A 72,089-nucleotide genomic window follows, 5' to 3' on the forward strand; every position below is an offset into this window, starting at 1 on the left:
TAAAATTATATAAAAATTAAGTTTCTTCTTTAGAATATCGATGTTTGTATAATATACATATAATATATAGGGTGTTTCTGATCGCCTCAATATTTTCAAAGGCCGGGACTAAATTTTACCTTCCAATTATTTCGTACGAATTAAAAATGTTTTTATATATAATAGGAAGTAAAATGAAGTGTAAGCTACTACAAACATTAGAATGACCAGAAACACTCTGAATATACAACACTCATATTCTAAACCAGAACGTGTATTTAACGTGTATTTTCATTTTGTTTCAACTTATTTTCGTACTTATATCCAATTAATGTTCAAGCACGCTGTCCTGGGCACAGTGACACACCTCAGCTATCTGGGTTGTCTGTCCAGAACAGTGGGTTCATGGGGTTAGTTGTTAGTTGTTAGTGGTTAGTGATATATAAGATGATGTAGTGTGGCCTTACACTTACCCATTGAGTAGGGTGGGAGCCGGTACCGGGCTGCGAACTCAGTACCTATCAGCCTTATGTCCGATGGCTTAACCACGACACCACCAAGACCGGTTTTAACGTGTACTTTTAATTGTTAAACGAGTTATGTTAGTCAAAAATACCTTACACTAACAACAAACTCACGACAGTCTCTTCAACGACAGCCAACCGGCCTCGGTGTCGCAGAGGTTAAGCCATCGGACTACAGGCTGGTAGGTACAGGCTTCGAAGCCCGGTACCGGCTCCAACCCAGAGCGAGTTCTTAAGGACTCAATGGGTAGCTGTAAGGCCACTACACCATCTTCTCTCTCACTAACCACTAACCAGCTAACAACTAACCCACTGTCTTGGACAGACAGCCCAGATAGCTGAGGTGTGTGTGTGTGTGTGTGTGTGTGTGTGTGTGTGTGTGTGTGTGTGCCCAGGACAGCGTGCATGAACCTTAATTGGATATAAGCACGAAAATAAGTTGAAATGAAATCAACGACAGCCAACACATAGTTACATCAATAAAAGATAATGTTTGGTGACACGTAATTGCCATGGATTACTGTTAAATTGGGAGCACCAATTAAAATCCATGGTGTCCTTGATTTCTGTTAGTTTCACACTAATTGGTCTGATTGCTAGCCTCGGTTATTGTATAAATGGCAGATGACAGGATAACAATTAATTGAATCGTACATGAACAGCTACATATAAAAAAAAAAATTGATTCTGAATAGAGTAAATGTTGCACTGTGACAATTAATAGAGATTATGTTTGTGTCTAGGACCTTTTACACATCCGGATAAATTCTTGGAGGTAGATTTTAAAAACTTGATATGCATAACTAATTAATAAGTTATTTCATTGACTGATTAATTCATTTAATCATATGTTCACGGTAAGTACATAGCAACGCGATACGTGTCGGCTTGCATTACAAATACATTGACTGGCCTTTCCTACTTTCGTTTTAATATCAAGTTCTGACATGTAGGTAGGGAAATTCCCAACTATTTCAAAATCCTTGTATATTACTCCCTAAATATAATTAATATTTGTAATTACACATTAAAATGAACTACATTTTTAAAATAAGATTATTTTGTGTACTATAAATCATAAAATAGATATCTTTTATACATCACGTGACCTGATGTTGTGAGGGTTATATAGCCAATATGTGTATGTTCTGTCGGTCCTTGGGTTTGGACGTGTGGTGTGCGTGGTGAGGTGAGGATCACATCATGGTGGGTTCGACTCCGCAATCGGTCACTGTGATGGATCTCGGTTACTGCGTGGGCTTCACTTCAGGCTCTTGGGCTGCACGGAAATTCACAAACCTTTTTTGTTTTGTTTTTCTTTTTGTGTTTTTATTATATATGTTTTTAAATGTATATACGATGCAATTGCAACAAACGGCCCCATTGTGTATAAAACAATTTTAGTTAATTAATTAAATTAAAATTAATTAGTTAATAAAACTTTTGCTTCTTTTGTTTAACGACACCACTAGACCACATTGATTTATAAATCATCGGCTATTGGATGTCAAACATTTGGTCATTTCGATATATAGTCTAAGAGGGAACCCGCTATATTTTTCCATTATGCACCATCCCACAGACAGGATAGCACATGCCACGGTCTTTGTTATACCAGTCGTGATGTACTGGCTGGAACGAGAAATAACCAATGGGCCCACCGACGGGGATCGATCCCAAACCGACCACGCATCAATCGAGCGATTTACCACTGGGCTACGTCCCGCCCCTAATTAGTTAATGGTTGATTAGTTTTGGAGATAATTATTTATTTGTACGCAGCTCAAACGTGGATAAAAACTTTTTTTTTTTTAAAACAAAAAACACGTTCGCACGGTTTATGCAAGTGTGTCTGTCTATGTTTGTATGTATTTATGTACTGATCAGTGGCGGATCCAGAAAATCCATTTAGGGGGGGTTTGGATGGGGATCGTGACATGAGGTGGAATGCCAAGGGAACTTTGGGGGAGGTCTGGAGGAGGATCGTAAAATACATGTTTTTGTAAAAATTTCATTAAAAATGAAATGAAAAATAGTTTATGTTCATCAGCTAAACACTGGGGTTTTCGGGGCACTCGAGGGACGTTTCTGCGATTAAATTAATACTATAAACTGAATTGAATTAGGTCTAATTTCGCGAATATTTCTTGTACATTTTTATTAATATGCATTAGCGTAGGGAGGCGGGTGTAGGCATGGAGGCAATGGTCCTCCTCAAACTCCTCCTTCCCTTCCAATGTGGGGAGGCCCCTCAGTATACAATTCTGGCTACACCATTGCCTGTACACCCAACTCTGCCTTGGATCGGTCCTAATAAACAAACAATCAAAGAAACAATCTTATCACATACCTATTCAATCGTATTATAGTGATAAAGACATTTTAAAACCGTGTGATAAATTTATTTAGTATTGCACATATGCGGTCTCGTGGCAAAATGAACTCGTGCAATAAATAGAAAGCGAAAACAACGTATGTGAAGTTCTGTATATATGTATATTGAATACTTACCTCTAACATCGCAATAGAACATCAGGGTAGTTAGGGGCCGTCCATAATTTTCAATTTTCAACAGTTTCACGAGTGTACAAACCAAACCGTACGCTTTTGACCACCCCCCCCCCCCCCCCCCCCCCCCCCCCAAAAGTGTACATCCCCAAATGAAAAATGTTGATCGACATTTTTCATTTTCAAAAAAAGTGTACGCTGGCCCCTTAACCCCCTCCCCTCCCCCCCCCCCCCCGCGCGTACGGTTTGTACGCTCGTGGAAATGTTGAAAATTAGGGACGGCCCCTTAGGTGTCGTCATTAGATCCAGTAGTATAAAATTCATGTATAGATATTTTACATTTAAACACATTTAAAATAAATATGACAATAAATGTCAAAAAGCGATTCTGTTCGAACATTTGTTAAGTTAAAATATATCGAGAAGTATGTACGTAGTATCGCTTTGACATCAATATGCATATTAAAACGTAGAAGCATTGTTGACGTCACGACAAAGCAATGTTGACGTCACGTCAAAGGAATGTTGTTTAACGGCCCCATTAGAGCACACTGATTTATTAATCATTGACTACTGGATGTCAAACATTTCATAATTCTCATATTTGAGAGGAAACCCACTATATGTTTCCATTAGTAGCAAGGGATCTTTTATATGCACCATCCCACAGACATGATAACACATACCACGGCCTTTGATATACCTTTCGTGGTATATTGGCTGGAACGAGAAATCCCAATGATGGAGCAAAACCTCAAATTCGGGTAAAAATGATAAAGATATTCGGGAAAATGTGCTAGCCTGAGGCCCTTTTACCATGTATTTCCATCATTCTATCTGCAAAATTAGTTGGAATCCATCTAAAAATGCGTAGTGATTCGATTGCAACACTATATAGCTGTTTCCCAGTAATGCTAATATGAAACAAATGTGCAATCCAGATTCGGGCATTTTCGTTTAATTCGGTTAAAAACCAGCCTGCTCCACCCACCTCCACCCTCCCTCCAACAATGGGAGCCCGTACGCCTTTGCTAAAACGTATTAAGACGCTAACTGGGAACACAGATTTAAAGGTAGTACTAAATAAAATAACTTACTGCTGAGTCAAAGTTCGATGTGCGCCGAACTTTTGATAGAGAAGTTAACACTACAAGTCCTGTGATTGGTGATACATGTGAGTGTGTTGGTTGTAAAAACATTCATCTGGGAAAAATATGTATGCAATTTTATTTCATCTAGTACCACCGTGTGCAAGTGTGCTTCAAACAATGCAATAAACTAGGGGTATGTAAAAAAAAAGTCTTGAAAGGTACCATTTTCTTCAGTTAAACTTTGAGGTAGGAGTTGTAGTACTGATATTTATGCAAAAATATTGGTTGATATATTGGACAAAAACTTGTTGTCCCTATGCTCTTGTATTCTTGGTACTAACAACCCACTAAACTGGCCGCGAGTGCACACATTTTACACAAAATAGCACTACTTTTGCATGGGCCGGAATTAACACAAACAAGTCTTCAATGTCAACAAGTTACACAAACAAGTTTCACAAAAGTTACATGCTCTCCCCCCCTGTCAACTTCAGTCAAATAGTTGCCACATCAAAGCTGTCTGTCATGAAATAATCAGTCAAACAGCAGACTACTTGCGCGGACAAATGTCCGGACAATCAAATGGGAAGATAACTGTCATCTGAGGCCAAGTGGTGTGCTATGTATGCTCCAATGCGAACCATGTACATAAAGCAGATGCGTACTTCGCAGCAGAGGGTCCGCAGGTAAATCTGAATACGCCTTCGTACAAAGGAGAGGGGTAGGGCTAACTGTGGAAGCAGACAAACGTTTACTTTGTTAAATATTCAGATGTCCAGGTCCCCGTTCTACGAAGCGATCTTAGTCCTAAGATCACCGTATCTGCACAGCTAACATAATATTATGCACTTAAGGTGATCCTAGCGCTAAGATCGCTTTATGGAACGGAGCCCTGGCTACTAGGGGTGACTGTCGCAGTCAGTTTTACTATTGCAATAGTAGTGCGATAGTTAAAACACTATTGTGATAGTATCGCAATAGTGATAGTACTATTGCAATAGTATTGCAATAGTATCGTGAATTCTTAAATCACTTCATAACAGTAGCATGAATAGATATTTCGCAAAATTATTTATCTCAGTCTTTCAATATGTATACACACACATTGTATGTATGTCGTGGATGACTGTTACATACGTAGATATTAACGCACTGCTGCAGTGGATAATTAAATCCTTTCTGGTCTCACAAATTGTCCCGTGCCGTTGCTGGGACTAGAACCTATGGCACCGAATCACTCGCAAATTGAAGACTTGCCGCGTTACCTTCTGAGTTATTGAGGCGTGCATAAAAAGGATGCTCTTTATCTCAGCCATGTGCATGAGGCCTGCAGATTACGCGGTCTATCCCGCTTACGTGCATGAAACAGTGAGCAGACCTGGCATGTATGTATGTATGTATGTATGTATGTATGGGGGGCGGGACGTAGCCCAGTGGTAAAGCCTTCGCTTGATGCGCGGTCGGTTTGGGATCGATCCCCTTGGTGAGTCCATCAGGATATTTCTCGTTCCAGCCAGTGCACCACGACTGGTATATCAAAGTCCGTGGGATGCTGCGGTGAGAAAATGTGGCGGGTTTCCTCTGATGACTGTGTTGGAGTTGCCGATGATTAATTAATCAATATGCTCCAGTGGTTTCGTTAAAAACAAAGAAAAAAAAGAGTACTAGTATGTATTATGTAGGTAGGTAGGTATGTAGGTAGGTAGGTGTTTCTCTGTGTGAGTATGTGTGCGTATCTACGTTTGTTTGTGTTTGTATATGTCTGTGTTTGTACTTAGTTATTCGTAATAATGTCACCAGGTAGTGAAATTATGAGTTGGTCGTAGACCATTTTTCACTATGCATACTATCGAAACTATCGATAGTTGAGCAAACAATTGCAATAGTTATCGATAGTTGAATTAAATATCGATGCATTGCTATCGAGGCACTGACTATCGCAACATATCGATAGTTCGATGTATTGTTACACCACTAGTCGATACAAACATTTTATCGAAACAGTGTATGGAGATGAATGCACTAGCGTAGCCAGGATTGTATATGGGGGGAAACCATATTGAGGGGGGTAACCATATTGTCTATGAGTCATGTTATGGGGCGACAGAAAATATATAAGGTGGTGTGAGAAAGATGTGTGATTGGAGGAACATGCTGCGTTAATGTCTGAATTAATATTTCAAATGATTGTATTTGAAGTTTTGTTTTTATTTTATCATCAAAAAGGGGGATGGTTGTATACAATACACAAACGAACGCTTAAATGGACCTTTCTAAGTTTGCTGCAATTGTAAAACGTTTCCGATGGATATATAACGTTTTTAATCACTAAAACTATATAAAAATTAAGTTTCTTTTTTAGAATATCGGTGTTTGTATAATATACATATAATATATAGGGTGTTTCTGATCGCCTCAATATTTTCAAAGGCCGGGACTAAATTTTACCTTCCAATTATTTCGTACGAATTAAAAATGTTTTTATATATAATAGGAAGTAAAATGAAGTGTAAGCTACTACAAACATTAGAATGACCAGAAACACTCTGAATATACAACACTCATATTCTAAACCAGAAAGTGTATTTAACGTGTATTTTCATTTTGTTTCAACTTATTTTCGTGCTTATATCCAATTAATGTTCAAGCACGCTGTCCTGGGCACAGTGACACACCTCAGCTATCTGGGTTGTCTGTCCAGAACAGTGGGTTCATGGGGTTAGTTAGTGGTTAGTGATATATAAGATGATGTAGTGTGGCCTTACACTTACCCATTGAGTAGGGTGGGAGCCGGTACCGGGCTGCGAACTCAGTACCTATCAGCCTTATGTCCGATGGCTTAACCACGACACCACCAAGACCGGTTTTAACGTGTACTTTTAATTGTTAAACGAGTTATGTTAGTCAAAAATACTTTACACTAACAACAAACTCACGACAGTCTCTTCAACGACAGCCAACCGGCCTCGGTGGCGCAGAGGTTAAGCCATCGGACTACAGGCTGGTAGGTACAGGCTTCGCAGCCCGGTACCGGCTCCAACCCAGAGCGAGTTCTTAAGGACTCAATGGGTACGTGTAAGGCCACTACACCATCTTCTCTCTCACTAACCAGCTAACAACTAACACACTGTCCTGGACAGACAGCCCAGATAGCTGAGGTGTGTGTGTGTGTGTGTGTGTGTGTGTGTGTGTGTGTGTGTGTGTGTGTGTGTGCCCAGGACAGCGTGCATGAACCTTAATTGGATATAAGCACGAAAATAAGTTGAAATGAAATCAACGACAGCCAACACATAGTTACATCAATAAAAGATAATATTTGGTCACACGTAATTGCCATGGGTTACTGTTAAATTGGGAGCACCAATTAAAATCCGTGGTGTCCTTGATTGCTGTTAGTTTCACACTAATTGGTCTGATTGCTAGCCTCGGTTATTGTATAAATGGCAGATGACAGGATAACAATTAACTGAATCGCACATGAACAGCTACATATAAAAATTATATTTGATTCTGAATAGAGTAAATGTTGCACTGTGACAAATAATAGAGATTATGTTTGTGTCTAGGACCTTTTACACATCCGGATAAATTCTTGGAGGTAGATTTTAAAAACTTCATATGCATAACTAATTAATAAGTTATTTCATTGATTGATTAATTCATTTAATCATATGTTCACGGTAAGTACATAGAAACGCGATACGTGTCGGCTTGCATTACAAATACAATGACTGGCCTTTCCTACTTTCGTTTTAATATCAAGTTCTGACATGTAGGTAGGGAAATTCCCAACTATTTCAAAATCCTTCTATATTACTCCCTAAATATAATTAATATTTGTAATTACACATTAAAATGAACTACATTTTTAAAATAAGATTATTTTGTGTACTATAAATCATAAAATAGATATCTTTTATACATCACGTGACCTGATGTTGTGAGGGTTATATAGCCAATATGTGTATGTTCTGTCGGTCCTTGGGTTTGGACGTGTGGTGTGCGTGGTGAGGTGAGGATCACATCATGGTGGGTTCGACTCCGCAATCGGTCACTGTGATGGATCTCGGTTACTGCGTGGGCTTCACTTCAGGCTCTTGGGCTGCACGGAAATTCACAAACCTTTTTTGTTTTGTTTTTATTATATATGTTTTTAAATGTATATACGATGCAATTGCAACAAACGGCCCCATTGTGTATAAAACAATTTTAGTTAATTAATTAAATTAAAATTAATTAGTTAATAAAACTTTTGCTTCTTTTGTTTAACGACACCACTAGACCACATTGATTTATAAATCATCGGCTATTGGATGTCAAACATTTGGTAATTTCGACATATAGTCTAAGAGGGAACCCACTACATTTTTCCATTATGCACCATCCCACAGACAGGATAGTACATGCCACGGCCTTTGTTATACCAGTCGTGATGTACTGGCTGGAACGAGAAATAACCGATGGGGATCGATCCCAAACCGACCACGCATCAATCGAGCGATTTACCACTGGGCTACGTCCCGCCCCTAATTAGTTAATGGTTGATTAGTTTTGGAGATGAATATTTATTTGTACGCAGCTCAAACGTGCATAAAACCTTTTGGTTTTTTTACAAAAACACGTTCGCACGTAAACATGCAAGTGTGTCTGTCTCTCTGTTTGTTTGTTTGTATGTATGTATTTATGTACTGATCAGTGGCGGATCCAGACAATCCATTTAGGGGGGCCCAGTGGACATGAGGTTTGGATGGGGATCGTGAAAACAAGGGAACTTTGGGGAACGGGCCCTGGGAGGTCTGGAGGGGGATCGTAAAATGTTTTTTGTAAAAATTTCATTAAAAATGAAATGAAAAATAGTTTATGTTCATCAGCTAAACACTGGGTTTTTTCGGGGCACTCGAGGAGACGTTTCTGCGATTAAACCCTAATACTATAAATTGAATTGAATTTGAATTAGGTCTAATTTCGCGAATATTTCTTGTACATTTTTATTAATATGCATTAGCGTAGGGAGGCGGGTGTAGGCATGGAGGCAATGGTCCTCCTCAAACTCCTCCTTCCCTTCCAATGTGGGGAGGCCCCTCAGTATACAATTCTGGCTACACCATTGCCTGTACACCCAACTCTGCCTTGGATCGGTCCTAATAAACAAACAATCAAAGAAACAATTTTATCACATACCTATTCAATCGTATTATAGTGATAAAGACATTTTAAAACCGTGTGATAAATTTATTTAGTATTGCACATATGCGGTCTCGTGGCAAAATGAACTCATGCAATAATAGAAAGCGAAAACAACGTATGTGAAGTTCTGTATATATGTATATTGAATACTTACCTCTAACATCGCAATAGAACATCAGGGTAGTTAAGGGCCGTCCATAATTTTCAATTTTCAACAGTTTCACGAGTGTACAAAACAAACCGTACGCTTTTGACCACCCCCCCCCCCCCCCCCCCCCCCCCCCCCCCCCCGCCCCCCAAAAAAGTGTACATCCCCAAATAAAAAATGTTGATCGACATTTTTCATTTTCAAAAAAAGTGTACGCTGGCCACTTAATCTCCCCCCGCGCGTACGGTTTGTACACTCGTGGAAATGTTGAAAATTATGGACGGCCCCTTAGGTGTCGTCATTAGATCCAGTAGTATAAAATTCATGTATAGATATTTTACATTTAAACACATTTAAAATAAATATGACAATAAATGTCAAAAAGCGATTCTGTTCGAACATTTGTTAAGTTAAAATATATCGAGAAGAATGTACGTAGTATCGCTTTGACATCAATATGCATATTAAAACGTAGAAGCATTGTTGACGTCACGACAAAGCAATGTTGACGTCACGTCAAAGGTATGTTGTTTAACGGCCCCATTAGAGCACACTGATTTATTAATCATTGACTACTGGATGTCAAACATTTCATAATTCTCATATTTGAGAGGAAACCCACTATATGTTTCCATTAGTAGCAAGGGATCTTTTATATGCACCATCCCACAGACATGATAACACATACCACGGCCTTTGATATACCTTTCGTGGTATATTGGCTGGAACGAGAAATCCCAATGATGGAGCAAAACCTCAAATTCGGGTAAAAATGATAAAAATATTCGGGCAAAATGTGCTAGCCTGAGGCCCTTTTACCATGTATTTCCATCATTCTATCTGCAAAATTAGTTGGAATCCATCTAAAAATGCGTAGTGATTCGATTGCAACACTATATAGCTGTTTCCCAGTAATGCTAATATGAAACAAATGTGCAATCCAGATTCGGGCATTTTCGTTTAATTCGGTTAAAAACCAGCCTGCTCCACCCACCTCCACCCTCCCTCCAACAACGGGAGCCCGTACGCTTTTGCTAAAACGTATTAAGACGCTAACTGGCAACACAGATTTAAAGGTAGTACTAAACAAAATAACTTACGGCTGAGTCAAAGTTCGATGTGCACCGAACTTTTGATAGAGAAGTTAACACCACAAGTCCTGTGATTGGTGATAAATGTGAGTGTGTTGTTGTAAAAAAAAAAAAGTTTCATCTGGGAAAAATATGTATGCAATTTTATTTTATCTAGTACCACCGTGTGCTTCAAACATGTACTTGTAAAAAACAAAAGCAATGAAATTTTTTGCGAAACTAGGGGTATTGTAAAACATCTGGTTATACGAAAAATGAGCCTTGAAAGGTACCATTTTCTTCAGTTAATACTTTGAGGTAGGAGTTGTAGTACTGATATTTATGCTTCATAGTTTGGTTGATATATTGTATATAGTCTTTTTAAACACAAACATTAACATGGTCGCCTATGGGATTTTATTTGGTATAGTACAACCTAAAGCGGTTTACGACAAACAGCCTCAAATGCGTGTACTGGTTTCAAGTGGCCACAGACCAACATTAATTACGCTATATGTTTCTATATAGCGTCAGTGGCTATAACATTTTTATTAATATCAGCAGGCCCATGGATGTTTGTATGTACCTTTGCCTGCCTGGGGGAAACATACCCTGAAAAGGACAACCCCTGTTGTCCAGCTCTTTCTTCTTCTGATATTGGCTTGGACGCGAGGTTAATCTTGATGAACTATCCGCGGCACCACCTGCATAACTATGAAAACGATGACGCTGTAAACAGGGGCGTACCCAGCCATTTTCGATGTGGATTCCAAATTTACAGTCGAGCACCGAAGGTGCGAGTGTTGTAGGGTGGCCTGGGGGCATCCCTCCCCCCCCCCCCCCCTCCAGAATTTGAGAACTAATTTTATACTTATAAATAAACTTGGAAATCGCAAGTTTTAATGCGGCAATTTGTAAAAATTAATGTCTGAACTATAGATAGCATCAGTGCATCGTCTGAGTTGCATCTCACTTTAAAATATCTTTAGCGGAGTCCGGGTATGAAAAGGAGTATATCTACATGTAGATCTACCTGTGCCTTTACTTGTGCCTTTACTTGCAAATAACTGGTAAGTACTGGGGGTTGCCAGGAACACTTAGGTTAACTGACTACCATACTGACGTTGATGGCCCGTCGCAAAATACGAATAAAGCGTTTCTGAGCATCCGACATTTTAACTAGCGTACCACCTAATGTGTATTGGGTCATTCCATGTCAAATCAACAAATATTTGAGGTCGCCCACGCACTTCGGTCTCAGATTCACTTGAAATTTGTACCAAACATACCTCAGTTATCCACATAAACAAATCTCAGGTTTGAGCTCTGTATTTCAAATAGTAATGGACATTTTCCTCACTATGGTAAGAGTTAAATTTAGCTGGAAAATGGCTGCCATAATTTTCCTGCTATATTTCAAGACCTATTATCTCAGGACATGATGGACTTAGGAGCCCTGAAGTTTTGCATTTGCACTAAGGAGGTTATAAAGGACTGATTTATAAATTATAGCATATTGGGTTTTTTGTCATTGAAAATATTCCCAATCTGACATTTGTCTTATTTCGGAAGGGTGTTATTCCATAACTAAACAGCACATAGATGTAAAACTTTACAGTTATGCAGTGATTGGGGTGGACTTCATCGACAAAAAAGATTATGCACGTGTGCAGTGAATGTAAGACATTGTTTTAGAGTCTGGAAAATGGGTGCTCGTGAAATAAACTTGCATTTTCGACATTTTTCATTTGTATCCAGTCATTCAAATCAGTCCTTTATAACCTCCTTAGTGCCCATGCAAACTTTCGGGGCTCTAATTCCATCATGTCCTGAGATAATATAAGTTGTAGAAGCATCACGAGGGGTATATGCCTTCGGCTCGGGGTAAAAGAACACGCAGAGGGTACATAAAAAGCCATATACCCCGAGAGATGCTTCTACAACGAATTTATCTTGCCGACATATTAAAACATATAGCCAAATAATCAAAATAACGCCAGACAATAATTGTTAATTTATTAACGGAGCCGTACCATATCAGAAATGTATGTAGTAAAAAAATAAAAATATTTAAAAACAACAAAAACCCCACAACTGTTGCTAATCGCGCATTAATACAATAACACCACGACCGTAATTAGGTGGCCGAGTTCAACATTGCAGCTTTTAAAAGTATTGAAATAGTGTATTTTATAGTAAAAATAAAATTAATTATGTATACTTGATTGATTATCAATGTTATTTATAATCTAATTATTGCTTTAGCATTAACTGGGGTGGCTGGAAACTGTTGGAAATTACAGACAGGGTTTAAGAGAATTTGACTCCGCCCACAGGGGTATAAGGGATTTGTCCAACGGCAAACAACCATTGAGATTAAAGAATTATACATGAAGGCGAGATAATAGGTCTTGAAATATAGCAGGTAAATTACAGCGGCCATTTTTCAGCTAATACTCATACCATAGTTAGGAAAATTTCAGTTACTTCAAAGCTATTTGAAATATAGAACTCAAACTTGAGATTTGTTCATGTGGATAACTGAGGCATGTTTTGTATAAATTTCAAGTGAATCTGAGACCGAAGTGCGTGGGCCATTTGTTGATTTGACATGGAATGACCCTACTGCAAGCGGCGAACGTCACTAAAATATGTGTCGTCATGTTGTATTCGATGACGTTAGAGTGAGACAGTCTAGTCTATGTGCATGTGTGTGAATTTGACAATGTGCCATTATTCTACAATTTGGTTATCCGTCTCCTTTTCTCTGGCGCGCACGGTTTTCCGTTGGGTTTTTTAAGATTTTTGTTTTGTTTTGAAAAATGATGTGAACGCCAATGCGTACTTGCGTACAGGCAGGTACGCGCCTTAATTGCCCTACCCCCCCCCCCCCCCCCCCCCCCCCCCCCCCACCCACCCCCACCCACCCAAAAAAAATATCCACCATGCTACGGGCCTACGTAGAGTGGACTGTATAACTTTTTATACATTTTCTAAAGATGTTTTATTTTAATAACATTTTAGGCTTATTGAGGCTGGTATTTAGGCCTACGCCGTGTTTATCTGTATTGTTAAAACATTTTAAGCGTCTATCGAAACCATAAAGGAATTATGACAAATATAATTATATTTCATGTTGTCATTTTTCGAAACAATCAGATTTCAAAAGATGATGCCATGAGTGTGGAACGCGGGAGGGGGCGGGAACCATGCCCTCTCGCCCGCATTTCCTCCCGTTATTGTTCTCTTGCTGAATCACAAAAAGGTCACACGATGATGGGAGGAGGTCGTCTGAAAAGGGGCCTTTTACCTGCTAGTGAATAGTTGGGAGGTTCTTATTACCTGGATAGGTCTCGAGTGGTGAATTTAAAACATTTAAAAAAATATTGTGTCATGAATGAAATACTTCACCGGTCAGCATGAACAGAAGTCCTGCCACACACACACACACACACACACACACACACAGGATAGCACATATCACGGCCTGTCATATATCAGTCGTGGTGGACTGGCTGGAACGAGAAATAGCCCAATGGGCCCACCGACAGTGATCGATCCGACCGCGCATCAAGCAAACGCTTTATCACTGGGCTACGTCCTGACCCTTTTTAGGCGAAGACGTTTTAACATCATCATGCCAACTACGGTAGTCCGAGCTCTCCAGTGTCTTGTAGGACCCATCTTAAGATTTTTAACAACGATAAATCACTCACAAAATTAATGATCCTAATAGAAGTCGAGTTCTATTTTTTAATTGTCCTGCATGTATCAGTATCCAAGATGTGTCTTGGATATGGTCCGGACAAGAAAAGGTAAAGTATGGACAAGCAGATGCATAGACACCCCTGCGCGTGCTGTAACCTCACCGTGGTGCAGCGGTGTAACATTCTCTTTGAGAATGGCCAATACAGCACAAAATTGAAATTTTGAGTAAAAGTCAGTATCTATCTGTGATGTTTGTGTTTTTGCACAGTTCTTTACACTGTGTTCTTATTTAAATCTTGAATTTTCGTATTGATGTTGATCATCACTTTATTTGTTTGCCTTACCATAGTTTGAAACCCAATAGCCGATGTGTTTTTCGTGCTGGGGTGTCGTTAACCATTCATTCATTTATTTTTATGCACAGACAATGCCATACCACAGTAGTCTATTAATAGACCTATCAAAGAGGGGCATATACAGTATAGGTATGTTACACCCAAATTAAGATTGAATCGTATCCTACCCCAGAATGAATATAGGCCTATGTTATGTCAATAATTAAAAAAAAGAAATCCCTTTAACAACAATTTTAGACCTGTGTACACAGAATGTAACACAATTTAACTTGTCGTTTTAGCATTTTGTTTACAGAGTAGGTCCAACAGACAGACAGTATTATGCCACCTCCAAGATCAATCAAGAAACCTCCCACAAAAAGAAAATATTTGGATATTTATGAGGTGGTTTATTATTCTTATTTTGTCTGCTTGGATCCTTTGGATACTGGCTCTAGCCCTGCCTTGTTTGTATGTTCTGACACTCGAGCTAGGTATATGTGTTTTTGTGTGCAGGCTTCTTAGACTTCCCAGAGAGCAGGATCTAGCTCAGTTGGTACAGTGTACATCTAAGCTTCTTGGGAGTTTGGTCGAAGGATCAAATCCCCTTGGTGGACCTATTCTTTGATTATTATTTTTGTTTGTTTTTTGTTTACTGGGGGCTACAGACACACTGCTAGATCATATTTACTCCTTTGCCCGTGTGCTATACAAAATAAATTATTAGGTACCTAGATTAGGGGTTGTTTAGGTATTACATGAGGCTGTTTTTGTAAAAATTACTAGATCACATTGAATTATTAACCATCGGCTATTGGATGTCAAACATTTGGTAATTTTGACATATAGTCATCAGAGGAAACCAGTTACATTTTTTTCTAATGCAGCAAGGGATCTTTTATAAATTTTGGCATTGTGGGGAAAAAAGTCTGATAAACTATATGTGAGACAGATGGACAGACAGACAAAAAGAGAGACAGAGAAAATCTAAAGTCCCCTCCTGTTGGGACTGATAGGGTACTAAAAGGTACATAGATCCACTTCACAAAAGTGCCTTGAAAATTAGCTTGTGTACAGTTAACGTAAATCTACTGATGCTAAAGGAAATATCAGAAAATAACATGTTTCATGAGCCACTTTTGCATTTTATTTCGCTTAAGTACAATTTATTTTTAAACAAAATTCTTCATATCACTATATATATATATATATATATATATATATATATCTATATCTATATATCTATATATGTATGTATGTATGTATGTATGTATGTATGTGTATGTATGTATGTATGTATGTATATATATATATATATATATATATATATATATATATATATATATATATATATATGTGTGTGTGTGTGTATATATATATATATATATATATATATATATATATATATATATATATATATATGAGCAAGTATATATGTATTCTGTAAGACAGTGGCCACGGCTCCCATCCTGTTCACTGCCTATGTTCTGGAGGCAATAAATCTTTAAAAATATATATATTAATCTGCATATGAAATATATGTATATATAATTACTTCTTTAATAAACAGTCCAATGTTGTTGTTTTTCTGTGGAGTTCATACTTCAAATTGTTCCAATCTTCATGCTGTACATCCAGATTATTTCAGCTTTTCGAAAGCTCTCGCCACTTGCAGCATAGTCAAAATGGCGGCCCACAATCATCATACCAACTGGCAGACTTTCTGAAAAGCCTGCATTGTTTGTGCAAAGGTGGCCACTGATGTCAAATGAAGCCGTGTTGTGGCGCATTGTAAATGCATTTTCAAACAAATCTGAAAAGAAGAATTCAGCAGAATTAGATGTCTCGTCTATCATATTTTATTCGGTGTCGCTCATAGTGGCATCCATAGGTGTTCATCTCAATGCACGTTAAATGAATATATACGTATATAAAGTCTGTTTTGTTTAACGACACCACTTGATCACATCGATTTATTATTCATCGGCTATTGGATGCCAAACATTTGGTAATTTGAAAACCAGTCTAATTAAAATTAGCTCCACTATTACATGTGGATTTAACACCAGCCAGTTGGAGCTCATGTCCACCAATCAAAACCTTACTCGCAGAATCCTGCCAGTGATTTAAAAATAATTTGAAAACATTCCGAATTATCCTGAGGGTATACGACATGTTTCGTGTGAATTACGAATGCCTTAAAACATGTTTTATTTTATAAAATAAATAATTTGTAATGTAAAACTGAAGACAGATTAGGTTTTAATGTAAAATTGAAGACTCATAACCCACCCCGTACGTATTGGTATGGTTCGCTGTACTGCGGCCACTAAAATAGATTCGCCCGATATTTTTAGAATTTGTATGCTCCCAAATAACGTTATAAAAGGCGAAGTGTGATTGGTCAATATTTAAATTATTATTTACAGACGAAATGTTACCTGGACATTGGGGACTACGCAGTGTTGTTAGTTTTAAATCACTGGCAGGATTCTACTAGTAAGGTTTTGATTGGTGAACATGAGCTCCAACTGGTTGGTGTTAGATCCATATGTAATAGTGGAGCTAATTTTAATTAGATTGTTTGAAAACCTGCTACATTTTTTCCATTAGCAACAAGGGATCTGTTATATGCACTTTCCCACACACAGGACAGCACATACCATAGCACAGATATGACATCAACATGTGTTTAACTGTCAAAAGCTTTTACAGGCAAATCAGGAAATTTCTGGAGTAGACAGGGTTTGGCAAAAACAGAATTAAGTAGCTAGTACCAAGAAGGAACCTTATTGTGTGACATTAGAGGAAACCCGATACATTTGTTTTATTAGCAGCAAGGGTTTTCTTATATACACTTTCCCACAGACAGAAAAGCACATACCACTGTTTTTGACCAGATATGGTGCACTGATTAGTACGAGAAAAAACCTGATCAGTTGAATGGATCCACCGAGGTGGTTCGATCCTGCGATGCAATCAATTTCAGGCGAGCACTCAACCGACTGAGGATTAATCCTCCCCTATTCCATGATCACATCTGTACTTGTAACTGAATTTTAAAAATGGTCATCAGAGGAAAACCGCTAAAAAAAATTCGAATGCAGCAAGGGATCTTTTACATGCACTTTCCCACAGACAGGATAGCACATACCACGGTCTTTGATATACCAGTCGTGGTGCACTGGATGGAACTATATATGTATATATATTAAACACTTTTTAAAAAATAATTAAAATGTGTTGTTAAATTTTTTTAATCTAATAAATTTTAAATGTTTTCAATGTGCTTTGTGCATGTTAAATATATATATATATATATATATATATATATATATATATATATATATATATATATATACATACATACATATATGAGAAATGGAGCTAGGCACAACATTTTAATATTGAAGTTAATGGCAACCATTGCTCCCACCATTACCAGAAATGAAATAACTATATCTTGTTCTTCAACTTCGTCAAGGCAAAACAAAAATTAATTTAAACACATTTAGTCTTACAGTACATGATCCATAAACATTAATGCAAACTTCCAAAACAGTAAAAGTTGAAAGTTGCCCTCCTTTTCCTAAATTTAATTTGAATAATTGTTTCAGGGGTCTAAAACTATAGAATTGGCAGCATACATTTTGGCTAACTACGTTTACCATGTCAAATAAAAGCTATGTTTAAATTTTTTTATTTTTAAATAAAAATTACCATTTGTTGAACTTCCTTGTACAGGTAACTTTATTGCCTTATACGGCAACTTTGGAAGTATCAAGACATCGCATTTCTCGAGAGCTTTGTCGTACGCCTCTGTGAGCAGCATGTTCAGGTTTTGTCCCTTGGCATAGAACTTCTTGCCGTACATCCTGCTGACGTACTCTCCTGTGATGGCCGTCAGTTTCATGGAGATGGGCAGGTCATAAGGTCGAGTAGTGAATCCACGGTTTGTCGCTTCATGTAACGAGGTTGCATAGTGGCCTTTGCGCAGGGAGCCAACACCTAAAGGGAAAGGAATAATTATTGTTTAATGACAGCTCAGCACATTTTTAAACTATAGCTATTTGGCATCTAACAGAATTATTGTGGCAATCATATGTAATATTTCAAATACTATGTGACATAATATGTAAATATGGGGGCGGGACATAGCCCAATGGTAAAGTGCTTGCATGATGTGGGATGTTGCATGATGTGGGATGTTGCATATAAAAGATCTCTTGCTACTATTGAAAAAAATATAGCGGGTTTCCTCTCTAAGATTTATATGTTAGAATTACCAAATGTTTGACATCCAATAGCCGATGATTAATAAATCAATCTGCTCTAGTGGTATTGTTAAACAAAACAAACTATTTTTAATATGTACATCATATATGACATGACCGGGTCACATAAGTAACAAAAAGGTGCTAATGCCAGTAAAAATAAAAAAGGGAATTTCTCATTTACACATATGTGTAATACAAAACAAATTTATCACACTGTTTGAAAATGTCTTTATTACCATAGTAAGATTAAATAGGTATGTAATAAATGTACTTACCGGCATCCTTAATCGTACAGACATAGCCTCCCAGTACACAGATGGCAAACACACAGTTTCACCTACAAAACGACACGCAATATAGTTATAAAAACAATGACACATTTCAATACAATGGTAACTCACTAATTAGGGCACACCAGCTTTTTGTCTGTTCTGAGCACACCACAGTCTTTTTAGTGCAGTAATGGTATAATAGCTAGCATTTCTAGTTATTTTAAGCTAATTGCAGTTTGATTCTGAGGTGAAATGTTTTAAGGTTAGCATGTTTGTAGTTAATTTCGGCTTGTTTATTTTGGGTACACCCTTTATCGCCTCAGCTTTGGTACAGTCTAAAGGCCTGCTCTGTTATCATCATATATGAATTGATAAGAAAAATATGCTCCGGAAACGAAAAAACAATCCACACGAAATATTTGAAATAATTTTGCCATTGACATGAGCTAGGAGAGGTCTTTCTTATTTCTCTTTACACCAGCAAGCTAGAAGTTAAATAGTACTTGCCAATCAGTTTGCAAATTGATTAGTAACTGTCCTTAATCAAAATTCTAAAAAAACTAAATGATCCCCGACTGTAACAAAATTACCAGTGAGGAACATGATATGCCTGTCAAATGTAGGTCAAAGTGACCTAGTTATGGCATGCATCACACTGCCATCCCAAGTTTTACTTGCAAGCAATGTTTAATGATACTACACAAATTAATAAGGAATATATGACTTAGACAAGGAGTTCCTTTAATGTACAGTAATTACTAATGCGTGAAAAGTAGGTCGCAGTGACCTAGTTATGGTATGCAATACGCCATCATCACTTGTGATCCTATATGATCCTATATTGGTAAGAAAGATGCGGCTAGGACAAGGATTTTCTTTAAAGGAATGCTTAAGCAAGGCTTGTGGACTGGTATGCATATTCAACGATATATAATATATATTATTGCTTAATATCAACAAGTTTAATCTTATATTTAATTAATAAAACGGTTAAATGTGACGGCTATTATATATAACGGGCGCAGCCATTTTGTACCATACCAGTGAATACGCCCTCTGGCGAGCTGGTGGTTATGTTTAAAATGCCTTGCTTTTTCCGTCTGTCAAATACAAAAAATACACGTTTTACATACATGGAAATGGAAAATCTTGGGCAGTTGGGACATTTTAGGCTTCAACACATGTCCTACCAATACCCAAACTCATGTCTATTGTGTGCATTTATTGTGTGTGTGCGTGTCACTTACAGCTGTAAACACTTCTGAAATATGCAATCTAAGATATACAATGTTAATTGTTTGCACAACATTAATGTACTACAATACAGTAATTGCATAGTATGGAATTACAGTTCTGGGTAAAAGTTAAGCTGTATGATTTTTAAAGTCTAATTTTTCGGTGTTATTTTGGCCCATTTCGGTCCTTTATGGTCTATTTCGATCCGTTTCGTTCGTATTTCGGTCTGTTTCTGTCCCATTTCGGTCAATTTTGGTCCGTTTCGGTCCCTTTCGGTGATTCGTGGGTCCATTTCGGTCCTTTTCGGTGTTTCGTCGAACCCGCTTATCCGGGTATAGGCGTAGTTGAAATGGAACAGTTGTGCGTTTCCAAATTGATTGAAAATATAGGGCAAAAGGCGTTGCGTTTGCAAATGCGTCGTAAACGTTTTATAATTGTAAATGATGCCGTAGCATTTGCAATGGAATGAATGAATGTTTAACGACACCCCAGCACGAAAAATACGTCGGTCATTGGGTGTCAAACTATGGTAATGGAAACAAATAAGGTGATGATCAACATCAATAGAAAAATTCAAGATATAATTAAAAACAGTGTAAAGAACTGTGCAAAAATACAAATACAAATATCACAGATAGATACTGACTTTTACTCTAAACTTCAATTTGTGCTGTATTGGCCATTATCAAAGAGAATGTTACACCCCTGCACCACGGTGAGGTTACAGTACGCGCAGGGAGTGGGAAATGATTGAAAGGGCGGATAAAGAGGGTCGGCAAGTCTCCGTGACATCTGTAACCTCTAAATCATTTACGAGTAATAATAGTGAAATCGATCAGTTAAAAAATATGGAACAGAAGTTAACTCGTGAAATGAGGGAACATAAGGTATTGCGTAAAAAGGAAATGCAAGATAACGTTTTTAAAGGGCGAAGAAATAGGTCATGTTGGAATTGCGGCGATACAAATCATATGGCTAGATTTTGTACGAACTCGAAAGATCACAAATGGTCCGAACGAATTAGTTCAGAGACCAGTCCGAAAGACCCAAAAGGGTAAGTGTTGAATATGAGGTCCAATTTTCAACATCGTGTTTTAGGACATTTGGGGATGGTAGAAGTTAGTCTGACCGTGGGGAGTAACCGGCTGGTTGTGCCTATGGTGGTCATAAAAGACTTGAGCTATAGGGCTATTTTAGGTGCAGACTTTCTTACCAAATGTGGGGCAACGTTGGATTTGAAGAAAGATAAACTTGAAGAAAGATAAACTTATGTCGGGGAATGTGCCAATCCATCGTAGGGGAAAGGTAATGTCAGTAGATATTGTTACCAAAGAGACTGTGTTAGTTCCCGCTAAACATTAGATGAAGTTTTTACGCAGATTTAAACGGTGAATTCTGTGGTGAGGGGTGCGTTGAGAGCAGCGATACGTTTGAAAGGGACAATACCATTGTCGTCGCAAGGGTACTGGCTACACCTCATATCCGACAGGTTCCCATTCGGGTTGCCAATTTAACGGAAAGGGAAGTGAAAATGTCCAAGGGCAGTTGTTTGGGAAAGTTAGTAAGAGGTAGAAAATAAATGTGAAATTCTTTCGGGGACTGGTCCGGTAAAACCGAATTTTGATTCTGTTAAGTTTGGAGAATTAAATGTTGATAATCGAAAGCGGTTGGATAGATTGCTAGAAACCTACCAGGATGTATATATTTTCTACAGGTGCGGATGATATAGGAGGTACCAATCTTGTTTATCATAAAATAAATACCCTCGATAGTGACCCAATTAAACCATCTCCTCGTCGAATACCGTATCATAAACAAAGTGAGGTGAAGAAAATAGTGGATGATATGTTAGACAATGGTATTATTAAACCGTGAACATCACCGTTGGCTTCTTCAATTGTGTTAGTTAAGAAAAAGGGTGGTACTACTAGATTTTGTGTAGATTATCGTCGATTGAATGAAAGAAAGAAATGTTTTATTTAACGACGCACTCGACACATTTTTATTTACGGTTATATTGCGTCAGACATATGGTTAAGGACCACACAGATTTGGAGAGGAAACCCACTGTCGACACTACATGGGCTACTCTTTCCGATTAGCAGCAAGGGATCTTTTTTTTGCGCTTCCCACAGACAGGATAGCACAAACCATGGCCTTTGTTGAACCAGTTATGGATCACTGGTCGGTGCAAGTGGTTTACACCTACCCATTGAGCCATGCGGAGCACTCACTCAGGGTTTGGAGTCGGTATCTGGATTAAAAATCCCATGCCTCGACTGGGATCCGAACCCAGTACCTACCAGCCTGTAGACCGATGGCCTAACCACGACGCCACCGAGGCCGGTCGGTCGATTGAAAGACGTCACCCCAAAAATGATGCCTATCCATTACCACGAATCGACGATGTGTTAGACCATTTATCAGAATCAATTTGGTTCTCCTCCCTTGATTTGGCCTCGGGGTACTGGGAGGTAGATGTGGACCCCGAGAGTAAAAGTAAAACTGCGTTTTGCATACCAGGGGGACTGTATGAGTTCAGTGTAATGCTATTTGGTGTGTGTAATGCGCCAGGGACGTTCCAACGTTTAATGGATTGCGTTTTGGCTGGCTTACAAGGGCAAACTTGCATGATTTAGCCGTTCGATCCCAGGTATTCTATCGTTTGAGAGAAGTTGGTTTGATGTTGAAAGTGTCGAAATGTTGGTTTGCGTTTAAAGAAGTGTCATATTTGGGACATACCATTTCGTACAGGGGTATTTCAACTAACCAGGCAAATAGAGGTCGAGAGTTGGCATATTCCCAAGTGTGTGGGGCGTTTTATTATAGACGGTTTATCGAGAGCTTCGCAACCATTTCTAAGCCAATGACCAAGTTACTCGAAAAGGGTGTTTTTAGTTTGAGTGGTCAGAGCAATGTCAGTTAGCATTTCCAAAACTAAAGAAATTGCTAACAACTAGCCCGATTATAGCATATCCGAAGTTTGAGCTAAATTTCATATTGGACACTGATGTGGGTATCGGGTATGTGCTGAGTTAAGTACACGAAGGGAAAGAGAGAGAGTTATTGCGTATGGTAGTCGCAATTTATCCAAGCAAGAAAGAAACTACTGTGTAACACGTAGGGAACTTTTAGCTGTAGTAGATGTTGTTAAACATTATAAGCATTATCTACTGGGTCGAAAGTTTGTCGTCAGGATGGATCATGGTTCACTCACGTGGTTGATGAAGTTCAAGAATCCGGAGGCACAGGTAGCCAGATGGATTGAAGTATTGTCATCATATACGTTTGAAATTCGTCATAGGGCTGGTAAATCGCACCAGAATGTGGATGCAATGTCGCGTATACCGTGTAAACAGTGTACGCGTATTGGCATTGGTATGGTAGAAACTACCATCTCTTCGCCAATCACAAATAGCAGATAATACTATATCCGTTGTATATAGACTGATTAAAAGAGAAGCTATAAAACCTCATCCAAATGAGTTGCCTAATACAATGTTGGCTGTATTTTTACGTCAGCAATGGGAGTCATTGAAAGTGCGTGATGGCTATTTAGTCAGAATTTTGGATGACACTTAGCATGCGCAAATAATTGTACCGGAAGAAGATAGAAACGCTATTTTGACTTGGTTTACATGAGAATATTGCTGGTGGTGGACATAATGGGATTGACCGAATGATGTCCCAAGTTGAAACAGTGTGCATCACGTAAGTCACCTAGTCGTAAAAACCGATCCGGTATGATGAGTGAAGTACTATCTTGTCCATTTCAACGCATAGCAGTTTAATCTTTCAGGACCATGGCCAGTTACTGATAGGGGAAATAGATGGATTATGGTAGTTCAAGATTACTATACAAAGTGGACAGATGCCTATGCGATTCCCAACTAGGAAGCTGTAACGGTGGCTGGTAAATTAGCGTATGAATTCATTTGTATGTTTGGGGTTTCACACAGTTTGCATTCCGACCAGGAGGCTAATTTCGAATCGAAATTATTTCAAGAAGTGTGTAGGGTGTTAGGTATAGCAAAAACGCGTACCACGGCGTATTACCCGAAGTCTGATGGTCTGGTCGAACGCATGAATATAACTTTGTCGGAAACGCTTAGTATGTATGTGGAGGAGTCGCAAACTGTTTGGGATATTCATTTGCAATCCACGAAGTTTTCGCCGAATTATCTTGTCTTTGGCAGAGAAGTGACTTTACCAATCGAGATAGTGGAAGGCTCGCTGAGTATTGCAAAACCCGTTTCAAATTTTGTCAGGGAAACTAAGGAACAGTTGCAACGTGTTTTTAAAACTGTAGATCAGAATTTAGATAGAAGTCATGCAAAGCAAGTTTTACTACGATAGGAAATCTGTTGAATAAAACGTTACGGTTGGTGGCAATGTTTAGATGTACAAGAAGAAGGCAAAAAGGGGTAAATCGCTGAAATTGGTAGAACCCTTGCGAGTTGTAAAGAAAATTAATTAGGTTACTTACCAAGTACAAGGTATTGTAAATTGGAAACGAATTAGGTATGTTGTACATGTCAATTCCAGTTAAAATCGGCTGGAAATAATTATAGGGAGGAATATGTTGGGGTGGAAGACCATACTAGGTTGAGAGAAGTTAGGTTTCAGCCAGACATTGTGAACCCACCTTACGGAGATATCGATTATGATGATGAGGAAAGTATGTGGTGGCGATGTCGTGCATGGCAACAACGTGTTCCCGAGCAGCCGACTTTTGTTGTGGGAGTGCCCAATACTTTTTCTAGTCAAGAGTCGACGAATTCTACTTCCGATATGTCACCCGTTGTTAGTAGTTTCGTTAATTACTCGTCGAAAGCTTGTAGAAACATCGATCAACCACGAAGCTACCCAACAAGATGTGTCACCTGTATTCAGTAATACTTCCGATAGAGATTATGTAGAAACAACTGCATCGAATGCATGCAATATTTGGGAAGTTTGCTCTGGGGAAGAAACCGATTTGGGTGGTTATGGGGTTTGTTCGACCCCACCGTAGTGACTAGAGTGGGAAGAATAATTAGACCAACAATCAGATTTGTAAATTATGTCACAAATTAATGTCATTTATATTGTATGCTTTGTATGTCTGCGGTTTGAATGAGATTGGCGCCAATCGATTGTTGTATGAATGAGTGAATGATTTATTTTATATCTTTATAATAACATTTGTTTTATTTGTGACAAGTTTGCAAAATCTGTACATAAAATTGTTAGTTATAAATTGTACTGTTGCTGGTTTTTGTGGTGGCGCTCATCTTTGTGGCGTTGTTATCTATTTCACTTGCAATAGGCTGTCTTAGAGAGTACATACAGGATAATGTTTATTATCTTGGAGTAGGTATACATTATTTTACTTTCTGGTGATATTGACATGTGCGTTTAAATAGGTTACTTTACATTAAGATTAGACTAGGTAGGTAGGTAACTGCTTTAACGTGCTCATATACCACTAGGGTTTCGAACACGCCCATCCAGAGTCCGACCTCTGATAAAATCGGTGGCCGGACTCGGGATGGGGGGAGGTGGGGAGGGTAGAATTGAAAATGGGGAGAATTTTGAAAATGGCAATTAGTAAAAACGTTACAAGCCAAAACTAAAAAGAATTGACTGCTCGGCCGAATATTTATATAATTTGGAGCATTTTAGAAGGACAGTCCAAAAATAAATAAGAGAAAGAAGAGAGGATCGGACTATAAAATAATAGTTTAAAAAAGTTATTTCGACATAACATTTTGAACGCAGATCTAAAAGTTTAAAGTCCGATCTATATGTCCACGTGAGTGGCCTCGTTAAGGCCGTTAGGGTGCAAAGCTTGTAGGGACGAGATGGGTTGCATCACGTCAACAAAACCCCTAGATTAACAGTCAATAGACGTTGAAGGTGTAGTGCTGTGCTGAAATACAGATCTTGAGAAGCCGGATCCGTCTGAACGAGAGAAAGTATCAGACTAGGGTATAGTCCAGTCGTCATGGGTTGGTAAGATTAGACTAGTACACTTATAATTATTTCATAATAAATGAAGGGGTGCCGTATTTATTAGGGGGTGGGGTAGTTGATTAGGCATCACGTTGAGTGATGGTATTGTTCCCAGTGTAAGTCCATTCTAACGTAAGTGTATTTTGTTTTTGTTATGTTAGTTTTGTTCGTTGTTTATTACTAATAGTTTGAGATATATTATTTGGATAGTTTAGCATAATATTTTAGATATTATGTTGTTAACATTAATGAATTGATTTTGCTTTATTTAAGGTTTTGATGTGACATTCTGGAGCAGAATTGATTTAGATTATTTAATCTAAATGTGTTTAAATGTTTAATTTCAAGTGCTCAAAATTTCATATTTGTTTGTATAATTGTGAATTATATTATGTGGTGTTTTGTGATGTGATTATTGATATGAATATGTTTTGTGTAATTGATTGAGTGTATATGTATTTAATGGGGAACTAATGTTTAGTTAAGTTTTCAGCGTTCGTCTTGATTGATGCTTGAGGGAGTCTATAGCTGTGACGGCGATGTCTTTGCTTGATGGGCAGCTTTGCTGATAACTGTACAAATAATGATGGACATGATAGAAACGTCCTGATGTGAAGTGTCCAATGTGGCCATGAGGGAGATGTCATTGCTTGCTACGGTGCTCTGCTGACGGTGACTGTGAGATGCATCCTATGCATGAAAAGAACAGTAACCTATTTTTGAATTTCACGAAGTCCTTGACATTTGCTATGGAATCCCCATTATAGACAATATATGAAAGACAATCATGTTGGCCACACTAATATTAGTGTATGTGATTCATTTGAACAGTTGTAATTGGCATGATCCCGTTATGTTCTGAAAGGCGTCAGGAGTTCGCTTTATTTTGGGGGAGGGCAATGTAACAAACCTGTGGAAAGGCTGCGTTATTTATGGCTGCTAGTATTACAGATGATAGGCTGAAATGTACTGCAGTTTGTGCATGCTGCTTTCGCGCGTGTTTTGCTCTGGATGGACTGATACGTTTGGCCAATGGGAGGCCGATCTATAGCAGTGGGGGAATATAGATATAACGAGAGACGGGTGGTCGGCGTCTTCCACTGGCAACAGGTATTTAGGTAATATATGCAAGGTAATTGTTGGCTAGGTCTTACGTTTATTGAGGTTGGGGGTGGTTATCTTTTAGTGTAGGATTTATGTATTGTATTACTTATTTGAGTGCGAGTGCGAATAATGTTAACATGCTCATATACCACTAGAGTTTCGAGCATGTCCGTCCCGGGGCCTGTCTCTGGATAGCCAGGGACAGAAAAAAATTAAGCGGACAATTTTGAGATTTACATCCAAAAATTCAATAGTGGGCCTTTAACATTTTGATGCGCATCTCTAATATAATTAATAAAGAAAATTCTACTCATTAAATTTGGTCGCTAGATTAGATCGGGTGGTCAAAAAGAAATTAGATAAGATGGGTGGGGGGGGGGGGGGGGGGGTAGAGTTGAAAATGGTCAGAATTTTGAAAATAGCAATTAGTAAAAAGGTTAATAGAATTTAAAAAAAACAAAAAACAAATTACAAGCCAAAAATAAAAAGAATTGACTGCTCGGTCGAATATTGATATAATTTGGAGCATTTTAGAAGGACAGTCAAAAAATAAATAAGAGAAAGAAGAGACGATCGGACTATTTAATAATATTAAAAACAGAAAGTAATTTCGACATAAACTTTTGAACGAAGGTCTAAAAGTTTTTAAAGTCCGATCTATATGTCCACGTGAGTGGCCTAGTTAAGGCCGTTAGGGTGCACAGCTTGTAGGGACGATATGGGTTGCATCTCATCAAGAAACCCCTAGATTGACAGTCAATAGACGTTGAAGGTGTAGTGCTGTGCTGAAATACAGATCTTGAGAAGCCGGATCCGTCTGAACGAGAAAGAGAATCAGACTAGGGTATAGTCCAGTCGTCATAGGTTGGTATAGTGGTGCGGACGGGCCCGTCTCCGGAGGATACGAGATAGTATCACAATAAAACAAAGTAAAGTCTAAAAAAGAGTAGTAGGGGCCGACCCCGCTTCCTATTTCTTCTTAGACTTAGACAGGCTCGGACATGTAGAGACTAAACGCTAACAACCGTGGCGTTCTGCCGTCATACGAGTCACGAAAAAAGAAAGTCAATATAGTCAGACGGAGAAATGACGTGGAGGCAAGGAATCAGACTGTCGAAACGAGAAGCGTTCAATCAGTTCCAATGGCCGCATACATCCCAGTAGAAAACTTCACTTCGCCGATAAAAACAACAAAAGTGAAGGATCCCCAAGTCGAGCCGCGAAAGCACGTGCAATGTGCACAAACACGTCTTACCGCGACGAGCTCCAGACTGGGAATGACTTACTTGACACTGAACACTATGATTGTATAAGTCACTGAGCACTACTGTGGAATTAAGGTTTAGTAAATATTAATATACTCTGTCAAAAAAGAAACGCATAGGCGAAATATTCATGGAATTATCTTTTTATTACAAAGCGGCATAATTTCGTTATTTATCACAGTCAAATTTGACATGAGTATGTGACAATGTTCTTGCTATGGACTGACGGCAATGGAGGCGTTTTCGTCACCAAACAGCGTCGCACGAGGGTGCTGAATTCAGTATCTTGTGTGGGCACCAGCAGCAGCAGCAGTCACTGCGCGACATCTCCTTGGTATAGACTCCGAGGCTCCGGGTCACACTGGCGTATACGTCTGTTCAGTTCGTCCCATAGATGTTCAATGGGGTTGAGATCTGGCGATCTTGATGGCCATGGCAGCACATTAATGTTCTCATTCTGTAGGAAATTCTGTAACAAACATGGTCATTCAGCAACATTGTACAAAAAACCCTATATTTTGTAAAATCAAATACTTTTCTTCTTTCCCTATCACCTATGCGTTTCTTTTTTGACAGAGTATATCTCGGTTGTTTGTGTTTGTGTGGGGGTTTTCAGTGTCTATATATTATGATTTAGTTTAATTACGGCAACCTGATGTATAAATACGAATCTGCGTGGCTGAACTCCCTTGAGGGAGCCTCTATCCCCTGTCCACATTCAATTCTTTAAAAGTTGATGGCAGGGCCGTACCCTGATCAAAATCCTAGGGGGAGCACTACTTTTTATAAACAAATGAAACACTATACAAATTAAACCCTGAAATGTGTATGCCATTTTCTGGAGTAAAAAAAAAGTGGAGATTTTCAGAGGGGCACGGTCCTGAATGGGGAACTGACGCTCGTTCTTGGCAGTTACGTTCTCGTTGATGTTATTGTAGGCCTCGGTGGCGTCGTGGTTAAATTTATATCATGGGTGCCGAAGGCACCCGAATCCAGCGACCGAAGGGCGCGAAAGGTCTAGAGGGTTCGGGGGCATGCTACCCCGGATATGTTTTAAATGCAGATGCTCAGAGGTGCATTCTGGAGCTATTTGTGATGGGTTTGTAATATTTTATTTCAGGTATTTTGAGGTCGTAGCGCGTACATTTTTTGATAAGAGACCGGCCTCGGTGACGTCGTGGTTAGGCCATTGGTCTATAGGCTGGTAGGTACTGGGTTCGGATCCCAGTCGAGGCATGGGATTTTTAATCCAGATACCGACTCCAAATCCTGAGTGAGTGCTCCGCAAGGCTCAATGGGTAGGTATAAACCACTTGCACCGACCAGTGATCCATAACTGGTTCAACAAAGGCCATGGTTTGTGCTATCCTGCCTGTGGGAAGCGCAAATAAAAGATCCCTTGCTGCTAATCGGAAAGAGTAGCCCATGTAGTGGCAACAGCGGGTTTCCTCTCAAAATCTGTGTGGTCTTTAACCATATGTCTGACGCCATATAACCGTAAATAAAATGTGTTGAGTGCGTCGTTAAATAAAACATTTCTTTCTTGCTTTGTCTTGGACAGTTACAAATCTACCAGCTGGAACGAGAAATAGCCCAGTGGACCACCGACGGGGATCGATCTCGGACCGATCGCGCACCACTTGGTTACGTACCGCCCACTGCCAGGCATAGATGCACCAATTTCAAATAGCCTATATACATTTATAGAAAAATTAAATTGATAAATGCTAGCCATGTTCCTCCAAACCAAATACAGTAATTTGTCTTTTTTGACATCCCTTATTATGACGAATAGCCGAAAGGAAAAAAACAGTGAACTGTTTAAACAAATTATGATGTAAACAGCAGTGCTAGAGGACAACGAGCTACTGTGTCTTGTCATGTCATGGTGTAATGAAACACCTATGATAAACGAAGCTCAGTCTTGGCCTAACAAACAAAGGTTATTTTCAAACCTAAACTACTAAAAACAATGCCGACATGTCAGAATAAATAATATCATGGATTAAAATAAATATTGAAAACACCTACCCGTCATTTTGTCAGCAAATCTGCTTCTGCGCGTTAAAGCTTAAAATAGAATGTCAAAGACTTGTATTTGTTCGGGTAATCTCGGCATTAATCGGTCTCCAATAGCGCATTCAACCGTGTAGCCCAGTAGTAAAGTTGTCGCTTGATGTGCGGTCGGTTTAGGATCGATTCCCGTCGGTGGCCTCATTGGGCTATTTCTCGTTCCAGCCAGTGCTCCACGATTGGTGTAACAAAGGCCGTGGAATGTACTATCCTGTCTATGGGATGGTGCATATAAAAGATTCCTTGCTGCTAATCGAAAAAGAGTAGCCCATAATGTGGCAACAGCGGGTTTCCTCTCTATCTATATATTTGTGTCGTCCTAAACCATGTCTGACGCCATATAACCGTAAATAAAATGTGTTGAATGCGTCGTTAAATAATACATTTCCTTCCTGTCCGAAAGTAACATGAACATTACTAGGCGCGGATGCAGGAAGTATATAGGTGATGGATGTGCACCTATTTTGAAAAAAAAAATTGTATATGCACAACGATACAAGTATTCGATCCCCGAACTATTGGATATTATTTATCTTACGAGTTGTTTAAAAACGTATCTAACGAGCGAGTCGTAAAACAAATGGTATCTCACGGACACAAATGTATTTTCTTAAAATCGGTTTTAAAATAAATTTAAACATCTTGTCCAACTAAAACGTATTTATGACACTCGCACGGCAGTTGACTTATACGACACAAGTAATCAGTTTAGGTTAACTTATAAATAGGCCTACGTCATCGATTTCAATTGCGCCTGTTGTATTGGACAGAATAGCTGGTGCGACCTGGTCATCGCCCAGGGGCAGCCAGTCATGTGTCTGTAATGCGTTATCACACGTATAAAACAACGTTTTCAAACGAGTTGCTAGATAAATGGTGGTATGTAACGGACATGAATGTATTATTCTATTTCTTACATATCTTCAAAAACCAGGTTTTAACCAAATTTTAACATCTTTTTCGATTAAACGTTATTTACAGCCGTTGCACTTGTAGCTCAATTACGCGTCAAACACATGATTGTCAGGTAATCGATTTCCACCGTGCCGGGTTTTTATTGGACGTATGGCATTGGTGACCTGGTCATCTCCAAGAAGCAGTCAGTCGTATGTCTTGAAGTTGTTAAAGGTAGAGTAAACTCAAACAAGAGATTTATGTCTTGGAAAGATGCATACCCGGACCACCAACACAATGACACTTTAACAAATGAAAAACGCGTAATTTTAGAGTTAATAAAAAACCATGATTATTCCTGCTAACTTTGGGCAGCCATTTTGTTTCGTTTTTGTGACGTCCGGTGGTATAGCTTGGGGTGAGGTAACATCAGCTCCGTCCATCTGCTCTATGCACAGTGTAAACAAACGCTCTAATTTACGACAAGACGCTACGCTTTCATCAACCTGACTTGTAAAACAACATAAATGACTTGATAGTATAATAAACTATTTAACTAAATATATTTCAATTTGCATCAATTGAACGAAATGGAGTTATAGTATTTTTCTTTTTTTAAAAACCAAAGAAAAAATGCATATTATTAGGCCTATTGGTATGCTACGTTCGAGCAAAAACGACCACTCACGATAAGTGATAATTTTCTTTTCTTTGGGACAACGTAATTGGTCAGTTTTGTGATTTTATATGGGAAAGTCTACTTAATCAAGGGTTTTACAGAATTACTTGCAGTAATAAAGCAGGACGGCTGATCGATTACGATTTGAGGGGTGTCCGTGCGGTTAACACACAATACCCTGTGATCTTAATAAAAGAGGCACGTATTTTTAGTGTGTCAAGACAGTGTCTGGGGACCGTCTAGGGTGTATACTACCAAATCAAATCCCATAGACGACAATAGTAACATGTGGCCAAAACGCCTCCATGCAGCGTATCAATTGACATAAACCGCCACGGATATAAATACTACCACCCCTCACACTTAAAGTGAATCAGAAAAAATTGGGGGTCAAGCTGCTGTTTCTGAGATAACGGGTAGCGTCTATGACTACCCTAGTTCCGCACAAAATTCGAGTACTTTTTTTAACAGGTACCCCAAACATGTTTCAAGCACAAGGCTACTTGACACATTGATACTAGGTGAAACAAAATTGCATATTTGTTTACCCAAATGAAACTATTATTTTTTACAACCAACACACTCACATTTATAACCAAACACAGGACTTGTGGTGTTCACTTCTCTATCACAAGTTGGGTGCATCTCGAACTTTGACCCAGACGGAAGTTATTTGGTTTAGTACTACTTATAAATATACACCTGCCAATCAGGAACCACAGGTACAGGCCACGGAAAGAAAAGACCAATTAACTAAGAAAACACTCCAATTATTATTTCAGTACGTGGGTTAATTTACGTACAAACCATAATACAGTTATTTCAACACTGACAATGGTGGTTTATTTTGTATTAATAATATATAATTGTTGCTGGCTTACTGGGATAACTATTATTACAGAATATTGCGATGCATCCGCAAAAATCAGGTATGTTTTGTTTCTTCAGTTCGAAGACTAATTCCTGACGTGACACGTTAGGTATTGCATAACCACCAGCTCGCCAGAGGGCGTATTCACTGGGATGATCCAAAATGGCTGCGCCCGTTATATATAATAGCCGTCACATTTAACCGTTTTATTAATTAACTATACGATTATACTTGTTGATATTAAGCAATAATGTGCATTATATATCGTTGAATATGCATACCAGGTCAAATGCCTTGATTGTCCCTTCCTTTAACACACGTACGTGTGTAAACAACTATGTTGTGTTATTAAAAATAACGCATGGTGTTCTCACCAACGGGTATGTAAGAAAATTTTGTAAAGAGATGCTTTAAGTTGCGTGAAAGCATATGAGTTGAAAGTAATTTCAAATTGCTTGCATTTCACATCTGTATAAACCAATGGAGGATGTGGTTTCGTGAAAAATAATTCACGAACACCGTAAGGGCGAATTGATGGTTTTCATTATTATTATTATTATTATTATCATTATTATTATTATTAAATATTGGTTAAAATGAAAAATAAGTTTTCAAAAGTAATAACCCAAACTGATAGCATCTTTCGGACCTAACCTGAACGATTCGGTCAAGAAATCCTCATCAGTGGATGGATGGTAATAAGTGTTATGCACGTGCTAAACGTGTAATCTCTGATTTCCGATTTAGTTTCCGAAAATCTTCGCTTGTTCGGCCTTAATATATTACCATCACTAAAGTACTAATCAAAATTATACCCAGGTGATTTTCCAGTCTTATACATTACTTATGAAAATCCCTGGAATAAAAACCATGAAAATGTGTCAGTGTTATCATGACATGTTATGGAGTTCAAACAACCGGTCAAAAAAACGACAATAAATGACCTGTTATAGATAGAAATATGAGATGTATTTACAATTTTACTGCAAAACTTATGTCATTTGAAACAGATTGATTTCACCTGTCAGGTGTAATCAATATCAACCTGGGTGTTATAGTCTGTTTCAAATGACATAAGTTGTGCAGTAAAATTGTAAATACATCTCACATTTCTATCTATAACAGGTCATTTATTGTCGTTTTTTGGACCGGTTGTTTGAATACCATAACAGGTCATGATAATACTGACACATTTTTATGGTTTTTATTCCATGTATATTATATTTGTATTATAACTAATATATAGGACTGGAAAATCACCTGGGTATAATTTTGATTAGTACTTTAGTATTAGGTTTATAAGGCTTACATTACATGTGTATGTGACAATGCAGATGTTGCAGATGTTTGTTCATGTAATTAATATATATTTTATGTTACTAATACTGTAGATAAATGTATATTATGTTGTTTTTGCTCTGCCCATATGCGGGTGTTATGCAAATAAATTATTCTTATTCTTATTCTTATAGGTGCGATAACATTTTAGAGACATACGACTGTCTGCTCAAGAGCGATGACGTCAACAATGACACACCATCGATATGTAAGAAATAAAATACTACATTCGTATCCGTTAGATATCAGTGATGTTACAACTCGTTTAAAAACATCTCCAACTCGCTTTCGCTCGTTAGATATGTTAATACAACTCAAGATAAATGGTATCTAACTCCACTCATGTACTATTTTCTATGTAATTACAATCCGTTAGATATGTTAATACAACTCAAGATAAATGGTATCTAACTCCACTCATGTACTATTTTCTATGTAATTACAATCCGTTAGATATGTTAATACAACTCAAGATAAATGGTATCTAACTCCACTCATGTACTATTTTCTATGTAATTACAATCCGTTAGATATGTTAATACAACTCAAGATAAATGGTATCTAACTCCACTCATGTACTATTTTCTATGTAATTACAATCCGTTAATGAGAATAATAGCGTCTGACACTCGTCACAGGAAAATCAATCCTTGGATGTCAGAAATATTTTTTAGTTCAATCAGTTTAATAATTTTAGTATAATTACAAAATTCACTGTACATTTATTTGTGTACTGTGGCGTCATTCCTTGGTTTCAGCTGATAATATATATATATATATATATATATATATATATATATATATATATATATATATATATATATATATATATATATATTACGTCATTAGAAGAAATGCATACGGTCACGTAATACCTTTGCTTACAGCATGACATAATCAATAGGCAGCAATGGTCGTCTACCTCCTAAACGACGAGAACGATTAACCAATTAAAAGGGCGCATTAGCACGGCTTCTTGGCATCTTTCTACCAGTTGATTGAACTAGAACCACATTTGTTAGTTTTTGTAACACATACTAATAACATGTATATGAGTATGTATGTGTGTGTGTGTGTGTGTCTCTATATATATATATATATATATATATATATATATATATATATATATATATATTGGTATGGTATGGTATTTGTATTATAACATGTATATTATATTTGTATTATAGCTTTATATTGTATTATATTTGTATTGTAGCATGTAGCAATATATTGTTATCGTTATATTATATAATATATTGTTATCGTTATTTATATAATATATTGTTATCGTTATATTATATAATATATTGTTATCGTTATATTATATAATATATACGTTACTTTACATTACATTTATATTTATATTTAAAGGTCCTTGACCGGTGGACGGGATAAGTTTGTATTTTTTGTGCACTCTGTAATATACTAGTAATTATTGTCATGATTACACTAATAATTATGTACTTGTAAATTAAATTGTATTTTCACATACATTTTTGTGATATCGTATATTATTAAACTATAATAAATTATTAGGTTGGGGGAAATATAATATATGGGACAAAAAAACTGTCTAATTTGACTATTCATCTTCTTTTTTTTAATCCATCTACCACTGCACGTGGCGGTTAATTTTTATCTCGTAATATCTCGAAAGATCTCGCCACTTGAAGCACGGTGGTCTCATCAAAATGGCGGCCTACGATCATCATGCCAATGGGTAACCCATCGATAAACCCGGCGTTAATGGAGAGCGCGGGGTGACCAGTGATGTCAAACGGTGACGTGTTGGACATCATTTTCATTCCACGCTGTAGTAACTCTGAAACAAAAAAACATAAAGAGACAAATGCATTAAATGCAATGCTTTTTCTCGTTCTAACCAGTGCACCACAACTGGTCAAAGGCCGTGGTATGTCCTGTCCTGTCTGTGGGGAAAGTGCATATAAAAGATCCTAAGCTGCTAATGGAAAAGTGTAGCGGCTTTCCTCTTATGACTACGTGTCAGAATTACTAAATGCTTGACATCCAATAGCCGAGGGGCGAGACGTAGCCCAGTGGTAAAGCGCTCGCATGATGCCCGATCGGTTTGGGATCAATCCCCGTCAGTAGGCCCATTTGGCTATTTCTCGCTCCAGCCAGTGCACCACGACTGGTACACCAAAGGCCGTGGTATGTGCTATCCTGTCTATGCGATGGTGCATATAAAAGATCCCTTGCTGCTAATCGAAAAGAGTAGCCCATGAAGTGGCGACAGCGGGTTTTCTCTCTCAATATCTGTGTGATCCATAGCCACATGCTTGACGCCATATAACCGTAAATAACCTTATGTCAGAATCAGTCGTTTGGTTTTTTTTTGGTTTCTTTCTTTAAAATAACAATCATGTTATTATGGGATGATCGTGATTCTTGGTCACAAAGCTGAGGTTTGTTTTGGTGAAATGTCCTTGGTCCATTATTGCCTTGTCAGTGTGGTAAAAGAAAGCTCAGTGTTCCCCTCAGCCTCGTTTATCAAACTTATGTGAATTGGTAAAGCTGTAATAATGCATGCCAATGAAAGCGGGTTTCCTCCCTCAATATCTGTGTATTCCTTAACCATATGTCCGTCGCCATATAACCGTAAATAAAATGTGTTGAGTGCGTCGTTAAATGAACCATTTCCTTCCTTCCAATAGCCGATGATTAATAAATCACTATGCTCTAATGGTATTGTTAAAAAAAAAAATTGCAAATGTCATGCATTATATGCGTGATCTTAACGTAAAGTCTAAAGTTTGATTTCTTTAACAACACAACTAGAGCACATCGATTAGTTAATCATCGGCTACTGGTGACATTTAGTCTTCAGGAGAGAAAAAACCCGTTACATTGTTCCATTAGCAGCAAGAATTTTTTTTAATATGCATTTTCCCACAGACAGGACACCACAGCCTTTAATATGCATGTACCAATCATTGGGCGTGGGGGGACCCAATGCGTCCGCCTAAGTGGGTCAAACCTACGACTCGAGCAACTGAGCTAAATTCCTCCCCTTTGTAGCGGAATAAGCAGTACTTTTGATTAGCGAAGATGTGGCACTGGAGACGCCTTTGATTTGTTAAAACTCGCTCTGGGTGGGAACCGGTACCGGGCTGCGAACCAAGTACCTACCAGCCTTAATTATATCCGATGGCTTAACCACGTTTTTAAGTTATGAAAACATTCTTACCAGTGGTGGAACACCCTTCCAGCGGCAACTTCTCAGGCTTGCACGTTATGGTTGGTAGAATCAGGACGTCATACTGCTTCAAGGCTTCGTCATAGGCCTTGGTGAGGACCAGGTTCAGGTTGTGTCCTTTCGTGTAGAACTTGTTTCCGTACTTCTGGTTCAGGTATTCCCCTGCGATGTACATCATTTTGCACGTCGATGACATGTCGTATGGTCTGGCCTGCAGACCTCGAGTCATAGCTTCTTGCATGGAGGAGGCGTAAAATCCTTTGGAGAAGCCACTGCCTGTGTAAGTATTAAGTATTTGGAGTTAGCTTCTTGCATGGAGGAGGCGTAAAATCCTTTGGAGAAGCCACTGCCTGTGTAAGTGTTAAGTATTTGGAGTTAGCTTCTTGCATGGAGGAGGCGTAAAATCCTTTGGAGAAGCCACTGCCTGTGTAAGTATTAAGTATTTGGAGTTAGCTTCTTGCATGGAGGAGGCGTAAATCCTTTGGAGAAGCCATTGTCTGTGTAAGTATTAAGTATTTGGAGTTAGCTTCTCGCATGGAGGAGGCATAAAATCCTTTGGAGAAGCCACTGCCTGTGTAAGTGTTAAGTATTTGGAGTTAGCTTCTTGCATGGAGGAGGCGTAAAATCCTTTGGAGAAGCCATTGCCTGTGTAAGTATTAAGTATTTGGAGTTAGCTTCTTGCATGGAGGAGGCGTAAAATCCTTTGGAGAAGCCACTGCCTGTGTAAGTATTAAGTATTTTGAGTTAGCTTCTCGCATGGAGGAGGCGTAAAATCCTTTGGAGAAGCCACTGCCTGTGTAAGTATTAAGTATTTGGTGTTAGCTTCTTGCATGGAGGAGGCGTAAAATCCTTTGGAGAAGCCACTGCCTGTGTAAGTATTAAGTATTTGGAGTAGCGTTTTCAGAATTGCATGGAGGAGGCGTAAAATCCTTTGGAGATTGCATGTGTATATTACAGTACAGGGGCCAATTTTACAACAGTACAGGGGCCAATTTTACAACAAAAAAATCCTGTGCCGAATTTACAAAGCCTGTTTTAGACTTACACGCGTGTAACTACGTACATTTGCTATGCTTAAACACCTGCGTTTACGTCTGCAACTAGCAGTTATACCAGGAATATATTTACAAGTGTTCGGCATCTATTTCACGAAGAAAATTACATCATGCTATGAATATATTTATAGAATAATGGGACGGACTGTAACTATATTTGTTGTACTGTAATAGTAATAAGAATTGTGGTTTAGTCGTACACTTACGTTTATGTGCAAAACTAAGTTTACGTATGGCCCAGGTATGTAACTCTTTTTTTTGCGAATGGTTCATTTACATTTTATGACAATTTATATTCCTACCCTAAATATATTTAACTTTACCTATAAATAGTGATCCTTCGCAAGCTGAACGAAAGACTCAATGGTTGCGTTAACCGTCAAGACAGATTCTCAATTAGAGAATGGCATAAGGCCCAAAACACACCGGGTCTGGGTCTGGATCTGGCGAGTATGGTGCCAGTCCAAAATGAAACGCATTGAATCGAATGTGACAAAACCACTGCGTCTGTGCTGACGTCAACTATGTACAGATCTCACAACAGACATCATAGAGCATGCGCTATATTTTCACAGACTGACAGCTGCACAATGTTCGAACCTTACTTATTCACTTAAATTCTTAATAACCAAACGGAAAGGTATATATTAATCAATGTGGATTTCTCATAGGCTACTTATTGTTGATATTTATAGAAGTAAATTTATCTAAAGCTATGAACGCATTAATATATTATATATATATACATATTATATACACACATTATATATTATAATTATATATATATATATATATATATATATATATATATATATATTGATAACACGTTGCCGTTACAGACCCAAACGTCAAAATACACCAGACATGGCGTCTTTGCCACACTCGGCAGACCCAGACCCGATGTGTCTCGGGCATAAGACAGTATTTTTCGCGCGATCTGAAAACGTTATAAACCTCAAACAGACCCCATACATACCAGCTCCTTTCAGCATACAGTTGCTACTTCCTTGCAGGCCAACAGCACACATTATTGGATCGCCTGAAAACCAACATGGCTGCCAGTAATTACAAAAATATCAAACAGCATATGGTGAAACACATTATAAATTATATAGCAATAAAAATACATGTACATTATGTCATTCTGTTGAATAATATAAATAATTTTTAGAACTATGAAAATAGAATCGTATAACATAGTGCCAGATTCAAATATTTGAAGTGTGGAGGGGGTCACAATCTCTGGTAGTGGAGGTAAGGGGGGATACCAGATTTTAAAAAATATATTTATATAGAGAAGGACAAAAACATCGTACATGTTGGTCTTCAAATAGAGGGGCCTGTGCGCCCCCCCCCCCCCCCCCCTTCCCTGTTTCTACGGTCCTGGTCTGTAATTTTGATAGCAAAGCCCCAGTATTGGGTATATTTTCATATTGAACCATTTAGATTTATTCCTACCATGCGTCTTTTTGTTTCTTTTTCTTTATGTAATTTTGGTCACCTAGCAAATACAGCCTTTGCGATATGAATATTCTGAGGGTTGGACACGACTGGCTTGTGTTTGTGAACACGTTGATTTTTAAAAGCATGGCAACGATAATTATATACTGCACCAAGGTACATAGACGTACGGGCTCTCGTTTTTGTAGGAGGTGGGTCAAGGGGCAAGCTGTTTTTGGCCAAATTAAACAAAAATGACCGAATCTGGATAACAACATTTATTCATATTAGCATTACTGCCAAACAGCTATATATGGTTGCAAACGAATCAGTATGCATTTTTATATGGATTACAACTCATGTTGCGGGTAGAATGATGGAAATAAATGATAAAAAGGTGTCAGGTTAGCACATTTTGCCAAAATATCTAGATAATTTTTGCCTGAATTTGAGGAATTGCTCCAGCACTAGGGGGCAGTTGACCCCCGCAGGGGTTTTGTGCACATGATTATCGTTTCGTTGTTTTCTTTTGTGTGTTTCCTTTGATGATTTTTGTTGGTGTTTGGGTGTCGGTTTTGGGGTTTTTTTTAGGGTTTTTGTTTGTTGTAAGTTTACCATCCAAATGAAGCGGGACTGAAATCTCTTCGACGACAGCGCTGACGTCGGAAAGTTGCTTAGCTGACGTCATGACCAGATTGGCGACGTCTTGGTCAGAACATAGATCAAACCCTTCTTTTAGCAAACCTAAACGTTTTCCAGAAATGCCAGACTCTAACTAAATAAACACAGAAATGTAAGTAATAAATATAGCCACATGGAATGTTGGTATTGCATTTTCATTCATAGGCAGCGTATTACGTAATCGCTGTACGGGCCAAGGAGGTCAGATGACAGTAGTAAATCAGAAATGCATCTTGTTTATCTGTATTAAATTTAAGCCATCACCACAACTATGATCAGCTACATAAAAACTGAATAAAATATCCACCACAAAAGTACTTTAATTATATACGGAGATAACATTGTTGAATGTTTCGTTTGGCTCATTCATCAAATCCTTTATATTTATTGTAGTAGCGATTATTTATTAGTATAAATTACAAATCTAAAGGTATTAGTTTGGAAACAATCAGTTTATAGAATCTGGAATCTTTACCGTAAGTTGAAACATATTTACAGACTAGTATATTCTGGAATCTTTACCGTAAGTTGAAACATATTTACAGACTAGTATATTGTGGAATCTTTACCGTAAGTTGAAACATATTTACAGACTAGTATATTCTGGAATCTTTACCGTACGTTGAAACATATTTACAGACTAGTATATTCTGGAATCTTTACCGTACGTTGAAACATATTTACAGACTAGTATATTGTGGAATCTTTACCGTAAGTTCTTACGTATTTACCAGACTAGTGTATTCAGGAATCTTCAAGTCACGTGGTTGTCGTGAATCTCTCCCTTCGTCATAACCCGCCAAAACCTGTAAAGAAGTAACAGTCAGTGACCGTTCCTTCTGGATTTTTATTTGTATTTGTATTTTCGTTTTAGTTTATGCTCAATACAATCGGCAATGCCGTGGAGATTTCTTCATCTTCATTTGTTTTTGTTTTTTTTTTTTTTTTTTGCTGTGGACTATATTAGATTTGTTTTCTCCACTGCATGTTTTTTGCCATAAACATTTCTTACAGACATATAATGTAAAAATGTAAACAAATTAAATTACGTCAAGTTCCATATATTAAATCTTCTTTTTTGATACAGCCAAGGGCAATTCTACCTTTAGTCTCCGTGTGCTTGAATGCTGCAACTGAAGCTGCATACATTGGCTGCTGCACTTTTTTTTTCACCCCTGTCTTAAAACCTATCTGTATAAAATCTATATCTTAAAACCTGTCTAAAATCTATATAATTTGATGGCAATATATTAACACACATTTTTATTTACATAGAATGTTTTTCAAAAACATATTTTTGAGTTGGTATTGGTTTAAAACTTAATAATATGTTCTGGTAAGGCGGAGAGCCCCCCACCCCCACCCCCACCCCCACCCCCGCAATAATTCTGAATCAAAAAATATTATTGGTAGTATATCTTATTATTGGCAGTAAACCCCCATAGAAACTCCGACGCTTTGCGCCCTCGAGTCAGTCACACACATACACCCAATGTCAACTTGCTTCCGCCGTGCCTGATGTTGTTATACGAATTTTAACTTTATTCATTATAGAATTGCATTGCCATTCATCGGTTTCGTTTTGACGCAAACGGACTATACATTTACACATTCACATAGTATACCTCCAGCAAAAGAGCGCAGTCATGAACAGTCCTTGCCATAGGTCCAAGATGATCAATTGTTGGGTCGATCGAACAAGCCCCCGTGTACGGCACAAGTCCGTACGTCGGTTTTAGACCCACAATGCCGCAGTAGCTGGCTGGGGTCCGTATGGAGCCTCCCTGGTCCCCGCCCACAGCGACGTCAATCAAGTTAGCTGACACCTATAATATTATAGATGTAAGCTTATAGGGCGAAAATTACAAAGCCTGTTTTTCATTTACACGCGTGTAACAACATTTCTTACACACCCGTTGGTGGAGAACATCATTCGTTATTTTGTACAACGCATATACGTGCGATAACATTTTAAAGACATATTCATGGCTGCTTCTAGGTGATGACCAGGTCACCAATGTCATACCATCCAATGAAAGAAAAAGCACGGTCGCATCGATCACTCCAGGCCGAATTGACAAAACATGCTTATGTCTTACACGCGGGTAACTACATACCTTTACATAGAGAATACTACATGAGTGGCCGTTACATACCCTTTATCTTACAACGAGTTGTTTCAAAACGTATCTAACGAACGAAAGCGAGTTTGACACATTTTAAAACACACTCTTGCCCGAATTCACGAAGCCTGTTTTTCTTAAACGCAGGTGTTTAAGCATGTTCTTACACATCGGTTGGTGAGAACACCATGCGTTATTTTTCGTTACATATGGTTGTTAACACATGTACGTGTACATGTACGACTGGCTGCTCCTAGGTGATGACCAGATCACCAATGCCATACAACCAGTGAAAAACTACACGATGGAAATCGATTACACTGTGACGTATAGTTAAACTTGACATTCATGTGGCAGTGATGGTTAAGTCAGCTACAAGTGCAACAGCTGTAATAGGATATGTAATAAATAGAATAATACATGTGTGTCCGTTAGATACCATTTATCTCACAACTCGTTGTTTAAAAACGTATCAAACTAGCTTTCGCTCGTTAGATACATTTTAAAACAACTTGTGAGATGAATGGTATCTAACGGCCAATCGTGTATTCTCTTTATGTATTTACAATGCTTAAACATAGGTCTACGTTTAAGAAAAACGGGCTTCGTAAATTCAGGCTATGATGCTTATGTACACTTTAGTTCGTTGAGTTTTCTTTATTACAGGCATCGTTTCAAAAACATGACTTACACGTACGATAAAAAAAAGAAGATTAGGAGTATTTAAATACAAACAGAACGATCAGCTCCCCTTCATCGTTAGGAAAGTGCATAAAGTCCTTATTTTAGATGAACATTAAACTCATTACTGTAATGTATATACGTAATGTACTTGAAAGTAAATGACTTGTTTTTCTGTCCGACATTGCCTATTAACCAGCCTTGGATTAAGTATATTCAGAACATTGATCTAACTGGTGCTTACATAATAATAAATAAAAAACCTAAAACATTTATTTTAAGTTTTGACATATTGACTATCAAGACATACCAGGGCAGCACTTCCCGAACTGGATCCACCAGCTGACCTACTTTCATCATGCGGGTTTCTTATGGGGCCCGTGGAGCAAGTGAAACTACCCCCATCACAGCAGAAATCTTCACAGGCCGTTTTACCAACAATGTGTCCGCCTGAAGTAAATAAATGCCATGATCAACTCGCCATTTTGTTTATGTCAGAATCATTGCACGACGTAGCCCAGTGGTAAAGCGCTCACTCGATGCGCGGTCGGTTTGGGATCGATCCCCGTCGTTGGGCTCATTGGGCTATTTCTCGTTCCAGCTAGTGCACCACGACTGGCATATCAAAGGCCGTGGCATGTACTAGATCTACCCTCTCTGTGGAATGGTGCATATAAAAGATCCCTTGCTGCTAATCGAAAAAAGTAGCCCATGAAGTGGCAACGGCAGGTTTTCTCTCTCAATATCTGTGTGGTCCTTAGCCATATGCCTGACGCCATATAACCGTAAATAAAAATGTTTTGAGTGCGTTGTTAAATAAAACATTTTCTTCCTTATGTCGTTTGGTTGTTTTTGTTTTGTTTCTTTCTTTAAAATAGCAATCATGTTATTATGGGATGATCGTGATTCTTGGTCACAAAGCTGAGATTTGTTTTGGTGAAATGTCCTTAGTCCATTATTGCCTTGTCAGTGTGGTAAAAGAAAACTCAGTGTTCCCCTCAACCTCGTTTATCAAACTTATGTTAATGTTAAACGCGTGAATTGGTAAAGATGTAATAATGCATGCCAATGAAAGCTGGGTAGCAAACATTCTGCTGTTTCTCAAATCCATACTTCTGAAAGAAGACTGAGCCAGAGCCATAGCTAGTGGTGGACAATTGCCTCCACCCACATTCACAACTCCACCGCCCGATTGAAAACGAAAGGAACGTTTGTTAACGACACCTCAGCACGTTGTAAAACCACGGCTACTTGGTGTCATTTGAACACTTGGTCGAAAGAAACAGAAAACACGCTGTCACCACATAGGCTGCACTTGTCGAGAAAGCAGTATGGAGTTTTATATGCACTTTCCTATAAACTGAACAGTACATAATCACGGCCTTTGGTGCACCAGTCGTGGGGTACTGGTTGGAATGGGAGATAGAGTCCATAGATGGCGATCGATTCTGGGACCCTTGCACTTCATACTTCATACGAGTGTTCTACCACTGATGTATACCTCGCTCCCCCTCTCAATTACGAAAAAAATGCCCTCTTTTTTTTTGTACAGCTCAGGTAGTTTGTCTTATTGTTTTTGCTGTTTTGTAATGCTTTTAAAATGCTACCTTCGTCTATAAAATTCTTGTGACCGCCTTTGCGTTTTGGTGACGTGGTTTGTCTTACATTTGTTGTTGTTTTGTTAACGCTTTTCAAATACTACCTTCGTCTAAAATCCTCGTGACAACCGTAGCATCAAATTCTGGTGTGTATCCCTCCAGAAGTTTACTGCCATTCATCATGGGCACACCGGCCACTGCAATGTTGTCTTTGATTCCCACGGTCTTTCCCGCCAGCTTTCCTTTCTTCCCAGACTGGATATCACAGCGCCAATACCTTAAAGATCCAATGATTCTCACATATTTATGAATAAAACAGTTTTTTAAAAACATCAACATTGTTGTAAATTGTTACCAGGGTTATACAAATGAAAAGAGTTAAACTGTATCCTAACCGCACGCGTGCGACGCGACATAATTATTTGGGATTATTTAGGATACATAATTATCTGTCGCGCCGTACGCGTGCGTTTAGGAAAGAAGGAAATGTTTTATTTAACGACGCACTCAACACATTTTATTTACGGTTATATGGCGTCGGACGCGTGCGGTTAGGATACGGCGATTGAAATCAATGGTTTCTTAAAAAAAGAAATCAATGCTTTCTAAAATAATCGCACGCATCGCTCGCGGCCGGTTACGATACAGCTTTACTTGTGTCATTAAATTTAACCGAAGTCGCCGATTACATACAGGCCTCATAGGTTATTTAGACAATTTGCATTTGTTTACTTTCACAATTTATTATTGTCATGGATCTAAACTGCTGAAAATTAAAGTCGTGAGCCTCTCTAGACCTCTTCGAGGATCGGATCTTACACTTAAATAAATTTTAAAAATTAAGTCTCCCTCCTCTTAAAAAGTGAATTCGCATATATGCAAATAGTGATACCGTGTCTTATTTAGAGACAAATATGGAATTACAATTTCTTCCCACAAACACTACAACTTACCATGCATTGTAAGGGTTATCCTTGGGCTCGGGACGATAACCGGGTGTTCGCGTACATTTGACCGGAAGTTGTGGTTCGACCAGCTCGCTGACTCGCTGCATTACTGATGCCGTATCCGAGAAATCATCTACAACAACATTTACACGATCTGATACCGTGCAATATCTGATACAGTGGAATATCAGATCTGATACCGTGCAATATCGGACCTGATACCGTGCAATATCAGATCTGATACCGTGCTTATAGAAATTGCAAGTCAAGTCCCAATGCTTTAATAAAGTATCGCTCATAGTACCTGGACTTTTGTTTAAACGTTTTGTAAACACGGGCCCGATATCACATCAGTTTCAATTCTTGTACGGCGAACAAAGGGTTAGCATAGGAGATGAGTATGCTTTGGTTCTGACTCTGGTTAATGGCGCCTCATCCGCCATTACTATTAACCTCACCAGTGCTGCTGTTGTTGCTGCTACTACTACCGGCACAACCACCACCACCTCCATCAGCACCACTACCAAAATTCCGTTGGCTTCTCCAGATTTTGACTCGTCACGCCCTCCAGTGGACTGGTGATCGTTCGAGACCAGAAAGCTACACCAAGATATAGAATACGATGAAGTCGGCCTCGGTTGTTTTTGAGTGTCGTTAACAGAGCAATTCATAATCCTTGAATGTACGAGTGATTTCTATATACCTGCATGTTTTAACGGACTGGTGTAAAACAGAGAAGGCAACTGACCTATAAATGCTTCCAATTCCTCGTTCGTACATCCTAGATTCAGCTCTCTGGAAATCTGGCTGAATTCATCCAGTGTTGGCAGCTTTATCGCCGGAGAACGGTACAATTCTGTGAATGGAAAAACTAAAAATATTATAATCAACTTTTTAGATATTCTTATGTAGATCATTCTTCTATGATTATTCGTTGTTACATGTTAAAGTTTGTTTTGTTTAACGACACCACCAGAGCACAATGATTTATTAATCATCGGCTTTTGGGTGTCAAATAGTTGGTAATTTGGGGATCTTTTATATGCACCATCCCGCAGACAGGATAGCACATACTACGGCCTTTGATATACCAGTTGTGGTTCACTGGCTGGAACGAGAAATAGTCCAATGCCTACCGTTGAAGGATTCATGGGGGGGGGGGGGGGACCAAATGAATGACATTAAAATGTTGATATTCTCAATTAAGTTAATTATGTACAGATACGGCGGAAGCAGACAGACGTTGTTCTGACAGATCGAGAGAAGGAAGGAAATGTTTTTATTTAACGATGCACTCAACTCATTTTTATTTACAGTTATATGGCGTCGGAGATATGGTTAAGGACCACACAGATACTGAGAGAGAAAACCCCTGTCGCCACTTCATCGGCTACTCTTTTCAATTACCAACAAGGGATTTTTTATATGCACCATCCCACAGACAGGGTAGTACATACCATGGCCTTTGATATACCAGTCGTGGTGCACTGGCTGGAACGAGAAATAGCCCACCACCCACACACACATACACCTCGTCCCTAACCCAATACGTTTTCCGGTAGAACTGGGCGGTATTGATATTTGAGGTTCGGTATCGGTATTGATATATTTGGGGTGATTTACCTCGTAATCGGTACGGTATTGATACAATACCGTTACCGATATTGAGCGGTATTTTCGGTATGCTCGGCTTTGATTTATGCATGCTCAAGTTAAGTATCACCCGCTAATTTTTTCTAAATATAATAGTGCTTTACTAAATGGCGGATAGCATTTTTCAACACCGAAATATCGACATTAGTTTGGTACGGTAAATCTATATTGACATGATACCGATACCGAACGGTATAAACAGTATATACGGTATTCCTCACAGCTCTATTTCCTGGGGAAGCACGACTCGACCCTCCTATTATTTTCTGTCGCCCCTTTCAATAATGTTCCGGTTAATTACGTTACGTAGGTGCTGGTGGGTTTCTTTCTGCAGTGTGTGTATAATTAGTGATTAATATGTCAAATATTTGTTATCGGCGAACTCGAAAATGATCAGTGTAATGGCATTTAACGTCAAACAGAGTTACTGCTGTATTAGCCCGAGTACTCTGACTGTAAGAGAGCTAGACGGACATTTGGACATATGCCCCCCCCCCCCCCCACCCCTTAATATCTTGCACCTTCCATGCACTTTCAGAGGGCGGGAGTAGCTCAGTGGTACAGCGCTCGCTCTAGGATCAATTCCCATTGGTGGGCCCATTGGGATATTTCTCGTTCCAGCCAGAGCTCCACAACTGGTGTAACTGGCCATGGTATGTACTATCCTGTCTGTGGGATAGGGCATATAAAAGATCCCTTGCTGCTAATCGATGCCCATTGGTGGGCCCATTGGACCATTTCTCATTCCAGCCAGTGCTCCACAACTGGTGTAACAAAGGCTGTGGTATGTACTATCCAGTCTGTGGGATAGTGCATATAAAAGATCCCTTGCTGCTAATCGAAATGAGTAGCCCATGAAGTGGTGACAGCAGGTTTCCTCTCTCATATCTGTGGTCCCTAACCATGTCAGATACCATATAACCGTACATAAAATGTGTCAAGTGTGTCATTAAATAAAACATTTCCTTCCTTCCATGCACTTCCAAGAATTCATCTACCCCTCCCCCACCCCATGACAAAAACTCCTAGCTACGGCCCTGAGCACATTAATTATATATAGGCTTGTATAACCTTTACTACTTACCTTGACTCACAAACAGAAATGTCATGTGGATATAGGCTGGTAAATATTTGAAGTAACTGTACAGAAATGGGTGTCAGAGAATAAAGTTTTTAAACCCCAGTTTTCTCCACCAGCACCACCCAAAATAATAATGACACATTAATTAGTAATTAAAGTTTTTATTTTCTTAACTATTGCCATTTGTTTATTACAAAAGTCTTAACATGATGTCTTTTGATGTTTCTAATATTCTTCATAAATGAACCTGTCGTAACAACTATGTGAAATACATTTATATTATAAACAGACTTAAATAATAATTATTAAGTTATATACTAGAGTAGTGAAACCTTGCTAATCAGGACACTTGTATTCTGGAAACTTCCAACTTATTGTACAATATTACTACTATTATATGGAAAAATAACTTTTTTCCCCAACTCTGGATAATTTTTTTTTTTTAAAGTACTTATTCTTATAATTGTGGGAAATGTCCTAAAGAAACATAAAATAATCTAATTACATAAGCATGTAATAAATATTTGAATTTTAAATAAATAAATAAATATTTGAATTTTAAATGTACGTTAAAATACTGTTAATAATCACAATAGTTCACTATTTGTATAGGTTGCATCCTTCCTATTTTTCTCTGTGTATATCAGTTTTGCCCTTATTAAAAAAAAAAAATTCTCAAATAAAATATACATCTATAGTCCGTCCCATCATTCTATAAACATGTTTTTTGTACATAATTTCAGTGTGGTTTGACTGCAATTAACAAATCAATCAGCTCAGAAATAAACTGTAGTAAATTCCATAATATGAAAAAAGGCGTTCCTGTGGGACAGACTATAGAACCAATTGAATTTATATGAATCAAATCCATGTGTAATAAACTTCATCCCTAGCCACAGCCAACCCCCACCTACAGACCCCATTCTGAATATACATACCCTTCAGTGTTTGGATTATCAAGGTTTCACTCTAAAAAGAACAGTGTTGGCCATCTACATGTTTTTACTATATCAAAATGTCTTATGAGATGAAATTTTATGAAACCTTTTGGCACGGTAGTGGAATGAATTTAAAATTGTGTCCAATTCTGGAGCAGATCCTGAATTGTGGGGTGTGTTGTTGGGTTGTTTTTTTTTGGGAGGGGAGGGGGGGGATGGTGTACAAATCAAAAGAGATCATTTGCCAGGCTGGCAATGTTTGTAAAGTCAATATCACAAATTTGTATGTCCGGATACTTATGGCACCAGGGATGTGTACCCCAACCACCCATTTCTGGATCCACTCCTCTATTTAAATGAACCAGGATCACTTAAATATTACAATTACAGTAAACACCAAATTTAAGTCTGAACAGATCAAACTATAGTCACAATGAAAAACACTACATGTATTACCAAACGGAAAAACTTCTGTATTACCGTCAAATCGTATTTGAGGTTGTGTGTGCTGAAATTGTCTGTTGGGTGCTAAAAATATTCTCTCTTCCTATCAACACAATGTTCTACTTAGTCAACATTTTAGTCAAAAATATTTATTAATAACAAATGAAAAACATAACTTCTTTGTACATACTTGAAGCCATCTATACAGGGGAAATCTGTGTGTAAAGTAAATCACCAATGATAACAGATATTTCAGTTGTGGAACGGCAAGTTAGTGATACTGAAAGGTATTTTAAGATGTTCGAAACCTCAGTGGTATATGGACAAGTAAAAGTCAACGGTATTTTAAAAGTATTACCAAATGAAAAACACTTCAAACGTCAACAAATCTATGGCCACGTACAAGATATTTCTGTTCTGAATGGTGTAAAATATACAATGGCAGAGTACACCAAAATAAAAGAAGAAGAAAAAAAGTTTCTATTTTGAGATTACAATCCATATATAAACAATGCAAGAAGTGGTTCAACAGTTTCAGCATTTAAATGAGTGAAACACAAAATAACGGTAGAAAAAAAGGATGAGGTCTTTATTAAAATCAATGTAGTAGTAAAACAAGAAGTTATAAATTTTCTATTTGGATATTTCACACCCATGACGCTTCATTTTCCTGAAAGAGAGACGGGAGCAGGATTAACCCTCCATCATTCAATCATTGGGATTATTTTCCCATTCCAACATTTCTATTATACCCTACCAAAATACCCTAATTTACACTCAACACAGTGTATTTCTACTTTGTACCCTTTTGGGGGAGATCCAGAAACATATTATTTAAAGATGTATTCACATGTTCTTGGGAAAAATATCCATTAACATTAACTCTAAACGACCTATTGTGAATACATTTTTCAATAAAATTAAACATTTGTCCTCGAATTCCTAATTTATAGAGTTTAAGCAATATGCCATGTCGCCATGTCATGTCATACGCCTTTTCTATATCAACGAAGACACCAACCACCTTGTTCCCTTTGGCAAAAGCCTGATTTAAATGGGTTTGGAGACGAACAAGGTGGTCAACGGTGCTGTGGTTTTTACGAAAGCCACTTTGAAGATTAGTAATTAAATTATTCGATTCAAGGTAATGGGTTAACCTGTTATTTACCATGGCCTCCATAGTTTTACTCAGGTTCGAGGTCAAAGAAATAGGTCGATAATTTGTGGGATCGGAAAGGTCCTTCCCATATTTGGGAAGACTAAATACATCGGCCTTTTTCCATTCGGCCGGGATATAGCCTTGTTTCCAAATTTGATTGAATAGCATTAAAAAGCTGTCCAATGTTTTAATGGGCATATTTTTAAAAAAAACATAAGAAAATTCATCGGGTCCTGTTGCTGTACCCTTTTTATATTGGAAGGCTCTAATAAATTCGTCCATAGTGAAGGGTGCATTGAAATTTAAACTGTCATCAGAATAGTTTGCATTTCTACCAACTGAGCTACCGTAAATCCTTAAATAGAAGACTACGCTTCTATCTTTTTTTCACGACACTCTTACACAAGTGCAAATGAACGTTGCATCAATTACTTTGTTGGGTCATTAATTAGGCCAGCCATCCGTGACCGAGTGCCTTTAAAATAAACCATTTCAAAAATAGACAAAACAAGCTAAGGTCTCACAACAGAATTTACTTCTAGGTGAGAGTTCATTAATCATGGTCCACAAAAGTTCCTAACTGTGACAGGTTTTTTCGTTCATTTATTGGGGTAGAATTTAAATGATTTGTATTTTTAAATGGAATGGCTTTTAGCTGGATTTTGGTCAAGGTATTTTTTAATACTGTGAATTTAAATTTTGGGACATGGCTGTACAGCCGACCAGTTTCCTGCACCACTGCCATGGATAGCCAGATGTGGACATCTAGATGGCAATCTTCCCATCGAGAACGCGTTCTATTAGCAGTCTTGATCTGAAGCTGGGTAATGTAACGTGGAAAGGCAGTGGCAGATGGTATTTGTGTAGTGAGACCTAATCGTGTACGATTTCTAACGTCCCACAAGGATAAGTACTGGGCAGTATAATCTGATTCTTTAGAGCAGTCATGGGATTGTCAAAACATCCTTTGGACTCTCCTTGTGCAGAGGTACGACATTGAATATACTACTTCTTTTGCCATACAGACATCGTGCATGAGACAATATTTTGGAACTGTTGCTTTAAATTGCACCACTCGAGATCGATCCAACTAACAAGAACTTCTGACTATTCACTGGCAAGACAAATGTGTAACACACAAGTGACAAAACCTTCTTTTTTTAAATCACAACAATATGAACTAGAATTACTTAACTTTGAGGCTTCGCCTAATCAGAGAGATGCGACTACCAAACAAGTAACTAGTAATTGATTTTAAAGTATGTCGGTGACTTGGTGTTTGTGAAGTGCATATTAACCCACAACTAACTTTACCCGAAATTTGTGTTATCTCTACAAATGTCCCAAACAGAAGAGTAAAAAAAAAACACCACCACTCAACCCCCAAAACAACAACACGCACATATACATACTCCTGCATACACTCTAAATTACCGTATAACATGGCATTGGATTTGTTTTTTCAAATATGAACTCGCATTTAATAAGTACCCCCAACCCCACCCCACCCCACCCAGTTGCTGTCATCTTCCGACGCCTACTATGTAGTGGTGTTAAACAAAACAAACTTTTAACTCTTTCATGCTTTTAGACCGAGTGTCACAGTTATCACAGAAGCCTTAATCAATGCGTTTTGGGGAATTAGTTTCCTGATAAGGTAGTTATTCGGCGATTAATAGGGTATCTGGAAATACGGTTGGAATAGAGGGTCCTGGATTTTATGGAAGGAAGGAAGAAATGTTTTATTTAACGACGCACTCAACACATTTTATTTACGGTTATATGGCGTTAGATATATGGTTAAGGACCACACAGATATTGAGAGAGGAAACCTGCTGTCATCACTTCATGGGCTACACTTTTCGATTAGCAGAAAAGGATCTTTTATATGTACCATTCCACAGACAGGATAGGAGCACTGGCTGGGACGAGAAATAGCCAAATGGGTCCACCGACGGGGATCGATCCTAGACCGACCGCGCATCAAGCGAACGCTTTACCACTGGGCTACGTCCCGCCCCCTGGATCTATGGTGACGCTTAGTTTTCCTTTTAAGAAAACTAATGATCCTGGTTTCGAATAGACCTACTTTTCAAAATCAAGAAATAACCGTTTTGTAAACGTTTGTTTTGTTTAACACCAATAGAGCACATTGATTAATTAATCATTGGCTATTGGATGTTTGGCAATTCTGACTTGTAGTCATGTTATAGAGAAAAAAACCGCTACATATTTCCACTAACAGCAAGGGATCGTTTATATGCACTTTCCCACAGACAGGAAAGCGACGACCTCTGGCCAGTTGTGGTGCACTGGTTGGGACGAGAAAAACCCCGATCGGTTGAATGGATCCAGTGAGGTGGTTCGGTCCTGCGACGCAAACACCACCTAAATCCTGCCCTGCATTTTTCGTTAAGCCCACTGTCATGTGTTCTGTCTGTAGATGGATTGCCACTTCCCAGGACAAAAGATCCGCCCAGACCTGTCAGCAGGAGGACTGCCATTCCCAAGTTGTAAACCCGTAATTACTCTCAGAAGAGTCTGCTGGCAGTGTATCATAAACATCGAAAGCGGAAGGGAGCATGGGTCACTTCCCCTAAACACAAATAATGCACACCTGGTTTTGAATACTTTTCAAAATCAAGAAATAAACGTTTGAGATTCAGTATCTTTCGCAAGCCAATAATATACTGCGTATTCTGAACAACACAGTTGTTACCATACTCGTATATCTGCACAGACCAGTCAAATAGATGCTATCATAAAACACTGCCGTGCTTTGTCTGTAGATGATTGCCACTGCCCAGGACAATAGATCCTTCCAGACTGCCATTCCCAAGTTGTAAACCCGAAATTTATCTCAGAAGAGTGTGCTGGCAGTGTATCAGTCGTCCGGAGTGCGAGCGAGCACGCGTCACTACCAACAAACACTATTTGTGATTGTCGAATTAAATATATAAATATATACCTGTCTTGTTGTTGGCATTTTCAGACCAGGCGCGGATCCAGTATTTTTTAATAGAGGGGGTCCAAAAATGATTGTTATTTTAAAAATAGAATTTAAAGGTCCTTGACGGGTGGACGAGATAAGTTTGTATCTTTTGTGCACTCTGTGATATATATTGTTTGACCAAAAATAGGGGGCGGGCCCTTTGAGCCCCAGCCTGAATCCGCGCTTACAGACGCCCGTGTCCACGTGTTCAGATGATGTATTGTTACGTTCGTCTGGCATCCGTCCATGGAAAGCGAACAAATATATATATATACACAGTCGAACTTGTATATAACAACCACTCAAAGGACCAACAGAAAGTGGCCGTTTCCTTTGTTAATTCCAATACCCATATACTATCTGGTACTTAAACGATATTTCTCTGACTTCCTGATAACATCTACTCTACAATTTGTCGGTGGTATTTTGTTTGACAGTTGGTTCATAAATAAATAAATAACACAAAACTGAAATTTGCATTTGTTTAATTGGGATTTATTACTCAGGTGACATGTTTAACTAATTATTAATTTTATGTTGCCGCTAATCCATTGGTATGGTACTGGCATTGGGGTCGCGATTTACCCAAGCATACCATGATACCGGCTTAACTAAATTCATTAATGTTTGCCACTTGGTGCAAACTGCTTGTGAACAACAATCATTATGATTGACAGTGGGGACTACTCAGGCACCTTGGTTATAATTGCCTTTGACAATACCGCAACAATCAGATACCGTAATACATTCTGCTTTCATAGGCTACAGCCAATGAGTAACGATTCGAGCTGAACTATCGAATGCAAATTATGCAACCGCCGGAACCGATCAGCTGTTGACATTTACCAAATTAACAAAAGGATTAAAATAATGCTTAGTATTAGTAAACGTATATTTGTTTACGACAATAACATCACGTGACGCAACAATGGCGGCATTTCAGAAAACAATGGGATTTACTGCGAACTAAATCGCTGTACGATCATATGTGGTGGGAAGAATTTGATTTTTTTAAAATAATATTTTGGCCGCTAATGCAGGTTCTGACATTATTTTTGCTGACAAATAGTGGCCGCTGGCCGCGTTGGACAGATGGCCGTTCTATAGAGGTCAAATAAAGAAAGAAATGTGTTGGGGGGGGGGGGATTTCAGGGTGGCCGTTATGGGCAGGTAGCCTTATATAGAGGTGGCCGTTAGACCAAGTTCGACTGTGTGTGTGTGTGTGTGTGTGTGTGTGTGTGTGTGTATATATATATATATATATCGTCGGCGCTTCGACGAAGGTGCGAATATTCAACATTTTGAAAATTGACATAAAAGCATTTTTCATATTGTTGGACCAGTAGATTTTTATTCTGAAACCAACAACTTGATATTTTACTTCTTTAATTAGTTAATTAATTAATTATGTTTTGAAAAGGGGGCAAATCGTAGAACAAAGCCCGTAACGTTGTCTGGCGAACAGCCGAATTTACATTCGCCCGTTTGTCAGAGAAGTGACGTGATTAACTAGTGCATTGGATTCTCGCACGAAAGGGCGAATGCAAAAAGGCAACTTGATGAATGCATTTATAAACACGTGCTCTATTTATCAAATCGGCCTCGGTGGCGTCGTGGTAGGCCATCGGCCTACAGGCTGGTAGGTACTGGGTTCGGATCCCAGTCGAGGCATGGGATTTTTAATCCAGATACCGACTCCAAACCCTGAGTGAGTGCTCCGCAAGGCTCAATGGGTAGGTGTAAACCACTTGCACCGACCAGTGATCCATAACTGGTTCAACAAAGGCCATGGTTTGTGCTATCCTGCCTGTGGGAAGCGCAAATAAAAGATCCCTTGCTGCTAATCGGAAGAGTAGCCCATGTAGTGGCGACAGCGGGTTTCCTCTCCAAATCTGTGTGGTCCTTAACCATATGTCTGACGCCATATAACCGTAAATAAAATGTGTTGAGTGCGTCGTTAAAAAAAACATTTCTTTCTTTCTTTCTTTCTATTTATCAAATTTATATTCATGTAAATTTCAAATTGATCACTACTAGCATAAGGGATCACCCACAGCTACTATATGTCTAGTGTTGATTAGTTCCAATATTTTATTTTGTTCCATTCATGATGAAATTATTATTATATATACTGTTCAAAATAATTAGGGGTATTCATATATAACATTAAATAATGGATATTGTTCATTATATCTTTTAATAGAAATTATTGCATTGGCCTGAAATTGTAATGTCTGGGTAGTTTGACATGGAGAGATGAAACACACATTGATGTTTGTGGTTCAGGGGTTAGTAACTGGATGAATTCTCGCGATTCGCCAAACATACACGAATCCAGTGAGACATTCTCCTTATCAAGCGTCCATCCTATGCTGGGGTATCCTGACCCATTTGTCTTAGAGCGCTACTCCCAACTCGGCCAAGGTAGTCTGCTGACATTCCAGTTGTCACCCCATGATGTCCCAGACTTGTTCAATGGGTGAAAGGTCGGGAGCTGGCCAAGGAAGAGTGTGGATGTTTTGCTGTTGCACGAATGCAGTCACTAGTCTACTACGATATGCACGGACAGTGTTGTCTTAATAAACGAATTTTGGGTCAGCGTGAGGCGCGAAAGTCACACATATTGGTCGATAGTACTGGCCTGTGAGCCTCCATTGGACAATGCGAAGTTGCATTCTGGCAGTCATGGCAATTTCACCACAGGCATAACTGCCCCTCAAAAATAGTCATGAGCTTGGATGTTGACCTCGACGTACGGCTCAATGGGACGTCGCCAAACCCGGATACGCTGATCATGTACATCTAGAGAGTACCCCTGATTCCTTTGAAAACATCACTCTGGCCCAGCGACGTGCCCACTGTTGTGTACGTCGTTCACACTATTGGTGTTTGGCAGCAATGTATCTCACCATCAAAGTGGTCGTGAAGTGAGGCCGGCGTTGGAGTTGATGTGTATGCCATGTTTCGAATCGTCTGACCCAAGGCTCTCACTTCAGCTGTAACACGGAGGTGGTTGACTATCTGAGATGCAGATTGGCCTCGATTTCTCAAAATGTTGGTTCTGATGAGGCGATCTTGAACTAGAGTTGTGGCCCTAGGCAGGTCTAAACGAGGCCGATCATCCACGTTTTCAGGCAAACTACTAATCACTCTCTGAGACACTATGAGTGCTTTGTGCAACAATTCGCTATGTTATCCAACCTGGAGCATACCCAGAAGTCCGAGTCTATTCCCACGTTGCAGATCTAGATTAGGTTAAGATCTAGTGTCTGTATTAAAAACAAGACGGGATTCTGTCACGGTGAATGCAGATGGTTCGTAAACAGTTTTAAATGCGAAGTTGCACACCAATCACATGCAATATGTGCTCACAAGATTCGCGTTTGTACGAACAGCTGTGTTTGGGGATGCGATAAGTAGAAATGTTGTAATGTATAATGCACCTGGTTTATATTTATATCTTGTTTTCGTTCTGTAATTATTCACAATTGATTTCGAATATTCTGTACTTATTTTCATCAGTATATTTTAAAGTTGAATGTCATCATCTATAATGTTAGTTCATGAATCGGAATGTTATATTGTATTGATTTATCATGGGTATTCAATAATTATTGAATAACATTGTTTCATTATTATATGCATTTTTTAATCAATTGATTTGATATCTCGAATGCCCATAAGCAGTTACTGACACCAACTATGCATACGTTCAATAAAGGGGGCGGGATTTAGCTCAGTCAATTGAGTGCTCGCTTGAGGTGCTTCCGTCTTCGGTGGATCCATCCAGCTGATTTTTTTTCTCGTTCCAACCAGTGCACCACAACTGAACAAAGGCCGTGGTATGTGTTTTCCTGTCTCTGGGAAAGTGCATATACAACATCCCTTGCTGCATTTGAAAAATGTAGCGGGTTTCCTCTGATGACTACGAGTCAGAATTACCAAATGTTTGACATCTAATAGCCGATGATTAATTAATCGATGTGCTCCAGTGGTGTCGTTAAACAAAAACATTAACGTTCAATGAAGTGTTGAGTCTTTTCGTTTTTCAATACTATTAATTGCTAGTTTGCTATTTTATGACAATGCAGAAATAAGACGTATTGATGTTCATGTTAAATGTCGTTTAATAAAGTTGTCACAAAATTCATTATTATGATCATGAATAGCCATCAAAGTGGTCGTGTAAATAGGTCATTGTCCAATTATTGATCTATAATTAAATTACTTTGTATGTCTTATTATTGGATCATTAATTGCCAGCCACATGATAACTACTTCATTTTTAGACCAAAGTCGTTAGAATATGGTTACATTAATTCATTTTAACTTTGATTTTTCCTTGCTTATATTAAAATTAAATCGCCATGCCCTGGACACACACCTTCGCTATCTGGGTGGTCTGTCTAGGACAGGGTAGTTGTCGGTGGTTAAATAGAGAACTTATTCATGTACTTAACCTTTGTTTGACACCCAATGGCTGATGTGTATTTGTGCTGGGGTGTTGTTAACCATTCATTAATTCATTTAGAGAATTCTTTCTGGGTGGAAGCCGATAGTGGGATGCGAACCCAGTACCTGCCAGCCGTACGTGATATGGTTTACTCACTATACCACAGAGGCCGGTCACATCGTTAGGGAACAGAGGCTGAATACATTGCAGCCAAGCTAGGAGATACCCATTAAACAGGGAAATCGTGGTCGAATCATCAAAGTGGAGTGATGTGCTATTTCACAAAAGGGCGAATATGTACTTACCATTTTAAATAAACTGTAGTTCATAGAAAAATGTTCAGAATCATGTAAAACCTTTTGGAATTAAAATACACGATGTTCAGTTTAATGACTGTCAACATTTCATGAGATTTTATGATATCAATTTAAAATTTAATAATTTTTAAAAACGTCAAATTTTGATAACGTTTTTGCGTAATTTGGCAAAACTGCATATTCGCCCCTTCGTCGGAGAGCCGACGATATATATATATACTCTTCAAAAAAAGAAACGCAAAAGGGTACAAATGGGTTATAACTCCGATTTTATGTTTCCTACCGGTTCATGCTTTGTGAATATAAGGTCATTGCATGTCCCAAACACATTCCCACGGTTACATTCGATAAAACGCAGCTACTGTACAATAAAGTTCCAAAATGTGAATATTCGCAAAAACGCAGCCACGTGCAAACCATGTCACCACTGCACGTGCGTTGTCTGTAATGAGAGCGTGTTTATGTCCAAATGTCCGTCTAGCTCTCTTACAGTCAGAGTACTCGGGCTACTGCTGTATTAGAGCGGAAATTCTTGACTACCCACTAGCTGAGAAAGCGATCATAACTGTCCAAATGATCGCCTAGCTCTCGCACTGCAGAGTACACGAGCCCATACATGGCAATGTAGTTTATCGATTTATTTGCAGTTTTCTACAAAATATTAGTCCAATTTATTATTTACATCCACGCGTGTTTTAAGAAGCTGTACAGTTGTCAAATAGTACGATAAAAAGTATTTTCTGTTACTCACCTTTTGCCATTTGTTTGTAATGCACCGACAACATACGATCGTATTTCAGCAAGGTTTAAACAAACACAGCCCAGCTTTATCTGTAGTTATCGAGCGCCTGTCCTTGAGGGACGAATGCACAAATGCATTATAATATAAAGGTCGTGTCCTAGGGTATTGACGTGCACGTTCAGAGCAAGCTGTTGTAGCGCACGCATGTCATGGGCGCAGGTGTCGACAGGAAATATGTATGTAGGCCTACGACCTTTTTTTGGCTTTATTTAGCGACTAGTTTATATTGTAGTACCGTACACAGTGGGAAATCCCTGCATTCATGGGCACGCTCGCGTGTTAAACTGGGGAAATCCCGTTAAACTGTTAGCACCAGTGCCGTAGCTAGCGGGGTGGGGGTGGGGGTCATTTTCTTTTACTGGTTATTGATATTGACGTTTTAAGTATGTAACCTCTCTAAAATGGCTGCAAAATGGTATTTCAGAGCCTCTAGATTTCAAAACTTCCTGGGGAGGGGGGGGGGCCCCCCCCCCCCCCCCTTAATATCTTGCACCTTCCATGCACTTTCAGAGGGCGGGAGTAGCTCAGTGGTACAGCGCTCGCTCTAGGATCAATTCCCATTGGTGGGCCCATTGGGATATTTCTCGTTCCAGCCAGAGCTCCACAACTGGTGTAACTGGCCATGGTATGTACTATCCTGTCTGTGGGATAGGGCAGGATCAATTCCCATTGGTGGGCCCATTGGGAAAGCCAGAGCTCCCAACTGGTGTAACTGCCATATGTACTATCCTGTCTGTGGGATAGGGCATATAAAAGATCCCTTGCTGCTAATCGATGCCCATTGGTGGGCCCATTGGACCATTTCTCATTCCAGCCAGTGCTCCACAACTGGTGTAACAAAGGCTGTGGTATGTACTATCCAGTCTGTGGGATAGTGCATATAAAAGATCCCTTGCTGCTAATCGAAATGAGTAGCCCATGAAGTGGTGACAGCAGGTTTCCTCTCTCATATCTGTGGTCCCTAACCATGTCAGATACCATATAACCGTACATAAAATGTGTCAAGTGTGTCATTAAATAAAACATTTCCTTCCTTCCATGCACTTCCAAGAATTCATCTACCCCTCCCCCACCCCATGACAAAAACTCCTAGCTACGGCCCTGAGCACATTAATTATATATAGGCTTGTATAACCTTTACTACTTACCTTGACTCACAAACAGAAATGTCATGTGGATATAGGCTGGTAAATATTTGAAGTAACTGTACAGAAATGGGTGTCAGAGAATAAAGTTTTTAAACCCCAGTTTTCTCCACCAGCACCACCCAAAAATAATGACACATTAATTAGTAATTAAAGTTTTTATTTTCTTAACTATTGCCATTTGTTTATTACAAAAGTCTTAACATGATGTCTTTTGATGTTTCTAATATTCTTCATAAATGAACCTGTCGTAACAACTATGTGAAATACATTTATATTATAAACAGACTTAAATAATAATTATTAAGTTATATACTAGAGTAGTGAAACCTTGCTAATCAGGACACTTGTATTCTGGAAACTTCCAACTTATTGTACAATATTACTACTATTATATGGAAAAATAACTTTTTTCCCCAACTCTGGATAATTTTTTTTTTTTTTAAAGTACTTATTCTTATAATTGTGGGAAATGTCCTAAAGAAACATAAAATAATCTAATTACATAAGCATGTAATAAATATTTGAATTTTAAATAAATAAATAAATATTTGAATTTTAAATGTACGTTAAAATACTGTTAATAATCACAATAGTTCACTATTTGTATAGGTTGCATCCTTCCTATTTTTCTGTGCATATCAGTTTTGCTCTTATTAAACAAAAAATTAAATCTCAAATAAAATATACATCTATAAACATGTTTTTTGTACATAATTTCAGTGTGGTTTGACTGCAATTAACAAATCAATCAGCTCAGAAATAAACTGTAGTAAATTCCATAATATGAAAAAAGGCGTTCCTGTGGGACAGACTATAGAACCAATTGAATTTATATGAATCAAATCCATGTGTAATAAACTTCATCCCTAGCCACAGCCAACCCCAGCCTACAGACCCCATTCTGAATATACATACCCTTCAGTGTTTGGATTATCAAGGTTTCACTCTAAAAAGAACAGTGTTGGACATCTACATGTTTTTACTATATCAAAATGTCTTATGAGATGAAATTTTATGAAACCTTTTGGCACGGTAGTGGAATGAATTTAAAATTGTGTCCGATTCTGGAGCAGATCCTGAATTGTGGGGTGTGTTGTTGGGGGTTTTTTTTGGGGGGAGCGGGGGGGGATGGTGTACAAATCAAAAGAGATCATGTGCCAGGCTGGCAATGTTTGTAAAGTCAATATCACAAATTTGTATGTCCGGATACTTATGGCACCAGGGATGTGTACCCCAACCACCCATTTCTGGATCCACTCCTCTATTTAAATGAACCAGGATCACTTAAATATTACAATTACAGTAAACACCAAATTTAAGTCTGAACAGATCAAACTATAGTCACAATGAAAAACACTACATGTATTACCAAACGGAAAAACTTCTGTATTACCGTCAAATCGTATTTGAGGTTGTGTGTGCTCAAATTGTTTGTTGGGTGCTAAAAATATTCTCTCTTCCTATCAACACAATGTTCTACTTAGTCAACATTTTAGTCAAAAATATTTATTAATAACAAATGAAAAACATAACTTCTTTGTACATACTTGAAGCCATCTATACAGGGGAAATCTGTGTGTAAAGTAAATCACCAATGATAACAGATATTTCAGTTGTGGAACGGCAAGTTAGTGATACTGAAAGGTATTTTAAGATGTTCGAAACCTCAGTGGTATATGGACAAGTAAAAGTCAACGGTATTTTAAAATTATTACCAAATGAAAAACACTTCAAACGTCAACAAATCTATGGCCACGTACAAGATATTTCTGTTCTGAATGGTGTAAAATATACAATGACAGAGTACACCAAAATAAAAGAAGAAGAAAAAAAGTTTCTATTTTGAGATTACAATCCATATATAAACAATGCAAGAAGTGGTTCAACAGTTTCAGCATTTAAATGAGTGAAACACAAAATAACGGTAGAAAAAAAGGATGAGGTCTTTATTAAAATCAATGTAGTAGTAAAACAAGAAGTTATAAATTTTCTATTTGGATATTTCACACCCATGACGCTTCATTTTCCTGAAAGAGAGACGGGAGCAGGATTAACCCTCCATCATTCAATCATTGGGATTATTTTCCCATTCCAACATTTCTATTATACCCTAAAAAAATACCCTAATTTACAGTCAACACAGTGTATTTCTACTTTGTACCCTTTTGGGGGAGATCCAGAAACATATTATTTAAAGATTTATTCAACACATTTTAATTTTCTGTTTCTTCCTTTCTTTTGGGATGGAAGGTTGTAGTTACTTCAGTGAAGTACCCCTGGGTAAGCATATTCTCTGCATGTACACTTATGCAAATGCTGAACTAAGCATATTCATTACATGTACACTTATGCAAATGCTGAACTAAGCATATTCATTACATGTACACTTATGCAAATGCTGAACTAAGCATATTCATTACATGTACACTTATGCAAATGCTGAACTAAGCATATTCTTTGCATGTACACTTATACAAATGCTGAACTAAGCATATTCTCTGCATGTACACTTATAAAAATGCTGAACTAAGCATATTCTCTGCATGTACACTTATGCTGAACTAAGCACATTCTTTGCATGTACACTTATACAAATGCTGAACTAAGCATATTCTTTGCATGTACATTTATACAAATGCTGAACTAAGCATATTCTCTGCATGTACACTTATGCTGAACTAAGCATATTCTCTGCATGTACACTTATACAAATGCTGAACTAAGCATATTCTCTGCATGTACACTTATGCTGAACTAAGCATATTCTTTGCATGTACACTTATGCAAATGCTGAACTAAGCATATTCTCTGCATGTACACTTATACAAATGTGAACTTAGCATATTCTCTGAGGGAAAACTTATGCAAATGCTGAACATATTAAACCACCTCTAATACAGACATCCACAGTCTAGGTGCACATGTACATGAGTATAGGTAAAAATCTTTAAGCAAGTTAAAAAAACAAAATAAAAAACAAAAAACAACACATAATACACAACTGGCCAGGCTACAAACTGGCAAATAAAATAAAATTTCTCATTAAAAAAAAAATTCAAAATCAAAGTGTATTTTTACTATGTCTAATAAAAAGAAATCAATCAAGACATTTTTTTTACTAACGAGTCGTCGATTAGTAAAAAAAAATTTGGTCATGGTTAACAAAACAATATTAAATAATTGTATTAATCCCAAGTGAACTACAAACAGGATCCCAGTAAACAGGATCCCACTGGGATCCTATCAAGATCCCACTAGGATACAATGATGGGATTCCCAGTTTTCCTGGCTGGGATCCTGGGCTACCCCAACCAGGATACTCAGGTCACAATAGAGTTTTTGCATGCTTACATTTACATTACACAAAACGTATATAGCACAGAAAGATACCATTAACATCAACATCACTGATGATGAAAAAACTACTCAGCTATATATATTTTGATGTAAAGTCTTGATAATGTGTTCCAATAAGTGATGTTAATCAATTATGTAATGAGCCAGTGCACCACGACTAGTATATCAAAGGCCGTGGTATGTGCTACCCTGTCTGTGGGATGGTGCATATAAAAGATCCCTTGCTGCTAATCGAAAAGAGTAGCCCATGAAGTGGCGACAGCGGGTTTCTCAATATCTGTCCGGTCCTTAACCATGTCTGACGCCATATAACCGTAAATAAAATGTGTTAAGTGCGTCGTCAAATAAAATCTTCCTTTCTTTCTTTTTCTTTCAATTATGTAATGCTCTAGTGGGGAGGGAGGTCATGGAATGCATACTGCGTTAGTCAACAATTACATTTTCAAAACCAGGTTTCAGTTTAAAATTACATAGTCATGGCCACTTTTTCTTTTGCAAACGATTTAAAAAATAATAATAATAAATTGGGGGCGTGGGTGGGGTTAAGTATTTATTAATACCAAAGAAACAAATGAAAAATACAAAGAGAAAACAAAACAGACGGCTGAGTGGTCTTTTGGATTACAAAACATTATATGATGGGGGTGGAGGATAAAATATTACTTTACTTAACTATTAAATTGCCACACATACACTAAAATCTCCACTGGTCATATTAATGAGCAATGACTTAATGCTAATTTACATTATGTAAATTAATACCAATGTGAACCGTATTATGGCAGGTTTGGGAGACCAAACTAAAAGCAGTACAAGAATGCAAATTGAAAATACCTGAACTTTTTTTAAAAATTCAAGTGAAGAATTCATCACATCAAAAAACAGGTACATGTTAAAATAATAATAATAATTAAAAAACAAAACAAAACAAAAAACAAACAAAAAACCCAAAAGACAACAAACACAACAAAACAAAAATACCCTTAAACAATAAAACAAGAAGAAAGGATTATACTCTTAGTAAAGTTATTATTTTTAATAAATTTGTACAATATGCACAGATTCTGTTCTATATGATTTGTATACTACAGTTGGTTAATTTAACAGCTAAAGGTTTGCATAGTTATATGGGTAACGAACATATATTATTACAGGTATCAGCCATTTACACGAAGTAACACAATGGTTATTAAAAGTAGGCTTGTCTAAGTACGTGCAATAACAAATTAACCACCTGACAAATAACAGAAATATTAACCATTTCTAACAACGATACCTGCATAGCATACGATACACATATTTCATACAATACATGTACAACTATATTACTTAACAAGTTTCTAATTTTACCAGCAGTATTTAACAGTGGTGCATAACACTCTGCAAAGCAAATAATTACAGCATTGTTATATACAAAATGTAGTAAAAAGAATAATGTTTATCAAACTAATGCAGCAGTCGGTTATACAATCATCTTGATAAACAAGATGTGTATGTCAAGTCACTGTGGTCATGTCAACACACTGAATTAAAATAGAGATTCTGTAAACATAAGGACAACCTAGAAAACCTGAATGTGTAGAAAATAATCGAGGATCAACAACCAGAATTGGTTATATCCACTGCTTGCCAAAACGAGGGAAGTCTACTAGTTTGTTTTTTCTGCATTTTTTTTTTCTTTTTAAAAGTAAGTTTTTTTGTAATAGGAGTGATAAAAAGGTATAAAATTTGATTAAATAAATAAAAATAATTTCTTTTCTGATTTTTTAAGTTTTTAAACATTAAAACTTGTTTTTGTGAAAACCATGGTTTTGGACCTACCCAGTGCAGAATATTCTGAGCCAGACATTGAGAATGTGAAACCCAGTGCTGTGAGAGAAGCATGGAATTTTTAGTAAGATATTTTCCCTATCTTAAACATAATTTCAAAAACTTAAAATCAAAATCACAATAAAACATGTCTCTCCAAATATAAGATGCCTGCCAGCTGTTTAAAAACTCTGATGAATCCAGAAGATGTGTCTAAGACAGTCGTACTTAACAGTTCTCTGATGAAAACATACCAAAATATTATCCAAACAAACTACTCCCACACTCTATTTGGGTGACACATCTATGCTAACTATCTGTAAATGAGGGTGGACCGGCCTTGGTGGCGCAGTGGTTAAGTCATCGGACTACAGGCTGGTAGGTACAGAGTCCGCAGCCCAGTACCAGCTCCATCCCAGAGTGAGTTCTTAAGGGCTCAAAGGGTAGGTGTAAGGCCACTACACCCTCTTCTCTCTCACTAACCACTAACCAACTAACAATTAACCCACTGTCTTGGACAGACAGCCCAGATAGCTGAGGTGTGTGCCCAGGACAACGTGCTTGAACCTTAATTGGATATAAGCACGAAAATAAGTTCAAATAAAAATGAGGGTGGAAAGCTTCTAGTGAGCCATGTGTGTTGAGTGGTTATGTTCGCGGGTTGTCAAATACCATGTGAATCGGTGCAGTAGGTTAAAATCCTGTCAGTTAACTCTTTGTATATTCTAAATATTATAACTGTATTTCTATGGTATAGGCCTAAACAGCAGCACGGAAAAGCCAATATACAAGAGTTACCTTCATACATATATTATTCTGAACCATTAAAACCATTGGAGAAGAAAACATTGAGAATCTTAGGCCATCCTATTGTTTGTTGGGATGTTCGAATCAGACTACTTTCCTTAGGAGAATATGCACTATTTTGAGGACAGGCGATGTTGAAAAGAAAATATTTTTTTTAAAGTAAAACCATAATGGAATAATCTTTTTTGATCAGCCAAATATCTTTGATTACAAAATAATTAAATATGCTAATAGAAATGTTTCATCAGAAGCAGTGTACAAAAGCCAAGCAATTCTAAAAGAAAATGATTAACCTTAACATAAAACATTTCTGAAAATAAATCGCCATGATCTTAACAATTCTCAATGACCATCTAAGCTAATTAATATTTTAGTTTTTAAAGCATATTCACAATTTATTTTTAATAAAGCTATATGTAACAAGCTTTTGTCATAAGCTTAAACTGATTGTCAGATGAAAAAACATTACAAATAAAGTAGCGTCTGCTCAGCAGACTCTACTGGCTACCTTTGAAATTTCTATTGCCATTCTTAGCTAAATAATGAGATACCCGTGCTGAATCATAATTATTGAAAGCTTAAAGAGACATTCCATACTTTTAAGCCACTGTAATATGATTCAGATAATAGAGACTTTTAATGATTAAAATTAAACAGTTAATTATATTTTCTTTCTTAGAAAATCAATATCTGTATGTCAAAGATGTTTCTAGTCATGATAATGTTTGTAGTAGCTTAAACAAGATTTTACCTACCGATAATTTCATACAATGGTAAAATCCAGTTTGTATGACAAGTCATTAGGACATCCAAAAACACATTAGACATACACATTGGCATTGGTATTCTAAGTAATACAATGTAATTACAATGGTTACAAAATCAGGAATGTCCCTTTAAAAAAATATTTTAATGACATAATAAATATTCTTAAAGCATTACAAGTCTTCATATTAACAGGGAATGTTTACTACATAATATGCCCTTGGCACTAGTAGTCAAATAATGAACAGTATTAATGTGTACCGTACAAACAGAAATCAAATCTGAAACCTGTATCGTTACAAATTCAGAAAAATAGCAGATGAAAAAACAAACAAAAACAATACAGATTAATATGTTGAATAAACTGTAGTAATTACCAATCTTGTAAGTGAAAATATATGGTATACATTACCGACTGAAAAAAAAAAGGTTTAAATATTTTGCAAAACAAAACCTCAATCATTTTGTATTTACACAAAAAGAACTTTAAAGCAAAGATACATGGTATACATTGCTGATTAAATAAAATGTTTTAAATGTTCTACAATACCGCTAACGTCTTGTATATATACCGTACACAAGAGTTAAACTCAACTTGAGCATTTTGAAAATTATCACAGAAACACAATGAATCACAGCAGGAGACTGGCATAGTTCAGGGGCCTAATTCACAAAGGTCTCTTAGGCTCTGCTACACAACAAAGCATCCTCTTTGTAAGTCTTTTAGCATTGCACTGCGACATCGCAAAGTTGCGAGAGTTTAGTGAATTAGGCCCCAGATGTTATCAGCTGTACTGTAAGAAGAGTCAAGCCTACATCATTAACACACATTTAAGAGGAGATATCAGCAGTGACTAGATATTTGAAGTTGACAATATCAGTCCCACAGGAACAGGAAGGGCTCTGCCCCAAACCCATCTCCTTAATTATCATAACATGTTTTTATTCACTTCAAATATAACCTTTAAAAGTGGTGAACATATTTTTCTTCAGATGCTACAGAATTTGCATTTGAAACAATTCAAAGATATAAATTTTGCAGATCACCCTCCCCCCCCCCCCCCCCCCCCCACTTCAAATATCATTCCTGTGGGCTTGGATATCTGTCATGATATTCATATATTATATCACCTGTGGGTGATGTCATGGTTTAAAGTTACAAATGCCAGATGAGGGATATGTTGTACACCCGAACTGAATAAAAGCTTATGTTTGAATTTCATCTTTTCTGAAAGTGTCATTACGAATTTCATCGTCTGAAAGTGTCATTACATGGTGTCAGAAAAGCAAATCTCAATACATGGTGTCAGAAGTGCAAGTCTCCTTACATGGTGTCAGAAGTGCAAGTCTCCTCACATGGTGTCAGAATTGCAAGTCTCCTTACATGGTGTCAGAAGTGCAAGTCTCTTGACATGGTGTCAGAAGTGCAAGTCTCCTTACATGGTGTTAGAAGTGCAAGTCTCCTGACATGGTGTCAGAAGTGCAAGTCTCCTTACATGGTGTCAGAAGTGCAAGTCTCCTTACATGGTGTCAGAAGTGCAAGTCTCCTCACATGGTGTCAGAAGTGCAAGTTTCCTGACATGGTGTCAGAAGTGGAAGTCTCCTTACATGGTGTCAGAAGTGCAAGTCTCCTGACATGGTGTCAGAAGTGCAAGTATAATTACAGATATCTTTAAGTAGTAAGAGGGGTAAGTATGTCACAGAAGGAATTGATGGTAATCACAGTTTGTAATAAGGCACACGAAAACCTGCTGTATTGTTCATGCTGTTTTAAAACCTCTGCATTTGTTGCGGTCTACTTCCATTAATATTAAATACATATATTTATTGTCAGATTCATGATCCAAATCAACAACCTTTACCAATAACAGTAGTTCTGGCCATCAAATACGTATAATTAAAAAAAAAATTAAAGAAGAAAAAAAGATAATGTTACGGTGAAATAATTATAACCCATCTTGTAGATGAACTTGAGGTTTTTGTTTTGGTCAGTTATTAGACTATTATACTTTGAATTCACTGACCTAGTTTTTATGTAGAGTAATGAAAATCAAGTGAGAGATAAAAATAGACTAATTACCTTTAGTATACAACAGTTCATAACAATTTTTCATCTATCAGGTAATTAATGGCTCAAAATACCCTTCTTATTTTTATTTGTTCACTGTCAGCTCTATAAATGCATTGATATATTCCAGTTAAATGTTTATAATATTTGCTGATCATCATCATATTAATTAGACTGTTCAAACGACAGTTCATAATACTTTTATCCACTCTCAAATTTACTGATTATTATTTTCTGTATAACACTCCATAATACTTATTCACTGCCTGTCTGGATTATATTATCCAAACAACAATACATAATACTTCAGTAAAATGATGTTCAAAAGTAATGTGAACAATACATGTAAAACAAGGAAATAAATACAATAATATATTGCAACATAAAAATACCAGAAAATATTTAACAGTCAAAAATATTAGTGAGATCTTCAAAACGCTGTAGAAATAACATTATGAATGTTCAGCATTTTGTTCACATTGTTTAGGCACTTTAATTAAAGAGATCAGACAACACTTGGCATAAAAACAGCCAGTTGTTTAGAAGCCACTTTTCAATATTAACAAGCACAAGAAAGAAATACCTTAATATGAAGATATTCTTTTTCAATCAGAAGGCTTATCATTCAACATATGGTATAATAATCAATGAACAATTAATGTAGAGGCAGAAAAGATTAAAAAGATTAACAATAACATTGCTGTTAAGTAAAATCCATGGAATTTATATTACACAATAATCAACTTTTAAATCATAACAGCAATGTTGCTTTTCAATGTACTGAAATGTAAAGTATTTGTAAGAAACAATGAAAATCAATCAAAACAAAAACAAACAAAACTAGAATAAAGAAAAAAATATGGAAAAGAATTAATATTATTGCTGAAAAATAAACTAAAGGAAAATAATCAATATACTGCTTATGAATATCCTAAAGGAATTTACTGTGCACATAATTAATGAATTAGTAATGTAGATAACGAAATGGAAGTGAAAAATAATTAATATACTGCTTACAAATAAACTAAAGAAATGTACTGTGCAAGCTACTTCATTAATGAATAATGAAGATAAAGAATGAATATAGAAAAGAATTATTATATTGCTTATGAATAAACTAAAGTAATTTACTATGCAACTATTCCTTAATGAATAAAGTAGATACAGAAATTAATATGCAAAATGCTAAGTAACATTTTCATCTGCAGTACATACATGGAACTGACTGTACCCAATAAATCCACAAGTCTCTTGTAAATATTGCAAATAAAATAATTATTGAAAAAGCTTAACATTGCTGTCGAATATATACACAGGAAATGCATAGCACTTACACAAATAATGTCTAATGAAGATAAAGGAACAATTGATGACTTTTTAAAAATGAAACTACTAAATAAAAAATAAAAAATTAATTCAAAAGGGTTAACATTATATTCAAGGTATGTAAACTATACAAACTGTAACAATAACAATATGTGTTTTTCCAGTGAGACCAAATACTTCTTAATATGGTCATGGATAAGCTATAAAAAGACAGATGTTGTTGTAAAGTCACTTTTTATTTGAAAATTTCCCAACTACTAATGTTGAAAAGAATGCTACATTAAACAGCAGCCTACCAAATTACTATTGTTTTTAACTAAATATATGTCCAAAATAGGAAAAAAGAAGGAAAAAAGTAAACCTCAATTTTAAAAATGATGCATATTATAATTGAAATGTGACAATATTTCAAAATCATATGCTTTTTTACATTATAAATGTTTGTTTAATTATAATATATTTAATATTCAAATTATTTCCACTCAATTATATTCAAACATTTTGACCTTTCTTTCTCTGTAATAACTATAACATCCAAAAACAACATTTATAGTACGAAGCAATTTATCAGGTCATTAAGATTGATGTAACATTTTACACTTGAACTTGCTTGCACACGTGAATGCTAATGTCATCATTAGGCATCAAAATATGCATTATATGTGTGTGGTTACC

At 37.6% G+C, this 72,089-nt stretch overlaps 1 protein-coding gene across 1 annotated transcript; it reads right to left on the bottom strand.

The window, feature by feature from the left end:
• Positions 1-36,017: 36,017 nt before the first annotated feature.
• Positions 36,018-60,234, bottom strand: LOC121369045 (amidase-like). Its single transcript, XM_041493860.1, has 11 exons — positions 60,084-60,234; positions 47,044-47,151; positions 46,302-46,428; positions 45,453-45,625; positions 44,061-44,200; positions 42,572-42,772; positions 41,678-41,752; positions 40,881-41,040; positions 39,802-39,864; positions 37,762-38,046; positions 36,018-36,375 (listed from the first exon to the last, which is right to left on the bottom strand). Exons 1-11 carry the CDS (start codon positions 60,115-60,117, stop codon positions 36,182-36,184), a joined length of 1,560 nt encoding a protein of 519 aa, XP_041349794.1. The 5' UTR covers positions 60,118-60,234; the 3' UTR covers positions 36,018-36,181.
• Between the last annotated feature and the right edge of the window lie 11,855 nt (positions 60,235-72,089).

Source organism: Gigantopelta aegis, chromosome 3 (assembly GCF_016097555.1).
Source record: "Gigantopelta aegis isolate Gae_Host chromosome 3, Gae_host_genome, whole genome shotgun sequence".
In the NCBI taxonomy this organism is placed as follows: Eukaryota; Metazoa; Mollusca; class Gastropoda; order Neomphalida; family Peltospiridae; genus Gigantopelta; species Gigantopelta aegis.

Excerpts from the sequence above, each read along its gene's own strand:
- LOC121369045 (XM_041493860.1), bottom strand. The coding sequence starts at position 60,117 with ATGTTGTCGGTGCATTACAAACAAATGGCAAAAG. Across the intron at positions 45,626-46,301 it reads GATAACCCTTACAATGCATG|GTATTGGCGCTGTGATATCC; the intron begins GTAAGTTGTAGT and ends TGGATCTTTAAG. Across the intron at positions 38,047-39,801 it reads CTGTATGCTGAAAGGAGCTG|GCAGTGGCTTCTCCAAAGGA; the intron begins GTATGTATGGGG and ends ATACTTACACAG.